The sequence below is a fragment of the Chionomys nivalis genome, chromosome 13 (assembly GCF_950005125.1).
Source record: "Chionomys nivalis chromosome 13, mChiNiv1.1, whole genome shotgun sequence".
NCBI classification, from domain to species: domain Eukaryota; kingdom Metazoa; phylum Chordata; class Mammalia; order Rodentia; family Cricetidae; genus Chionomys; species Chionomys nivalis.
This window is the reverse complement of record NC_080098.1, coordinates 56,686,334-56,757,419: the sequence shown is the minus strand read 5'-3', so window position 1 is coordinate 56,757,419 and position 71,086 is coordinate 56,686,334. Positions and strand designations below refer to the sequence as shown.

General features: G+C 46.9%; 1 protein-coding gene across 3 annotated transcripts; it reads left to right on the top strand.

The window, feature by feature from the left end:
* The first annotated feature begins 26,844 nt into the window (after nt 1-26,844).
* Tfap2a (transcription factor AP-2 alpha) lies at nt 26,845-47,723 on the top strand. 3 transcript variants are annotated; one of them, XM_057787795.1, is made up of 7 exons: nt 26,845-26,877; nt 35,865-36,299; nt 39,386-39,437; nt 41,271-41,502; nt 43,281-43,399; nt 45,348-45,489; nt 47,280-47,723. In XM_057787795.1, the coding sequence occupies exons 1-7, from the start codon at nt 26,845-26,847 to the stop codon at nt 47,566-47,568; spliced, it is 1,302 nt and encodes a 433-aa protein (XP_057643778.1). In that variant the 3' UTR covers nt 47,569-47,723. The 3 variants fall into 3 exon arrangements, with proteins under 3 accessions (XP_057643778.1, XP_057643776.1, XP_057643777.1); XM_057787793.1 differs by lacking the exon at nt 26,845-26,877 and adding an exon at nt 31,111-31,211; XM_057787794.1 differs by lacking the exon at nt 26,845-26,877 and adding an exon at nt 34,538-34,620.
* Nucleotides 47,724-71,086: the final 23,363 nt, after the last annotated feature.

Here is a 71,086-nt window from a genome sequence, read left to right as displayed (position 1 = left end):
GGAAATACGGCATATGGAAAGGAGTGGATGCCAGGAAAGCAGGCATGCTTTTGTAGGGTCCCGTTATGGAAAAATTTGCAAGCGAGTCTGCCCATGAGAAGTGCTGCTTCCATGGGCAGGAAAGGAGAGGCTTGGATCCTCCCACTTCTTGCCAGGGCTCACCCAGCCAGTGCTGCCACAAGAGAGGGTTGAGCCGTCTGTGACGTCTGCATTCCTCAGGTCTGTGGGAACTGGGTGTGTCTCTGTGGTAGAGTGCTTGCCTACTGTGTACAAGACTCTGGATTCCAGCACTGAGAAGAAGGGGCGGGGAGGAGGGATAAGGAGGGAGAGGGGAGGAGCAAGCCCAGTCAAGTGAGGACAAAACACAAAGATGAGTCTATATAGGGAGCTCTCACCAGATACTGGATACTCTGGTGCTTAGGTCATGGACTTTCCAGACTTGAGAGCTGCAGTTCTGATGTGGTATGTCTAAGGCGGTTTGTGAGACTGGACTGGGGGGCGGGGGCAGCGAGGGCTCCAGGTTTGGAACCTTTTTCTTTTAGATGCACACTCACTCCAGTGATGAACTCAGTGTTCTCCAGAATTAAACTGATGTTATACTGACATCCGGAGTTTATTTTCTTTTTACATTTACTTATTTGTATGTGTGTGTGTGTGTACGCATAAATATATGGGTTCAATTGCCATTGTGCTTGTGCAGAGGTCAAAGGACAACTTGCTAGAATTGACTCTCTCCTTCTTCCACTTAGATCCCAGGGATTAAGCTCAGGTCTCCAGGTTTGTCAGCAAACACCACTACCCATGTCACTAGCCCCACTGCTCTGATTTTTGAGAAAGATTGCATCTGTAGCTCAAGCTGGAACTCCTGATTCTCCCCATTCCATGCGCTGCTGGGATCACAGGTGCATACCATTACTTCTAGCCCTGTCTGCCAAAACAAATGCATTAAAGGCTTGGCACCCAGTGCAGTGCTGTTCGGAGGTGGGGCCCGTGGGGCTTTCGATAAGATTGCAAGCACTCTGACATCATCAATGGAGTCATAGCTAGCGGGCTACTGGGAGTGTGTGGAAGAGTTGCATTTACTACCCCAGCTCTGGAAAGTTGCTGAGCCCACTTTCCAGAGTCCCTGTGAGCATCAGCCAACTGTTTGACTGCTTGCCGAGAGGTCCAGGTAGCGGTGCTGGCTGGCATGACTTCTCAGTCTATCTATGTGGTCATGCCTCACTTTGGGCACCAAATGTAGGAAGCTTTCTTGTTGGACTATCTTTGGATTGCCAGCCCCCAAATAACAACACAAGACTTCTTCTTAATTATGAAAGCTTGGCCTTTTTCTTAGGCTTGTCCCCAACTAACTTGTCTCCAAATAACATAATTAACCTGCTTTTATAAATTTACACCTCACAGGTATCTCTGAGTGCCTAGATTTATCTCCTCTTCCTCTTTCTCCCTGTAAGTCCCGCCTATCCTCTCCTGCCTAGCTATTGGCCATTTAGCTCTTAATTCAACCAGTCAGAAGGTGCCTTGGCGGAGACACATAGTTGCAGTGTACAAAGAGACTATCCCATAACAGCTCTGTCCCTTTCTCTTTCTTTCAGATCCCCAGCCACCATGAGGCAAGCCACCACCCAATTGTGTCATGATTGAAGCTTGGCCAAGGGCTAAAAGCAACGGCATGCAAACTTCTGGAACTGTGAGCCAAGTAAACGGACCCTCTTTTTAAGTTGTCTCAGGTACATTGTCATGGCAATGGAAAGAGTACTAACCCACATTGACGGAGTGGAGTGGGCAGACACTAAACCTGGGTATAGAACCAGGAGGCTAGGAAGGGGAGAGGCACAGGAGCTGAAATCAGTGGTACAAGAAACATGTTTGTCTTCTACCATGCTGCATGTGATGAGGTAATAGGTCAGTGAATCTGGAAAATGCTCTTTTCTGAGTTTTACATTTTCCTAAGGCTTCTGTTGGAAATCAATCTCCATCATGGCAGAAGTTTTGTCAGCTGAGTCCTCCAGGCCCACCACAGGCCATAGCAGGGGCTCTGTGTGAGTTTACTGAATGAACGCTCAGAATGTTCAAAAACAACCAGAGAAATGAAGCATTTGTTCTTTGTGCACCTGGGGGCCGGCTCTGTGGTAAAGTGAATTCTGATATACAGGATATCTGATATGTGACCCCGTGAAAGGGTCACACGACTACCCCCCCAAAGGAGTTGCAACCCACAGGTTGGGAACCACTTCCTTACTGACCCTTGCAGCATACCTTACTAATTATAAAAATATATGATGATGATATCTATTATTAATTGGATATTTTATTTCATTGGATTTTCATAACTATGTTATGAAGTAATAATAAATTATGCTTATTTACATTTATGCCCATAGGGTTGGCCAGAGACGTGCCTCTCTGCAGAGGGTATCAGTCAATGCAGAGACTCATAGCTGGTCACAGGGATGAGAATAAGTGACTGTTGAGCGCTCAGCTGTAAATGGGACATCTGTATCAACCTCTACCTCAAGGCTCAGGGAACATTGTAGAAAACAGAGGAAAAGAGCCAGAGCTTACTTTTGCTTATAGAGCAAACTGGCTTCAACCTTTGTTTTAGTTAAGTTGGCTGCTGAAAAGGCTGTGTACCTCGGGCCTTTTCTCATGCTTATTGGAATATAATTGTCTATGTTCAAGGTGTAGCTGTGCTGTTTTAATATGTGTACACATTGTGAACTGATGATCAACCAAGCTAATTGACATCATGCTACTTAGTTTGATTTGGGTAGTATTTACTCCAAGCTCAAGTCTGTGACGTCATCATTAGTTGCCCAATGCTATGCATTAAGCTCTGCAGGTCTGTGGTGGTCTGAAAGAAAATGGCCCCCAAAGGGAGTGGCACACTATTAGGAGGTGTGGCCTTGTTGGAGGAAGTCTGTCACTGTGGGTGGGATTTGCTTAAGCCACGCCCAGTGAAGCAGACCACTTCCTGTTGCCCGCATATCAAGATATAGGAATCTCAGCTCCAGCACCATGTCTGCCTGCACACCACCATGTTGTATTATGATGATAATGGACTAAGCCTGACACTGTAAGCCACCCCAATGAAATGACAAGAGTTGCCGTGGTCACGGTGTCTCTTCACAGTAATAGAAACCATAACACCTGGGGAGGCAGAGGCAGGCGGATCTCTGTGAGTTCGAGACCAGCCTGGTCTACAAGAGCTAGTTCCAGGACAGGCTCCAAAACCACAGAGAAACCCTGTCTCGAAAAACCAAAAAAAAAAAAAAAAAAAAAAAAGAAAGAAACCGTAACTAAGACAAGGTCACTGTGGGCCTTTAGCGCTTTGTTGGCAAATGATGCTTTTCCAGGTTCACTGTTTAAACCATCAGCTCAAGATCTTGCCATGAAGATTCAGAGTTTACAATGCATCCAGGTTCTTTCTATCCAGCCCCTGGTGCTTCCAACATGGCCGAGCTAGAAAACACACTTCTTTCAAAAAGGTGGCCCCTGTACCTTCCTTTTTAAAAATTAAAATACAATTCTATCACTTGCCCTTCGTTTTCTTTCTCAAAAGGAGTTAGCTTAAAATAGTGCTTTCTTTCTTTTTTTGGAGTGGGGTGGGGTAGGAAGGAGTAAGAAGAGGTTGAGACAGGGTCTCAATATGTAGCCTTGAACTCACAGACATTTGCCCACCTCTGCCTCCGAAGTGCAGGAATTAAAGACTTGTGCCACCAGATCATGTCCCATGTTCTTCCTTTAGAATCAAAGACCTCAGTATTCCTTTTGGTCCTCATCGTGAGATACAGTTGTCAACACACGGGGGTTTCACACTTCCAGAAACCAGAAGGGTGAGCCATGGAAAATTGCCCGAGTGACATCAAAATACACGTCTGGCCTGGGTCTCTGTCTTTTAGTTCCAGCAAATGCACGCAAGTGGTTCTCAAATATACATATTGACTTCAACAAAAAGTCACGGGCAGAGAAACAGAAACAGGATTGCAGTGAACACACATTACATTAAGTATTTTATGTACTTTGCACAAACAGATGTGGGGAAATAACACTTCTCTTTGGTTGCAATTTGCTGAGCTCACTGGCACGCTCTGGCTCCCCCTGAATATGGATGAGTCTTGAGAGTGCCTGGTTGCAGAAAGCCATTTGGGTTCTCCCTGCACAGCCGGGTCATAACATCCTTAACCTCGCTGCCATGCTATCGTTGCTCTTGTTTATGAATGCATATTATTTTAAATCTTCCATGTTGCTCATTGCTGCGTAAATATAGCGTTATTTGCTCCTTGCCTTCCTAATATAGGGGATGCATTTGAAGACCATCAACATCAGGGAGTAAATAAAACTGGAATCTGCTGTGTTAACTGGAGGATGACTTAGAAATTTATCAGTCTCAAAACGCATTCTCTACAGCTTTTTCTTTGTTTCCTTTATTTTTATTTCTTAATGTTTGTTTATTGCAGCGTTGGAGATCTTACCCAGGGTTGCACACACGCTAAGCAAGTGCTCTCCCACTGAACCACGCTCCCAGTTTTCTTCCTGATTTTTATGTAGAAGATGCATTCTACAAACATTGCACTGAGTCTAGAAACAAACTGGACACAATAATACACTAAATAGGCGGGAACAACGTCAATATTTAGCAAGTAGATGGTGTGGCCACAGGAAAGCTGCAGAAGGAAGCTGCTTATTGAAAAGTGGTCAGAGTTAGAATTTCTTTCAAATTAATCCCTTCAAATGAACTTTCATCAAGAATATTGCCTCCGTGGTTAAGAGCACTTCCTGCTTGTGTAGAGGACCCAGGTTCAGTTCCCAGCACCCACCTGGCAGCCCACAACCATGGGCCCTCAAAGTTACCCAGGTGGCACTTAAACTTGAGAGCTCCCGGCCTTAGCTTTCTGACGGGCAGGAATACTTACAGACTTGTACCACCAGATCTAGCAAACTCATGTCTCCTGTGCTATTCATTTTTGGACTACCCTTCCACTCTTGTTTTTAGTTATTAATTGGGGGCTGTTCCTGTCATTTGTTCTCATCATTCATTCAAAAGGCATTTATTTTGTGTCATCTTAGAAGACACGAACAAGTACAATGAAATTGCTTTCATTTGGAGTCATATCTTGAACATCATCACCCACATGCTGTCCCAGCCTCATAAGAACACTTTCTATGACAAGGGCTGGGGAGGTGGGAAAGTGGGGGAGTTAGAGTAGGGGATAGCGGGATGCCAGAAGAGGGCATCAGATCCCCAGCACTGAAGTTCCATATAGTTGTGAACCACCAAGTGGGTGCTGGGAATTGAACCTAGGTCCTCTGCCAAAGGAGGGGTGCACTTAACTGCTGAGCTATTTCTCCAGCCTCTCTATTGGAACTTTTAATTCACTACCAGTTTGACAAGGTGTTGTTAAGAAAGCTTTTGAACGCAGCCAAGGGTTGAAGAGGCTATACAAGTTACACGCTTCCCAGCTGGCTCTGTCACTGCCAGTTTCCAGGTTCCCCAGTCCACACACCTGTCCATCTCCCTGTCTTGTTCCCTACTCACCAGTCCACCTCGATTGGTTCATTTTGTTTTTTGGAGGATGAATTTCAAAGTGTGTCACAGGAAGCCTCTCACTGCTCCCCAAGGGTCCCCTTCATGAGAATTCAGTGACTGTTTATGGGTTGGAGGGATTTGCAACAACAGAATGTGCCATTCGGTGAGTTGTCAGGCATGCCATACGTCTACACTAGGCAAATCTCTGGAAAAATTTAGTAGATTAAGGACATTTCCCCAGGAAATTCTAGATGTCCAGCTTTTCAGTCCAGTCAGCCCTCATTCTTTTCTCAACCCAGTTGTCTAGATTCCTCAGCCCCTTCCCTAATTTGTTCTTCAATTAGATTAGATTAGATTTGTTCTAGAACCCCCCCCCCCACACACACACACAAAGTGGTACACAGTCATTTGTCAAAGTCCTGGGGAGCTCATTCTCTGGGTTCATTCGTCCTGAAATGCCGGGGGATTCTGCTCACATTCTGTACTTGTTACCTGTCTCCTTGCTACAACAGAAATACGTGAGGAAAGCAAATTAGACAAGGACACATTCGTTTGAACCCACTGTTTCCGGCCATTCACTCATTCCATCATTGTGGGAAGGTATGGTGGCAGGAGCTTGAGGTGGCTGGGCATGTTGGATCTGCAATCAAAAAGCAGAGAAGGGGGGGCTGGAGAGATGGCTCAGCGGTTAAGAGCACTGACTGCTCTTCCAGAGGTTCTGAGTTCAATTCCCAGGAACCACATGGTGGCTCACAGCCATCTATAATGAGATCTGGTGCCCTCTTCTGGCACGCAAGCATACATGGAAGGAATGTTGTATACATAATAAATAAATCTTTTTTTTTTTTTTTTAAAAAAAAAAAAGCAGAGAAGGATGCATGCTGGTTCTCCGCTTGCCTTATCAGTTTTTTGTTTTTTTTTTTCAGGCCAAGATCTCACACACATTTACGACGAGTCTTTCCAACTCAACGCAATCTGGAAAGTCCCTCACAGACTTGCCCATGGGTTTCACCCGTGTTCTAAATCTCACAAAGTTGACAAAAGTAACTATCCCATGGCTCTTCTACAAAATGTCTCAGTGTTGTACAGAACCTGCACACACACGTTCTCTCACATGCTTTAACTTATCTCTAGGTTCCTTCAATGCCCAGGGCAGTGTGCGCCATGAAAACAGGTGTTACGTTGTATAGCTTAGAAAATATGAGAAAAAAAGGGTCTTTGTGTGTTTGGTACAGACCAAATTTTCCCATGTAGTTTTGATCCTAGATACTGGAAGATGACTGGCTAAAAAAGCAAATCAACAGCAGCCAGGCCTAATGGCACAGACCTGTATTTCCAGCTACTCACGAGGCCAAGGCTGGGGGATTGTAAGTTCAAAGCCTGTCTAGGCTGCAGAGTAAACTCAAGGCCAGCCTGGGAAACTTAGTGAGACTCCTCAAGATAATGCGTGAAAAGATTGCTGAATGGAAAGGGGCTCCTGGGACTGAGAGGGTGTAAAGGAAGAATTGGGGTTGAGTAAGGGGGGGAGGAACAATCAAGGTTAATTTTGTCTTTAAAATGCCATAATGAAATTTAACTCTTGATGTGCTAATTTAAAAATGTAAAAATTGAAGGGGTTGGATTTATGGCTCAGCTGTTAAGAGTACTTCTGGATCTTACAGATGTAGGTGGTCCTTTCTTTCCCACCAGCCAGTTTGCACATATCTACAGGAGAACTTCTTATTATAAATGCTTTCCTGATAGTGTAGGCTGGTTACTAGCTAACTCTTACATTTTAAATTAACCCATGTGTTTTGTCTACTCTTTGCCATGTGGTGGTACCTTTGTTCAACACGGCACACTCATCTTGCTTCCCTCAGCATCTGCTCATGACTTCTCAGACTCCGCCCTTCTTCTTCCCAGCATCCTCCTAGCCTGGCTCTCCTGACCAATCTCTTCCTGCCCAGCGATAGGCCAGTCAGTTCTTTATTCACTGATGAGAGTAATACATATTTACAGTGTACAAAGGTTGTTCCGCAGTATATAGAGGCCCCTAGGTTTGGTTCCCAGCACCCACAGAATAGCTCACAACTATCTGAAACCCCAGCTCCAGAGGATCTGGTGCCCTCTTGGTTCTGGCCTCCATGGACACTGCAGATACTTGTAGCACAAATTCTAATTGTTCTTAATAATAAAAACCCAGAGTCAGATATAGGGGTTTAATGCTGAAGATCAGAGAAGCAGAATGGCCAGCAACTAGAGTTCTTACCTCTACCAACGCTCAGACCAAAGGGGCAATCCTGTCTCTATGAATCCTCTCTGCAAAGCCTAAGACTGCATGCTCAGAATGAATCCTCGGATTGCATCTGAGCTCCTGTCTCCTCCCACTTTATATTCCTCTCTCCGCCCAGCCACATCACTTCTGTCTCCACCTCCCTAGTGCTGGGATTAAAAGCTTGTGACTCCCAAGTACTGGGATCACCTTTGTGTGAGCTCTGTTTCTCTTTAAGACGATTTAATCTCGTGTATCCCAGGGTGGCCTTGAACTCACAGAGATCCATCAGCCTCTGTTTCCTGTGAGCTGGGATTAAAGGTATGTACTACCATTGCTTGGCCTTTGTGGCTAACGAGTGGCTAATTTAGCTAACTAGCTAAGCTAGTGCTTTAGCTCTGCACTCTCATTGTCAGGCAGGCTTTACTTGTTAGATTACAAACAAGCATCACTGCAATACATGGTGCAAAGGCATACATGCAAGGAAAACAGCCATCTACACAAAATCAAATCCCCCCAAACAAACAAACAAACAAACAAAAAACGATTGAAATTTAAAGTCCCAGGGAGATTCCAGGTAGGGTGCCAGGACTTGGGTTCAATTCCTTTAAAAATTACCTTAAACAATATAATGAAATGAATAGTAAGTTCTAGTATTTTTTAAGAACCAGTCATGTTGTGTATATCTGAAATCAGTGTTTCAATCACTTAAATCTGACTTTTAAGTACACTTTAACAGGTACACACTTGTCAGGGACACACAGTATAGGTGTCTCTTTACTGGTTCAAACTTTACAAGTACACACTTTAGAGGTGCAAACTTTACAGGTACACACATTACAGGTGTACACTTTACAGGTTTATACTTTCAGGTACGCACTTTACATATATATATAGTTTACAGGTGTATACTTTACAAATTTACACTTTACAGGTGTACAATTAAGAGGTACAAGTTTGGACTGGATCTTGGAGTCACGTAAAACCTGTGATGTTAGGATCCTTGTATGTCTTCCAATATTGGTTAGATTAAACTGAAAGCCAGGGCATCTTTTACTTCCGTAAGGATGTAAAGGAAAAAAAAAAAAAAAGGATAGACGTAGATAAGTTAAAGTACTGACAAAGTTAAATAAAAATCCAAGAAACAGGCTTTGAAAATTTTCCACTAGATGGCAGTGTTGTCCAACTTTTGTTAAACAGTGACTGCCTGAAGCTGCTGATTATAGTTGGTTAAATATCTTAAAATTTGTGAATGACACTTGTGTGTGTTTTGATTATGGCTCATGCTATAAATTATAAAACAATAAAAAACCACAAGGGAACAGCAACAACAACAACAACAACACCCCAGCAATAACAACCTCTAAGGAGTGAGTAGATGGTGGGTTGATCTCTGGTGGCTGTTGTTGATATAGTCGTGTTCCTTCACACAATCATAGGCCCAAGCAGGAACCCAAAATATGGTTGTATTTGGAAATAGGGATTTAGAAAGATAAAACTGTATGAGGTCTAGGGTCGGGGTCCCAACTGCCAAGGTTAGTGTTCTTATAAGAGCAGGAGGAAGGGTTGGGGGTGTCGCTCAGAGACAAGCAGGTGCTTAGCTTGGCAAGAGCCTGGGATCTGATGCCACCAGCAAAAGAAGAAAAAGAGGATGAGGAAAGGAAAAAGGGGGAGAGGAAGAAAGGAGGGAAGGAAGGAGAGGAAGAACTCTGATCTCTCTCACACATACAGAGAGAGGGAGGAGTAGATTGTCACATGAGGATGCTACAAGAGAGTCACTGTTCAGTTGCACATATCGTATGGACCTGTCATCCCAGATCACAGGAATCTGAGCCAAGAAGATCCTGAATTTAAGGGCATTGTGAGCAATACAGTAAGATCCATATCTATGTAAACAAATAGATGAACTATAAAGAAAAAAATGCAAAAAGACCATAGTTGCCTTTAAACCAGAATGACTGCTTCAGGAACCCGCAGCCCAGGAGGCACTTGGAGCTTGGACTTGCAGCCTCTGGAATTGTGAGAACAAATGTCCAAGCTCCGAGGGTCGGTGGCTGGGCTCCCAAGCAGAATGGCTCAGTATTGGCTCTGCAGCCTCTGTCTGGAGCTCCTGGCAGGAGTTAGTGCTCCTGTCTTACCAGTGAGTGCAGGAGGGTCCTGGGGGCAGTGAGTGGCTTACAGTGCTGAGGTATTTAGGATGAGTTTAGTTCCCCACGGGAAACCTTACCCTCTCTGAAGTGTGGATGGGGGTGAGGTGGGTGGAAGGCAGAAGGTGGGTCACTCCTCTCACCGGAAGTTTGGGTGCTAAGAGTCACGCTCAAGAGATTTTCCTCCTCCCTCTTGGCCCCCATCTTGGGGGTGCCTGGTAGATGCTGTTCATCTCGAGTGGAAGAATCCAAGCATCTGTCCTGGGTTCATCCCCGTGACCTTCATCTTCCTCTTCATCTGTGACCACTCCCTAGGCAACCTTAACCACAGAATTGGTTACTCTTTGGTCCCCTTAATCAAAATACGTGAGAAAGCCAACTTGAGGGGGGAAAGGTTGACTTGGGCTCACAGTTTCTAAGGAGGATGGTTCATTGGTCTGTCCTGACAGGGTAGACAATCCCTGGAGACCAGCTGCCCCAGGGCCAGTTCATAAGATCACATCCCAGGAAGCTGAGAGGAAAACAGGAAGGGGCGGGTATAATCCTTGAGGCTGTCCCCCTCCTGACTTTCACCAGCTAGACACTACAGACTACCACCTGATGGAGAAGTGATCAAAACAGGATCCTAGGAAGGATGTTTCAGAGTCAAGCCACACGGATGAGGCACACCTTCAGGTGTATCTGGGAGACCGTTTCCAAAGCAGACCGAATAGGGGAGGGAACGCTGGAAGCCCCATCCCATTCTGGGAACCAGTGTGCGGCCCACATTCCCCTTTCTCTGCTTCCTGATCTGCAGGTGTGTGAGGGAAGAGCCTCCCACAGTCTCGCTCCTGCCCCCATGGAGCCTTCTGGTCTAATTCTCCGGAAACAAAAAGCCTTAAATTGCCTCTGACAGGTTTTTGGTCACTGCCCAGAGAAAATCAACTGCAGCGGGAAATACTGAAGTATGCTGTGAAGAGCAGCAGCCAATCACAGCAGGAACTGGAAAACAGGTGGAGCTTTAACTTACTGGTGGTGTTTCTGAGTACTGTGAGGATGAGGTGGGCAAATCTCCTGCTTTTCCAGGTTTAAGTGCTTATGGCTAAAACAAACGTGTTTTTAATAGGACTTTTGTACCTTTTTTTTTGTGTGTGTGTGATTGTTTTTTCGAGACAAGATTTCTCTGTGTAGCCCTAGCGGTCCTGGGAATTCTATCTGTAGACCAGGCTGGCCTCGAACTCTCAGACACCTGTCTGCCTATGTCTCCTGGTTGCTGGGATTAAAGGCGTGCGCCACCCGCAACTTCTGTGCATTTGAATATGCAGCCGCAACATGATTATTTGCATAGATGATGCATAACACTGTAACCCTAATTATGGTTTTCCAAATCACAATTTTAATAAAAAATAACATAAGCAATTATATAGATTATTATACAGAATTCATTCAGGGCTTATATAATTCAATTCTCTTAACGGCACACCTAATTTTTACATTTGACATTCTTGGATGTCCTTGGCATATTCTTATATACTTCTCCTCAGAGAAGATGATGAATCAACAAGGTAGTTTTTACCTTATTTCTTTTATTTTTATTTTTTTTTTTTACCTTATTTCTGTACCAGAGAGAAGTCCCTTGGATTTTAGAGCGTGAGAGATGAACCAGTAAAATTGCTTTGCCTCCTATAGAAATAATGGCAAATCTAAATGGGGTCGGTACAGCTGTGTTCTGACTTGTCCCCTGGGGAAGTGACAGAAGACATTCCCTGGTTTCTTGCAGCCTCCCAAACTGTGCTTCCTCACCTGTGTGTCTCAGCTGGACCATCATTTCCAGTCTGAGTTGCCCGGGGACTTGTGGGGTTTGTACATCTGGAGAAGGCTCAGAAATCACTAAGACTGACAACCTTGCATTCCTGGTTGGGAAATAAGACTCCAGGACAAGAAGAAACTTGCCTAGGACATCCAGGCAGTTTGTGGGTAGCTGACATTAGATTTGGGTTCTCTGAGTGCAGTTGCCCAGTGCTGGGGGAAACACTGGGAAGCATGGATACAGGCCTTTGGGGAGGGCTGTAGGATGCTGAATCCCGTCGTGGAGATTTGGAAAAGATATAATCAAAGCCTGGGAATAGGGTTTGGAATCTAGGGATCATGGCCAGAGTGGCAGAATTGTAGGGATGAAGACTAGGACCCAAACAGCTCCAGGACCTTGCTTTCCTATCAGATTAAACTGTGACCCTCAGGATGAGTTCATGACTGTGAGTCTGCACATCCTTGACACCAGATACCGCCAATAACAGTCAACCTTATCAATAATGCTGTTCATCAAATGCCACTGATGAAAGAAGCCAAATAACACGTCTGTGATTTAGGTTAGAACACAAGGACGTTTTCTACTCTGTAAACATTCAGCCGCTTGTTAGGCCACCTGGTAATGGAGAAGCTGAAAATCGGACTGGGTTAACTTCAAGTGCTTTTTTTTCCCCCTGCCTTTGGGGCTGGGATTTCTTAACTCTTAAAGTTTAGGATGCTGATCAGTAATAACTCTTTCAGATAGGAGCACAGATGTATGTGCATCTGATTTGCATTGCAAGATCCACACCTTACTGATAAGCCCACGCATTTAGGAAACATGAGAATGCCAATAACTAGAGTTAGGTTTCTGTATGCAGCTGAGGGTGTGATCACTTGGTCCTTTACCTTGTCAGACACAGTAGGCTAGCATTTGCTCTATCTGCTACTGACACACTATAAATGAAGTCGGCTTCAAAATATGACCATGATTTGGAATTCTATAATGAGAGATGTAGCATTCATTAATGGATGTTGGTGGTCTCTTTTTCTTTTCTCTTCTTTTCTTCTCTTTCTTTTTCTTTTTTCTTTCTTTTTTTTTTTTTGAGTGTGTGTGTGGCGGGGGGGTGGGTGGGGGGGTGTGGGTTATATACATGTTTGTGCCTGTGTGTATAAAAGCCAGAGGTCTACACTGGGCATCACCCTTCACTTTTTTTGATGGTCATATTCGGGTTCTTTCCCTAAATACAGAGCTCATTTTGGTGCGTCTAGCCTGCCAGTGAATTTCAGGTACCTACAGCTGCAAACAATGAAGACCTGGTTTCAAACAGGGTGGAAAGTGAGGACTCACAAATGAGGTTCTTTCAGTTCTGCATTTGCACTGTGTGCCCATGCTCAAACACACACTCAAACACACGCTCAAACACACCCTCAAACACACACTCAAACACATCCTCAAACACATACTCAAACACACGCTCAAACACATGCTCAGACACATACACGCTCAAACACACTCTCAAACACACCCTCAAATACACGCTCAAACATACTCCCAAACACATCCTCAAACACATACTCAAACACATGCTCAAACACATGTTCAAATACACCCTCAAACACACGCTCAAACATACTCTCAAACACACACTCAAACGCACATACACAAATAAGTATAGTGATAACAGAAAGAGGCTAAAGACAGAAGAAAAAATAGATTTGAATGAAGGAATTTCAAACACATCATTGATAAAGGTAAGTGTTAAGAACAATCAGAAAGAGTCGATATGATAGTAACAATTTAATGACTGTAATTTCAAGCCAGGTGGTAGTTAAGTTTGGATCACCAATTGTCATATGGAATCTAGGCCACCAACACATTCAGAAGTCTGAGGCAAAAGGACTGCAGGGATTGGGCCAGACTGAGCTATTTTTAGCAAGATCCTATCACAAAAAAACACTATAATAATAGCAATAATAATGACAATAATCACATAGAAAAAGATGCAAGTCAAAATAGCTTTGAGACTTGTACTGTACAGGTTGGGCTGGAGATGCAGCTCAGTTGGTATGATGCTTGTATAGAGGGCACGAAGTTGTGAGTTCAATCCCTGGCATCACAGGAACCAGTTGGGGTGGCAGATACTCGTCTAAACCAGACATGGTGTTGCATGCCTGTAATCCTAGCACTTAGAATGTGGAAACAGGGAGATGAGGGGTTCAAGGTGAGCCTTAATGTCATAGCCAGTGTGAGACCTACCTGGAACACATGAGACCTTGCCTCCCTCTCTACCCCCCTCCCCCCAAATTTGTACATAACCTGATTTATGATTCAGCCTGCATATGCTTGGAGTTTTCTAAAGCTGTCAAAGTCTAAACCAGTTGAGCCTGAGTCTTTGCAGGTAGCTCTGGCCTTAATATTTTTTTTTCTGTTTAAAGATTTATTTTATTATTTTAGTTGTGTAAATGGGGAGTTCTGTGTGCACCTGAATGCGGGTATCTACTGATGTCAGAAGCATGGAATCCCCTGGAGCTGGAGGTACAAGCAGTTGTGAGCCACTTGACATGGGGGCTGGCATCCAAACTCAGACCCTCTGGAGAAGCAGTGTGTACTCTTAACCAACGAGCCCTGGTCTAGGACTGCTTATGGAATCCCCAGAAGAATCTGAATTTCTCCAGACAGGAATATGAGTCAGTAAGTTGGGTGAATCTTTTTTGGGGGTGTGGAGAGGGGTAGGCGTGATGACTCCATGACTCCGTGGGTAAAGATGTTGACTGCCATGCCCACTGACCTGAGTGCAATCTCTGGAATACACATGGTGGAAAGAGAACAAATTCCACAAAGTTGTCCTCCAACTTCCACGCGTGTTGTGGCGCAGGCGGCCACGTCTCCAGAGTATGGAGTTCCAAGGACAGCTTTCCTGGTGTGTTCTGTTCCACCATGTGGCTCCCGGAATTGAACTCCCATTGCTGGGTTTGGCTGCAAGTGCTTTATCCAAAGAACCATCTCGCTTGCCCAGATGTGTGACTCTTAAGTCAAGATTCATCCCTTTGGGCAAAGGAGGGTCCTGTCCTCTCTTTAGACACTTGGTTCCCTGGGAGGAACAGGGAGAGACAACACCTTCCTGATTGCCCCTGTAGCCACAGAAGACCAATTTCATTTTGAAGTCACAGCGGGACAGAGCACAAAGGCTGGCCATTACAGAAATGAATTCCTTCTTGTCAGAGCTACTCAGACACTGATGCAGGTTTGCCAAGATGACAGAGAGCCGAGGTCATGGATTCCGATGACGAAACAGGAAACTCATTCACAAGCTTTTGGCACAGTGTCCTCTAAGTTAAAGGCTTGGCTAGAAATGGGTAACTGGGTTTTCCAAGTTTCTCTTTTTAACCTCCCAGAGAATGACGGAATCTAAGAACTAGATGAGACCTCAGAGAAGATGCGCCTTATCTTCCTGCCGGTTGCTACTGGCTTCAAGTTTGAAGAGCTTGGGACAGAGGGATTGAGCAATGTATTATCCCAGAAGCTGGTGGCGAAGGCCGGACATCCCCCTCCATTTCCGTATTCTTCTTCTGGTTGTACATTCTGTGATCCATGACTCCTTTCAAGGTTTCTCTGACTGTGCTTCTAGGAACCTAAACTGTGAACTGTTCCCAGCAAAATCCCGCACAAACAGGATTTAGCTTTTTTTAACCATCAGTTCTCTGAAGGGACACAAGAGGGCAGCAAAGGTTTAGGGAAAACGTCCGGTTCATTGGCCAACACAATCGCTAAATGTTTGGAAAAGAATTACCAAATTCTTTTGTCTTGGGCTTGTTTATTTGATAGCCCTGAGACTGTTTGTTACTTGTACTTTTCAACAAGAGGTTGGGGCTGTCAGAAGACGTGTTCTGCACCATAGTTCAATCTGTTTCTAAACGTATTTTTGCTAAGAAATGGTGAAAAGCGCTCCTTGGTAAAATAGGACTAGAGAGCTGGTAAAAGGGACTAACAGGAAACGGTGATTGCTACCCCAGCCTGAGTTCAGCCCCTGGGACACACATAGTAGAAGAAAGTAGACTTCTGCTGTTCCCTGGCCTTTACAAACGTGCCCACGTACAGAATAAAATAAAATAAAAAATAAATGCTAAAATAGAAGCTGAAAGCCTGTCCCCTTTTGAATGCTAATTTTGAATCACATCCTTCCATAAATTATAAGGTTTAATGTGATGTGCAGATTAAGAAGCAAGAAACTTGCTGGGGCGGTGGTTGTACATGCCTTTAATCCCAGCATTGGGGATGAGGGCAGAGGCAGGTGGGTCACTGTGAGTTTGAGGTCAGCCTGGTTTACAGAGAGAGTTCCAGGACAAGGTGGCATGTGTTTGTAGCTGCAGTTACTCAGAAGGCTAAGACAGAAGGATTGCTTGCAGGAAAAAAAAATGAGGGTGGGGGATGGGGTTGGACAGACTGGAGGGGATGGTGCAGGACATACCGAGAATACTGGGACTTTATAATCACAAAATATTCATTGTTTTTTAAAGAATTTACCCTTTGGGGCTGGAGAGATGGCTCAGCGGTTAAGAACATTGCCTGCTCTTTCAAAGGTCCTGAGTTCAATTCCCAGCAACCACATGGTGACTCATAACCATCTGTAAAGGTCTGGTGCCCTTTTCTGGCCTGCAGGCATGCAGACAGACAGAACATTGTATACATAATAAATAAATAAATATTAAAAAGAATTTATCCTTTAAAAGTATTTATTTATTTAGTATATATATATGAATATGAGTCTTTTGCCTGCATCTATGTCTGTGCCTACATGTTTGTCTGTGCAACCATGTTCCTGGTGCCCTTGGAGGCACATAGTACCTTTGGAGGCCTGAAACTGGAGTTGCAGGTGGTTGTGAGCTGCCATTTGAGTGATGGGAACTGAACCTGGTCCTCTGGGAGAGCATTAAGTATTTTTGTTTCTTTGAGACAGAATTTTTCTGTGTGGCCCCAGCTGTCCTAGAACTTGCTCTGCAAACCAGACATCAAATATTCTTAACCCCTAAGACACTGCTTCAACTCTTTGAGGCACCTTAAAAACACAGGCAGGGGTGGCGGGGAAGAGGCAGAAATCTTTAATAATTAAATAAATTAATTAATTAATAAAAACACAGGCAGGTACAGGCGCAGGTTTGCATAATCAGGTGACTTCACATTCCCTGACTTTCTTTTCAAAGGAGATTGAGCTCATATTCACATACATACATACATACAATACATACACACAGAGAGAGAGAAAGTCAACAGTGAAGTGAAGATCCCTTCTTTTTAAATTTTTTAATTTTTTTTTTTTTTTTTTTTTTTTTGGTTTTTCGAGACAGGGTTTCTCTGTGGTTTTGGAGCCTGTCCTGGAACTAGCTCTTGTAGACCAGGCTGGTCTCGAACTCACAGAGATCCACCTGCCTCTGCCTCCCGAGTGCTGGGATTAAAGGCGTGCGCCACCACCGCCCGGCTTTAATATTTTTTAATTGATTTTATTGAGCTATTCATTTTTCTCTGCTCCCCTCCCTGCCCCTCCCCTCCCCTTCAACCCTCTCCCATGGTTCCTATGCTCCCAATTTACTCAGGAGATCTTGTCTTTTCTTACTTCCCTTGTAGATTAGATCTATGTATGTCTCTCTTGGGGCCCTCATTGTTTTCTAGGTTTTCTGGGATTGTGATTTGCAGGCTGGTTTTCTTTGCTTTATGTTTAAAAACCACTTATGAGTGAGTACATATGATAATTGTCTTTCTGGGTCTGGGTTACCTCACTCAAAATGATGTTTTCTAGCTCCATCCATTTGCCTGTGCTGGTGGGAGTGTAAGCTGGTACAGCCCCTTTGGATATCTGTCTGGTGATTTCTCAGAAAATTAGCAAGCAACCTTCCTCAAGACCCAGCAATACCATTTTTGGGTATATATCCAAAGAATGCTCAATCATATCACAAGGACATGTGCTCAACTATGTTCATAGCAGCATTTTTTGTCATAGCCAGAATGTGGAAACAACCTAAATGCCCCTCGACCGAAGAATGGATAAGGAAAATGTGGTACACAATGGAGTACTACACAGCAGAGAAGAACCTTTTCTTAACGTCCAGAATCAAGGCTTGGAGTTCTGCCTCTCCATTCTGCACACTTCCTGCCCACACCCAAGCAATGGATACATAACAAAATTATTCATTCAGCTCCACCCCCAGATTTACAAACATTCATTAGTCAAAAAGATATTCTAGTGAAGTCTTAAATTCCAGACATACGTTGGTGCACTAGCTCCTAGGAAATGTGTGTAGAGAGGGAAGGCTGCCGGCCTGGGCATCTAGATCTGACTGCTCCTACCACAAGAGCCTAAGTCCCTCTGGGATCATTAAACATGGATGAGCTGGGATCGGTATATACATTTGTTCAGTAAATGTACACGGAAAACTTTACAAGGGACGTTATGATAAAAACCCTAAGGCTCTCAATGTCTAATTCGGGTGGCTTCTTCCTCGGGATAAAATGATGGAAAATGTACTGAGTTCTGTCCCTTTGAGCCAAGCCACTGTTTAACCTCAAACACCACAAGTCAAATTTTCCCTATTGCATGCTAGCCTCTTGACACACTGGAACTTGCCAAAGCCGAAGAATGCCCATTTGATAGCCTCTCTTTCTAGTAGTAAAACCAAGAAGAAACTAACGCTGACACCCTAGGATTCTTTTGTATTAAATATTTGAATGAAATAGAAATACTCGGCCTGGATATGTGTCTTTACATGCTTGTACTTACCCTGCATCTTACATAATAGTTGCCTGAATATTCTAATAACAGGAGACAGTTTTAAGTACACATTCTTTATTTAGTACGCGTACGACTTTCATTCAAATTAAATTTTTCAAAAAATTAAAATAGGAACTAAGAACAGCCAAATGCTGCTGTAAAACCCTTGCTCAACCAAGTGTCATGGACAGCTGTGCCTTTAGAAGTTCCTGAGGCAAATGAAAACCAGTTTTTCATAATTAGAAATAAACTATTTGGGCTGAAGACCACAATTATCCTAGTATCCTATAATTTGCGTATTTTACATAGTAATTCTCAAAGTCAGAAAGTGTGTATAAATTGTCAGGTTTGTGTATTTGTTCTCGATCATTCATGGGGGCCGGTGGGGGGGGCAGAGCAGTCCTTTCCCTTCTTCTGAGCACTGCTCTTCAAAGGCAAATGGTGAAACTCTCGCATTCCCAGCCCTGTGGCGGAAATGATCTAATTAACAAGGTTACACAATTTACATTGTGAGCTTGGGTACCAGAGGGTTTATGTTAGACAGCAGATGATGTCAGAGGGTCTGTCAAAAATCCCCCAGCCTCCTCCCACTCCAGTGGCATGTATTTGATCTAGCTTTGTTAAACTGCCAATTTAAAATCTGAATAAAACTTACTGTGTTAAAAGGAAGATAGAGGATAATCCAGTGCTAGCAGAAGGTCTTCCTAAGTGCCAAAGCAGTGTTAAATACTGTTTTATTGGGGGGGTGGGTGGGATGGAATGCCTAAAAACACAGCACAACTCCCCAGACTGAAGCTATATCTGAAACTCAGAGGTGTTTGGCTTGACATTTTGTGATTGTCCATAAATAGTCTCATAAAGTCCAGCACTAAAAGCTGTTTTTACAGTAAAAAATAAACAAGTGTCTGATGTTAAGAAATTGCCTAGCAAGGCTTTGGGGTCCAGCCCTTAATCACAGCACTTGGGAAGCAGAGACAGGCCAAATTCTGAGAGTCTACATAGTGAGCTCCCTCCAGTACAGCCAGGGAGAGACCCTGCCTCACAAAGCAAAACAAAATAGCAAAAAGATGAAAGAAGGAGGAAGGGAGGGAGGGTGGAAGGGAAGGAGGAAAGAGAGAAAGGAAAAGAACTTAGCTTGGCTTGGCAGTGGTGGGGCACACCCTTGATCCCAGTACTCAAGCAAAGGCAGGCAGATCTCTGAGTTTGAGGACTGCCTGGTCTACACGGCACAGTTCCAGGACGGCCAGAATAGCTACACAGAGAAACCCTGTCTCGAAAAACCAAAAACCAAACAACAACAACAACAACAACAAATTACTGGTGCTAGGACTGGTGGCTCCCATCTGTAATTCTAGTATTGGGGGAGGGGAACTGAGACAGGAGGATTGCAAAGAGCATGTGAGGCCAGCCTGGGCTGTGTACTGAACTCCTGTCTAGAAAAGAAAAGAGAAAGAGAAGACAACGCGGTGGAGGGTGGGGTGTGGGGAGGGAGAGACCCAAATAAAGAACTTTGCTTTTAATGGCACCCGAGGTTTGTGTGGGAGGATTGTGGGGTCCGAGGATCCGCTGGCCTAGCACCATCAGCATCAGGTGGACCCTTTAAGGAGCCTGAAGAGGCAAAGCAAGTGTCTCCACTTTGCAAAAAGAAAGGCCTATTGGGTATTTCCAGATTAGAGTAACAACTTGAGAAGTCTCAGGCCACGCCTTGCAGCTCAGGCAGTCATTTAAGATGAATTGAGAGCAAATGCAATCTTATCCACGCTTGTGCGGGACTCGGATTCCCTCATGTCCCGCGCCGCTGCGGGAAAGTAAGTGGAAAGACCTGGCTGGATAAAGGAACTCAGGACAGAGCTCAGGCGACAGCCCGGATTTTGCATGGCAGAAAGTTTTGAGGCTTCCTTCCCAGACTTCCAGGAGACTTGCTTCAATTTAGGAGACTCTCTGTCTCCACCACCCTCTAAATTCTGAATGGGAAGGAGCCAGATCGGCTCCCCGCCCCCTGGCCCGGCAGGATTTGGCGCCGTAGTGCGCAGCGGGGACCGTCCATCCCGAGGGGGCGCCCTGTGCTCGGCGCCGCCCCCAAGCTGGACTCTCGCCTTCGGCCCTAGCTCTCCCTGGAGCTGGGAGGATCAGAGTTGTTGGGACGTTCAGCTGGCCAGAAGCCGCTGGTGTCTCCATTACGACGCCAGCAGACGACACCCACCTGTTTGCTCACGTAAGGTACAATTCAAGTAAAGAAACTGCTACTCGGGGCCAGACTCCACCAGAGGCAAGGCAGAACCATAGGGACCCACGTCCTCTTGCAGAATAAGCTGCCCGAAGGCCAAGAGCTGCGTGCAGAGCCCCCAGGCTAGCAGATGTTGCCTTAGGGTTATCATGCAAAACTAAAACTGCGCATGCCACCAAGTCCGGCAGGCTGGTGCAGAAAAAGTCAGTGGAGCTGCTGGGACCAGAAAAGCACCTTTGCACAAAGAAAAAGAAAAGGAAAGGAAAGAAAATGTCCCAGGAGAGGGAGGGTGCTGGAGAAGGCGCTGCGACAGAACACGATAGTGGTCAGCCAGAAAAGTTAGAAGACAGGATGGGACCGAGAGAGAAATTCCCCTCCGCATAATTTAGGGGCCAAAAATGAAGTGTAGCTGCCGATTTTAAAAGTCAGCCTCTGGGGCACACTAATTAGGAGCACTTGTTGCTGTTCAAAGGACCCCAGATCAGGTTCCGGGACTCTCAACGGGTTGCTCACAATAACCCAAGGGATCCTAAACCTTCTTCTGACTTCTGCAGTCACCTTCACACAACACACATTTAAATAAAAGTTTTTTTTTTTTTAAATCTATCCTAAAAAATTGCTTCGAGTGTGTAGTAGCGGTCTGAGGGGTAGGCAAGGAAAGCAGCTGATTAAAATATTGATTGCCAGGACAAATTCCCACAATTTTCAGCAGAGTTAGGTAAAGTGGCATCTGAGGACTTGGAGAACCCAACGAGCTCCCCCTTGCAGGCTGGCAGTGCCTGTTGTGTTCTTTTGTTTTTCCTCTTCTTCAGTGCTGGATCAATCAAACCCAGGGCCTCGCAGGCTAGGCCAGTGTCATGGAGTTAAATCCTCTTAAACTATCTTTGCTCCATTCCTGCTCGGAGACATTCTTATGTAACTGCGTCAGAAAGCATCCACGCTGGAAAACTCCGCAGGTGACCTCGCTGCTGCAGAGCCGAGCCTGAAAGCCTGGGCGTCTAACTCATCCTTTGCTCCCCTGAAAGCTTTTTAACTGGAGAGAAGGCTGGGTGGCCTCACATTTGGGTTTTTTGAAGATCTTCCAGCCTAAATTCCACAGCCCCATGGGAAGCGCACTGCTACATCTGACAGAGATCTGGCTCCAGGACTCAGGCATAGCACTGACTCTTGCTTTCACGGGCTGTATGAGCATCATAACGGTGGCACCGTTTCTCCTGGGCCTTCAACAAGTGCAAATGAGAATTCTATATTGGAAATACTGCCAGATCTGGGGCAAGCTTATAACTCCTTTTCTCACCCTGGGTTCAGCTAACCTTTTAGAAGCCAACAGTGGCACACCCCTGCCTCCCAGTTCTGAAAGGCTAGTGGCCACAGGCTGGAATGACAGAGACAGAAGCTCGCAATTTCAGGGTGGCTTGCATGTACAAACTGCCAAATGTGGGTGGTTCATATGCTTCATGGATGCTAGCCCTTCAAGAAATCTTCATGGGGGATAGAATGGCCAGGGTTGGGGATGGCACAGTTTTGAATGTTCGAATACCAACTCAGAGGGTTATAGTAAGTTGTGAAAAGTGATGCCTAGATTAATAAGAGGCAATCTAAAGGGAAGGGCCCCATTTTCTTGCAATGGAGAGGCAGGCAGAGGTGTCTGGGTGGAACCCCCAGTCACCCCATTATGTTAACTTGGCTACACAAAGCTCCTCTCACCCTGCTTTATTTAGACCTAAAAATGCTTAGAAGACTCCAAGCAAGAATCTTTTGGGGTTTCTTAGGACATCAACCTTTCCAATTTTGCCTTGACATTTAGTGGGTACCAACGGGATTTACTTCAATTTTTTTTCTTCTTCAATACACAATCAGAAGAATGACCTCAGGTAAAAGAGGTGATATCTACTGGGACCAGTCACGAGTTTCGTGAGAACCCTGAAGCCAAGAACACACGCACACACACACACCTATTTTGAAGGGCCTTAAGGGAACCTGAAGACTTGGGGAAAGTTAGCATAGGAGTTAGGGAACAGCAGGTGGGCTCATTCCCAAAGAGCTAGGAAAGAAAACGCTGCACCTTGCCAGGCCCAATCCTAGGCGCCCCCTAAACTCTCCCCCTTAAGCTCCAAAGCCGAGGTACCCTGGTTCTTTCTCGGTCTGACAGGGCAGGACACGAAGGGGCTCGCTGTGGCCAAACGATTTATTTTACAGGAGGTTAGTCCCCCTTTCTTCTGTCTGCCCGCCCTCCCCCAGCACCACGCGGTTCTGCAGAGTTTCGCTCCCGGGCAGATCACTTTATGACAGGGTGTGATAAGTGGTGATTTTGTTCCTCTTTTGATGGCAGGATTGCTTTGTAAACAGAAGCACAAACTCGTTCCGATAGTGGTTCCGCACCAGTGCACCAGCCGCCCTGGCACAGCCGTCGGCCGAGGCAACAGTTGCACCTGTCGCCCAGGGCAGAGAGAGCCCGGAGGCCTGGCGTGAAAGGTCTCCACCGAGTGGCGGCGCACTCTTTCAGCCTTCAGGCCACATTCCCTTCCTTCCCTCTGGTGCACACCTAGGGCCTTTTGCACACGTTGGCTCTTTCTGACATCTGGGAGCGTCAATATAAGATCGCCCAAATGCACTTCGAGGTCGCAAGTCCTCGTTTCAGCATCTTCTCCCTAGGCACCTTTGCAAAGCGGTAGTTTCCTTCTCCTGTGTGGTTTTTTTTTTTTTTTTTTTTTTGTAATCCTCTTCTTTTGCCTTAATCCTTCTGGAGAGTCCAGAGGGCTTTGGGGCCCTGGAGACGTTGCTTCCAATGAAGGCCTCAGGTACTGTGGGAAAACTCTCCTCTCCCCCCAACTTTTTTTCCCTTCTCTTTTCCTGACTCGGGACCCTAAGAACTAGTTTACTATTCAAAGTTGAGTTGAACTTTCTCTGGCCCAAGGGCAACCAGAAAGATGAGGCACTGCTTGGAGAGAGGGCGGTGCTGGGGACTTGCTCATTGATTCTTGATCCCCAAAGGGGAAAGCGAACCACACACAGGTCACCATACCAGCGACTTTAGAGTTAACCGACTCTTCAGTCTTCGATCTAGATTTCTTAGATTCGCAAGTAGTTTTAAGGAGCTTCAGGGGCCAGCGGTAGAAGTACTGCCCCAGACACAAATGAGAAGTCATGGTGGCCCCGGGGTGGATGAAAATGAGGTGCACAGAATAATCTTAGTTGGGGGATTCCTTTTGCGGTTTCGGGGCTGGTGGCGCTAAAGGAGAGAGAAATGGATTCCTGTGTATTTGATACCCCAGGCCTGGCAGAGCCCCAACTCAGCTCTACCTGCAGCTGGAATTGCATGCCACCTGTCACTCGGTCTTCTCTGCCTTTCCCAGAAAGCGCGTTCTGGATGCGCACAGAAAGTTTGCAGTGTGGTGCTAAGTCATAAGGCCCTACTAGTTGCGGAGTCTACCAGCTCCAGTACCGGGTACTGCTGCCTGTCTAGGAGAGCCGCTGTAAGCCTAAATTCAGATGAAGCCGGGGAAGGGAGGGACGTTGGGGGAGCGGTTCAGGTCAGCCCTTCAATGCTGTCCTGAGCACTGCTGGTGTTCAAGCCCCTCTGCGGCCAGATGGGTGAAGAGAGATGAGAGAGGGTACATTATGGAAAGGCTGTGAAGTTGCAAGCTGGTGTTTGGGGAACAGGACTCAGCAAAAGTTTGGATGGACTGGACTCTGAGGAGGGAGTCCTGGGAGGGGTCTAAAATGGAGCTGGCCTCGTCTTCAATTGAACTGGTTTGGGGGTACTATGAATTCAAGTTGTGTTTGGAGTGGTAGGATTGGACCTCCTTGTGGGAGCTAGGTAGACAGACTCTCCAGCGCTCGGCAAAGGTCATGTAACTTCCTGAAGGGATTTTTCTCAGGCTCCTCTCCTGAATTCTCACCAATTACCCACTTTGAAATGAGGAAACCGAGCTTCAGATAACTTCAGAAATTTGCCCAAGACACAATCAACAAATGAATAGGGCAGAACTGAAGTTTTACAGGAAAGCTAAATTCTAGATCTTTTCTCTTTTCCGATCTTCTTTCTCCACCCTCCATCTTCTGCTGAGGGATCCCCAAGACTCTCCTTTCCAAGTCTCAGGCTCTTTGATTTCCAGTTTCCCTGGCCGCTCTGAGCAGCGACTGACTTTGTACACACCACCACCGACAGCCTTGCTTGCCTCTTCCTGCGTGCATCGCCAACACAAAACACCAGGGTGAAGATGGAGATCCTCATGGTCCACCCCAACCCTGGCACAATCCTGTTTGGTGTTTCAGGGCCGGCCCACTCTGGGGGTGCGCGATGGTTCCATTTGTATTAGGGGCCGGTAAGGCTGCCGGGATCGGTAATCACTGCTCACCTGTAAAGGAGCACAGCGCCCCCCAGGGGAATCACAAGGAGCTACAAGTACTGCCTCCACGTCTGTCCTGGACTAAAAAAAGGGGGTTCAGCCTGTTTGAAAAAACAAACAAGAAATAAAAACAAAAAGGGAAGATTCAGTGTAGACATTCATGAGTTTAAGACACCTTTTGACTATTAATTGTCTCTAAAACAAAATAAAGGGAAAACAACCCAAAAACTCCATCTACAAACAAACTTGTTGAGCAAGGTTTTAAGACAGGTTCAAGAAAGTTTCCAATCAAGTAGAAAGTCGGCACTGAGATGAAAGGCCAGCAGATTAAGGGACGATTAAAATGCTGAAGGGACTCCAAGGAGAGACAGCAACACTCCTCCCCTTGACACTCAAGCGGGGTGCACCATCTAGACCTGCCTCCCCGACGGGATAGGAAGGAGGAGTTTTGGGGTGGAGACGTCTCTTCGCGCTGCCGTTCTCAGCTGACCTTTTACATACATTCGCTGACTTGTCAGAGAAATGGTTTGAGACCGGTTCTTTGTTCCTTCCCAAGTCTCGGCGGTGGTAGCCACGGGAGAATGATTGGGTCTGTCCCAGGTGCTCCAGGCCTGAGCTCCGTATAACCGGAGATCTCATGGTTCCCGGGGAGTTGGGCTGCCGCAGTTCCCTGTGGGAGCAGGGCGCCCACCCCCGGGCGAATCTCCTTGCCTCGTTCCTGGCCAGGTGTGATTGCTGACCGAGATGAGCAAGATGGGAGCCCCAAATCCTGTGGCTTCTTTTAAACTCCCCTTTAATTAGAAGCAGGAGTGAAGTCACTTGAGCGATTTTATCTGTCATGGGAAAGCAAACCCCAACCCTAAAACCTCAGCTGCCGAGCCCAGAGCCTCCAACGCCCCACTCTCGCTTTTAAAAGTTTTTAATGAAAAAGATAAAGAGCCCGGAAGTCGTATGGGGCGTTGGGGCGTGGGGATGGACCCGGAACCGTGGACGTGGGCTGGTGGGCTTTTTACTTAAGTGTTAAATATTCCGACATAAAAGAGCATGTGTGTGTTTGTAGTTCTCCCCCGACTCCTCTGCCCATGGAAGGAGACTAAATCTCAGAGACAGAAATGAAGCAGAATTGCGAATATCTTCACCTATTGAGCAACATTTGATCTGGAATCCACCGCGGAGGCCGCCCTGGGGGTGGCAGCCAGATCCGCTAAGGCAGGCCGTGCCTTGAAGCCCGTGGGCGGATGAGGAGGAGGGGGTGGGGACCCTTTCACATCACTAGCGTCCAGGTGTGCCCCGACTCTAGGTCTGGGCCCTTCCTCGGGTCTGGCCCATCCCCCCCAGCCCATCCCCCACCTCTAACCCAAAAGTTCCGGGGCCAAGGGAAAGGTGGAATGAGCTTGCAGACGTCCCCACTACACGACTGCTCAAACACGCGCTCACACTCGCGTGGGACTCAGCAGCCTTCAGCAGCCAGTCCCTGGCTCCGGTTCACTGGCCAGGGACTGACCGGGAAAGCGGGTTAGGGCTGTTGGGAAAAGCTGGAGCTGATGGTGAGATTGCCGTGGCTATAAATCCATCACTTCCCAGGTCAGCTCTGAGAGGTGCTGGGACTAGGGCTGGCGGAGTAAATTCCTAGGCCAGCGCGCATGCGTCGGCAGGTAGCAACCCAGTTCTTTATGACCAGGTGAGATGTTGGTGAGCAGGTAAAAAAAGGAGGATTTGCCAAAGCGATTCCAGGGAGCGGGCCAGGCAGAGCCCTCCAGCCCATGCCCGGCGGGGATCCGTCGCCTGGAGCGCTGAGACGCGATGTCCATACTTGCCAAAATGGGGGACTGGCAGGTACGGGGGTTTGCCTTGGCTGGGGCCGAGGTGGGCGGGGGTGGAGCGGAGGAGGGGGCCGGGAGTGGGGAGGCGGAGAAGAAGCTCCGTGGCCCTGGGCAGGGGAGTCCTTGGTGAGGCACGCCTGGCAGCGCCCAAGAGTGCTCCCAGGAGACAGAAGACTGGATAAACCTGCGCAGGCGACAGCCTCAGCGCTGGGGGACAAGAGTGCCGCCTTCCGGGCCGGAGTCCGGGGAAAAGTCCAGCGCACGTTCCACAGGTGGCCCCTGGGGTCACTTGTGGCTTGATCTCCAGCCATTTTCCCACCCTCACCCCAACAGAAACTTAGGTGCATGACTAATTAAGAAGTGGGGAGGGACGCAGGCCTGGAGGTGTGGGTTCCCCTTGGCTGTGCCTGCCTCGCCCTTAGACCCCAGGGCTGCGAGACCGGGTGGGGTTCTGGTTCACCTGTCCGGTTGGTATCCCTGCATTTGGGGGACTTCTGGGGTGGGTGAAAGGGGTTCCGGAAGACTGAATAGAGCCGGGTGACATTTTCTTGAGAGACACTTTTTAAAAGTTTGCCCAAAGTTTAACGATTCGCTCATTCGACTTCCTAGGATGGGTTTTTGGTTCTTGGACTACAGAATTGTGGGTGGTGAATAAAGACTGCAATTTTCAGCACTAGAGCCTGTTAAAGGTAACCCTGCCTGACCGAGGACACCCCAAGGCGGATAGGCGCCTTTTACTGGCCTTTCCTGAGCCACAGACCCCGGCGCCCGCCCCGGGAACGTGTTTCCACACATTCTCCTTTCAGGGAAACAAGGGAGGCTCCAGCCAGGTTGAAGTAGCATGCCACCTCTCCCCGGTCGGGGATTTCATAATAGGAACCGCGGGGCCTTGTTTTTGACCCAGCCAACAGAGGCCTGGTTAGAGCGAGGAGATCCTGTAAGCCACAAGCTTAAGGGGCAATTTGAACCAAAGGCTTAGACCTTCCCAAAGAAAAACCCGAGCTGAAAACTTTGCTCCTCCCAGGGCAAGGCCCTGGAGTTTGGCTTGCTTTTTTTTTTTCTCCCTCTTTCTTTTTGCCTGAGAGTTCCGCCCTAAAGTTCTGAGAGGTGTCTTCATTATATTTCCAGGAGTTGGAGAAAGGAAGCTTTGCGTTTGTTTTCCTCTTATATTTTTTACTTTTATTTGTCAAGTGGATGTTTTTATGCTCTCTCCCTAGTCCAAACTACTAAATAATACTCCTTCCACAAACTTAGGTTGACTTTTTAAGGATGGGAGTCCCACTCCAAGCCAAAATGCTAAAGCTCCACTCCCTGCTCTCCCCACACGGTGTGGGCTTAACTCTCCTTCTGGTTGCTGAAGCTTGGGATGGTTTTCAGTAAATTCTGAAGACCTCTGCAAGGCATGGGAAGATGCCCATCACCCAGGGTCGGCTGAGGCTGGGACCAGGCCTCAGGAATGATGGAGTCCAAGGCCTGTTGCTGAGAGAGCCTTACAGTTTGACAAGAGGCTGGAGCTGGTGGCTTTGAGTTCCACGGGACTACATCCACCAGGCTTGGTCACTCTAGCACACCCCTCCCCCCCACGACTCTATGGATGTTGACGGTCAGACAGAAGATAATTCTGGTCCTGGTATTTCTTTGTTTCTCCTTGGTGTCACTGTCTCGAGATAGAGTTCATTTTCTCAGGTCAGGCCTACATCCTCAGCCCTAACTCCAGGCTTAGCGTTGCTGTCCCAGGGAACCAGGGCCCTTGCCCAGATGCGGCACTGACTGCAATGAGATGGATTGTAGTAATGAAGCCCGTGCAAGCATGAGCTTCGCCTGGCTCGGGGGTGCTATCCGGCTATCCGACTGCTCTCCCCAGCCTTTCTTTCATCGGTGCCCACACCGCGGGCGGCGGCGGCACTGAGCTGCCAGGCCTCAATCTGCACGTCAATGGTGCCCCTGGCGGGAATACAACAACAGTTTAGTAGCCCAGAGCTGGTTTAGAGCCAGAAATCTGCCGGGCACTGAGCAGCGAGGAAAAGGGGAGGGGATGAGGGTTAGCTAGGAGAGGTTCTAACCCCCCCCCCCCAAAAAAAAACGCCTTTCCCTCTAGGTCACAACGGAAGGAAAAGAAAGCGAAACTTAAGAGTTCCCTCAAGCACCCTGGCAAGTCCTAGTTCGCAGGATGTAAAAACCCATGCTCGAAGGCCTAGGAGCGGGCCTACAGGTCACAGGGCACCCTGCTGTCGCTGCCTCTGGGAAGGTGGAGGTACTGGCTCCTCCCAGAGGTTGAGCTCCAGGATTCAAGCCACTTTGCTGCTCAGCAGGCCTTGGGGAAAACCTTGCGGGGTTTGGTTTGGAATGTTGACCATTTTCTGGTCGGAGTGGGGTGCCAAGCTTCTAGACCCATCAGCCAAATAACTGCTTAACTATGAGAAGTCATATCTAGGAAGGAACCAGTCATTAGAATTCCCTTGTCACCTCTGGCCTTGACTCTGGCTTTTTTTTTTTTTTTTTGGGCGGGGGGTGTAGCAAGGTAGGATCTCAAGAAAGAAGAATTGCTCCCCTTCAACTTCGGGTGGTCTTCTTCCCTCTCTTGTCTTTCTTCCACCTGTTACTGAACGCTTGGATTCGGCGAAGTTTTCACTCCCATGATAGATTCACTATAGAAATAATAGGGGAGGCCTAGAGATTTTCTGGGGGGAAAACAAAAAGAAAAAAAGAAAAGAAACAAAGAGAAAAGAACCAGATGAATCAGAAGTCTCTGATAAGATCTGCTGCTGCTGAGCAGTTCTCCACAATTAAGAGGAGAAAGACAGACGAAAATACTTTTTAGAGTGCTAGTGAGGAAACTCAGCCAGAGAAATGCCTGTGTATCAAACTATTACATTAAAGTCTTTAAGGGTTTCTTTCTTAGTTTTAAAATAATTACTAAAAGGGAGAAAGGGACCCCCGGTGGAGCGAGTAAGCCCCTGAGTGGAACTGGAGGGTGGGGAGTGGTCAACTTGGCCAAGGGGGTGTCTCCTTTGGGTTCTTCACCAGCCGGCCGTTGCGCCGCCAACGTGCCGGCGTTAGTAACATCAAATCATGAGATCGCGTCCTTCTTTAATTAAAAAGGAGAATCTTGGGAAAACTGGAGCCGATTAGCACCGGAAGAGTTGGTTCCCAATGATTTATTTTGATGCACGTATGACACGGCACGGAGAGTCTCAGACGCTCCTGGCTCTCTGCTTTTTGGCTCCCTTCAGAAGTGGCTGTGCGGTGAATTATGTTCTTGTCCACGCTGCACCTGGGAAACCTTGCTGCCCAAACACCCCGATGAATTGTCAGTTCGCTCCAGCTTCACACAAACGGGAGCACAATCATTCAACCCCCGTAGCTGTCGAGTAACCTCTTCAGGGTACAACTTTTATTTTACACGTAGCAATTAGGAGATCGCAAACCCCAACCGAGCCACCGGAGCCGGTTGGCAGAATCTCCAACCTGGGGGAAAGCGCAAAGCTAATAAAACTCCCAGGGCGCTGCAGCCCGAGGGGGTAACAGCCACAAGCGGAGGCGATCTCCAGTTGGGCAAAAATCCTGGAGTCACTTTGCTGGTCCTGGTTTGGTGGTTACGATTCATTGCGAAAGGGATAATGGTTTCTAATAAAATCGGACGGGGACGAAAAGCAGATCGGATAGTGGCGGCTGTAGTAGCAGGGGTAGGGGGTACTAAAAGTTGGTCTCTTGGCGCCGCCGGTGGTACCCTGCGTACTACGGAGCTTTATCCAAGGCATCTTTGGCTGGCAAGATCCGAAGACAGGCGAAGGGAAAAGGGATGAAATTGGGCCGGGCTAGGGGCCTCTGGAGCAAGGGAGGGTGGTGGAGCTTTGGGCAGAGCTATTGGGCTAGCAGGCTGGCATGTGGGCGTCTGCTCTGGGAGCAAGTTCGCGGCTTGAAGAGGCCTTTATACCTGGGTCTGAGCGACCGGCGGCAGATTGTGGTCCTGGCGAGCAATTGGACTATTGTTGATATGCTAATGAGGCGATTAGGCTGTTGGTGAAGAGCAGGAAAAGGGAAAAGTTTCTACCATTAGAGGGAGATCTCCGAGCGCACACGGGAGCTCTCTAACCCTTCTCTCCTCCTCCCTCCTCGCCCTTCTCCTCCTGGCCCTCCTCCTCCTCTCCCTCCTCCTCCTTCCTACCCCTTCTCCTCCTCTCCTCCTCCTCCTCCTCTTGTGCTCACCGCCCGCAGCCCGCACTTTGCGCTAACCTAGAGAGTAGCTCCGCTGGGGTGCGAGGCGCAGAGGGGCAAATCCGATCACGCCGATCCATGAAAATGCTTTGGAAACTGACGGATAATATCAAGTACGAAGACTGTGAGGTAAGCACGGCGCCGGCTCAGTCATTCTTGCGGCCACTGGCTTAGAGATCGACCCTCCCTCTCCTCCTCCTCTCCACGCAGCTAGCTGCGAAATGCGGGTGGAAAAAACTTTCACCAGCGCTGCGCCCGCCCCTCGAATTCACCCGAAGAGCACGGGGGAGAAGCCGGAGAGGGTGGACATGGTTCTTGCTTCTTTCACTTTTGTCCTTTGAAGCTCGTGTCCCACTTTCCGCCCCCCCCCTTTTTTTCTGCTTACTTTTGGGTTTGCCTGGGAGTGGAACTAAGAGACAAGCTTGTGGTTTTTTTTTTTTTAAACAATTGCTGGCAACTAGGCACGTGCCTGCGCACTCCAGTGTCTCTTGAGCAAGAATCTGGGGGCACCCACAGTAGCAGGAAGAAAAAAGAAAATGTTCCCCCTTTCACCCACTCCCTGAGATAAATATTCTCTTTTCTTTCATTCATTCTTTTCTTTCTAAAGAGGTTCCCTTCTTGCATTTGGAGAAGGGTCCACACACTTCGCTCTGACCTGGGCCGCACCTTCCTGTAAGCGAGTTCGACTTGGGAGCCCTCAAGTCAGCCTCTGGGCTCACTCCTTAGGTCCTATGTTCCTTGAAGTTCTAAGCAGTTTCTCCCGCCGAGCTATGGGGTGGACACACCCCAATGGTGGTTGGGTGCAGAAACACTACCGGCCTCTCTGTGTCAGGGGGAAACTTGTGCCTGCGGGCGCTTAGCTGCGGGACCCTGAGAATCCTGGCGTGACTGTGGATCACCTCCGATTTTCGAGAGTCCGCTGGGACCACAGAGCACTCCCCTTGGGGACACATTTTAAAACTCAGGGCCCCAGAGCATGACTTTTGAAACAGCCAGGGAGGCATGGAAAAAGAACCTTCCGCTTGCAGGGATCCGGGCCTCGACCTTGGTTTTACAAACCCCATTGAAAGGAGTTGATGAGCGCGTGGTGCAGAGGAGGGATGGGAGACCCGTGATTATCCAAATAAATATGTAGCAGTCTTGACATCTGCTGTTCTTCTTTTGCTTTATTTCTTTTCCCTTTGGCATTTTGAGCTGGGGATTCCGGCAGAAGCGTCTGTGCGCGGGCACAGAGGCAAGGATTCTGTCTTGAAATCAGGAACTGGGTTTGTGTGAAGGAAGTGTCACCCACTCCCTCCCCTTTTCCTTTTTTATACTATCTTGCGTCTTTCTCCTTTCTGGCACCCCCTTTACCCCTTCCTATCCCCAACCAGGTGGATGGGACACCAGGTGGCACCCCATCAGGATCTGCGCATCTCTGGGGGCTCCTGTGGCGGGCCACGAGGGGCGCGGGGAGCCCACGTAGGACCAGACACTTTGTTTTAGAGGCTAAGGGTGCCTTTTGCCGACAGGCCTAGGCACCACTGATTCTCTCTTAGAACAGTTCGTTTCTTAGAGTTCTGAGTTCCTTCCCCAGCCTGGAGACTTTTTTTTACTTTCTTGGAGCCTAAAACTCAGTTCTGGTTGCCGGGGTCCTGAGTGGGAGGGTTGATAGCCCTCGCGTGGTTCCACACACCCAAGGGGTCTTGAGGGGTAGGGGTGAGATGAATTTGAACCCCCAGAAAGACTCTGGAGGTGGGTGAGAGTGGGTGGGTGATGAGAATGGAGTAGGAAAGGAGAAAAAAAAGTCTGGGCAATTTGAACAACTTTGGTGGCGGAGGGTTAGCTAGCGCTAGAGCAGGGATTTCGGGTTTCCGAGCGGGCTTGGAGTTGTCTGATCTGGCTGAGGCTCTGCAGGGACACGCAAGAGGCGAGGTGCCGCTTGTTCCGACAACCGGGCGGGCAGACTGGCAGTGGCGACGCGCGGGGAGAGCTAGCCCTGTCATCTAGGGGGTGTCGGCGGGAGTGGCCCAGCCAGTCCGACGGGTTTGTGCCGGGAGCCGCGAGCCCTTGCCAGAGGCGCCTAGGCTGGGCCGCTTCGCGTCTGTGCGCGCCCGGGGCTGCGTCCGGGCTCCAGCTCCCGGAACCGGGTCCAGGGACCAGGCGAGATCAGAACAGTCGCAGGCGAGGAGCTCACGGCCCCGAGGTCCTAGGGAAGGCAACTCGCGACTGGGCGGAAGACAAGGGTTGGAGAAGCGGGCGGACCGGTCTCAGGCGGGACGCTGGTCATGGAGGAGCAGCGCGTCAGCGGGCAACCGAGTCCCGAGTCCCAGGCCCCGCCGCGCAGCAGAGAATCCCGCGGCCGGAGAGCGGCGGGAAGCACCTCCCAGACGCAGAACCCGGTGGGCAGCCGTGCGCGGGTCCCGGGAGCTCCAGCCCGCGGCGCGCGACCCCCGCTCCATCCCGAGGTCTGCCCCAGCCTTTTAGGTCCGATTGTCCTCCCTCGCTTCCTCTCCCCTCCCCCTCCCCCGCGGGCTCCCCCTCCGCCGCTCCGGCTCGGCCCCCTCCTCCCCCTCCCTCCCTCCTGCCCTCCCTTCCTCCTCCCCGGAGCTCCCTCCTTCCTCCCTCCCTCTCTCCTCTCCTCTCTTCTCCTGTCGCCCACACTTTCTTTCTCGCGCACGCACGCAGACACATTCTCCCTCTTCGCGCTCTCGCCCCTCGGCCTCCCTCTCTCGCCTTCTTTCTCTTTCACTTTTGCAGGCCCTGCAACCTTTTAAAATGTTGCCCCTTTGCTGTGATTCGCCAGACGCCGCGCCGCGGCCCCCCGCACGCTCGCCCGCTCCCTCCGTCGCCCGCTTTTTGTCTCTCGCGCTCCCTCTCCCCACCTCCGATTTGCTACACTGAGACTCCCGTCAATGACTGCATTGAGAGCCGGCTCCGGCGCGAGTTGCCTCTCCGCTTCACGCTCGATTTCCAGGCATTCTTCCCTTATTAAGTATTCGTGTAATATTAATAGTCATGAATATCTGCTATTAGGAGGCTCCAGGAACGCTGCCCAGCGCGGTTATTAGAAGCTGAAGTGAAGCCGCCGCTAAGAAAAGAGGGGGAGACACGGATTAAGGAACACTCACAGACACACACACACACTTCACACACGCACGCACACACACACACACACACACACACTTTTCTCTTTTTTTTTTTTGCATTTTTTGTTTGGTTGGTGTTTTTGTTTTTTTCTTAAAGAACTTTGAATCTTAACCGATCGCGGCAGGATCGTGGGTTTGACCAGCTGAAGGCGCCGCGCGACTCGGTGGTACAAGTTCGGATGGATCCGAGCGGGGCTCCGGCGCTCGCGGGAGCGTCCGCGCGGTGACTGGAGTCCTGGGTGGCGCGGGGCTCTCAGAGTCTTTTGTGTGGGGCTCTCTCGGGCCGCCGGGCCGCCGGGTGCTCCAGGCGTGGTGGTTTTTGGCATTTTTGTTTTGTTTTTGTTTTTTTTCTACCCTGACTGGTTACCCCAGACTCTTCGCAGATGTTAGTTCACAGTTTTTCAGCTATGGTGAGTCCCACCCCACCCCCACCCATCCCTGTTTCCTTAGGAATTCTGTTCCCGAAACCCGCAGCCGAGTTACTGCCCGAGATCCAGGGCTTCTCGGCCCGGTTCCTTGTGGATAACTCTTTCCATTTGCATTCCTATCCCCCTTTCCTCCTTACTCTGGCTCTTTCCATCCCCCAAACCCAACGCGTCGTCACTACCCTGTCCCTGCTGGACCCCTCGGCTCACGCAAACCTACCCCGCAGCTCTTTCCCTGGGCCAGTTTCTCGCCTGGTTCCTCTTTATTTCCTTGTGTCTTCGCTTGTTCCAGAGCCGCTCTCCACATCTGATGCTTAATCCGTCTGTAGGGGAGTGAAAGACGCCCCGGTGCGTCCCCTAGCCCGGGGCCTTGAGGCTGAACCTTGGAGGGTCCCGGGTCTCTGGAACCCACTCTTGGCTTGCTTTTGAACGTAAAGTGAGGGGTTTCTTTTGCCCTTTGGGGCTGGGGTGGAAGGGGCGGGGGCCTCCGCTCCGGGGTGCTCCTCTTTCTTTTAAAAAGAACCCGGTAAGGCAGATCTTTCTATTTTAAACCCTGGTTCGGCGTCCCTTACTCCCCATTCATATCATAAAACAACCCTGCCGTGTAAAAACCTCCTAACAGAGGAAGCGGAAAAGACAGACCCCCCCTCCGCCCCACTTCAACCATGCAGTTAAAGCCTTTAAGCTGGTAATTTAAACGCGTGCTTTCTTACGGCCCCTGTGCGAAACATGTTTCTATTTAAATAGTCGTGAAATGGTAATAGTCTTTGAAGGTTTATGATTTTCCCCCTCCAGATTAAAGGAAGAGTAAACAATAACGCAATGGCAGACAGGTTCAGATCCGGGAAAAGCAAAGGCCGCTTCTGCTGTTTAATATTTAGTGGCTGTTTGAATTTTGCTTAAGGGAGGTTTGGTACTGCGGGTATTAAGGGCTATACTACAGGACATCTTTTTTGCATCTCCTTTCCTCCTTGGAGAAGAATGTCTGGGAGAGTGTGCTGTACCCCCAGATTTACATATTCTGATTTCTTTGCGTGTTTTGGAAAGGCCTGCCCCACTTCTTGGGTATTTTCCAATGCGAACAAATGTAGCGTAGACACCCCCCACCCCAGCGTCCTGCGGAGGGGAATGGGCGATTTCCCCACACCGGCTTGGGGAATGGATTTAGTGGGGGCAGCTAACTCTGCGCTCATTTCTTATTCTTTCCCTTTCGTCTTGCTTTCTTCCAGGACCGTCACGACGGCACCAGCAACGGGACTGCACGGTTGCCCCAGCTGGGCACTGTAGGTCAATCTCCCTACACCAGCGCCCCGCCGCTGTCCCATACCCCCAATGCCGACTTCCAGCCTCCCTACTTCCCCCCGCCCTACCAGCCCATCTACCCTCAGTCGCAAGATCCTTACTCCCACGTCAACGACCCCTACAGCCTGAACCCCCTGCACGCCCAGCCACAGCCGCAGCACCCGGGCTGGCCCGGCCAGAGGCAGAGCCAGGAGTCTGGGCTCTTGCACACGCACAGGGGGTTACCCCACCAGCTGTCGGGCCTAGACCCTCGCAGGGACTACCGGCGGCACGAGGACCTCCTGCACGGCCCACACGGGCTCGGTTCCGGGCTCGGGGACCTCCCGATCCACTCCTTACCTCACGCCATCGAGGACGTCCCGGTAAGAGGCGGTACTGCGGGCCGCGGGGAGGGAACGCAGCCCTAGGCTCACCTGCCCTCCCGGAAGCTTCCTGGAGCCCAGGCCTGCGGGGCCTTGGTTTTCCTCAATAATAATAATTGGGACTGGAAGTGATACTCACTTAAACCACTGGATTTAAAAATGAAAAAGTAATTGAGAACAATGCTTCCTGGGGCTCGCACAACAATGCCTGGCTCACCACTTCGAGGCAACACAAAAATGGATCAGGCGATTGTCACCCTTCATTGTAGCGTCTCTCTCCGTGACAATAAATTGTGTAGATTGTGGGGGAGGATTTAATTCCATTGCTGAATGTGTCGTGGGGATTTCTCGCTGTTCTAGGAAAGAGGTTAAATTTAGCCCAGAGAGCTGCTGCTCAAAGGCGCTCACAAAGTAAAAGAAAGTGTGAGAGACTCAGGAAAAAGGTCCTTGAACCGGGTTTTATAAACATTAGTGAAACCCAGAAGTTATGCCTCCCCTATCCTGATCAAAGGGAAGCAAGTAGCAAATCCAAGCACAGGGACCTTAAAATGCAGCTTTCTTCTCTTCCTGGGGGTGCTAAGTGGTGACCTCATAAATCATTAGCTAGGTTCCCAACGCCTATCAGAATCTGCTACACTGCATATTCAATTAAATGTTTGGAGACTATTGGGCACTGCGTTGAATTCTAATTCAGTTATCAATAAATGCGGTTTAAAATGATTTCTAAATAAGGACGGCCTCAGCACATGTACTGTTTACAATGTAATTCAGGCTATTGATAATTTGAAAATACTTTTTAAAATTAAATTGCAGCCAGCATCTCAACTTCAGCTCTATAAATTTATGGTTTTCTCACAATCTTCCTGAAATGGAATTAGAATATATATATATATATATATATATATATATATATATATCGCTGTAAAGGCTTCTCTTAAAGATACTTTTCCTTTCTTTGGAAAGGAAATGTATCTGGATGTGATTTTTGCTTAAATGCTATTTCAAATTACTGCATCAAATATAGCAGCGGTATGTCTGTTGACAGTTTAATGATTGCTGAATTAGATTGTAAGGAAAACGGCCACATGAACTTACCTGATTGCCTGGCAGATTTAAAACGTTCTTGAAGTTCTACAGGAAAATAGAAAATTTATTACCTCTCTCATTTAGCCCAGTTAATCACTGAAATTTGTTAGTTATGCTTAACAGCCTTGCATGGAACACAGGAAAGTAGGCACTTGATCCAATGCAAGGCTTAGTGAGCTGTGTGTGTGTTGTGTGTGTGTGTGTTCATATTTATATGTTGTTAGAAAATGATGCTTAGTGAATCTGAGGCAATATTTCATAAAATTAATTTTGAACAAAACTAGAAGTTATGATGATTTTAATTTTCGTTCTCATAGGGTCTCTGAATTCTTTTCTTTGCCTGCTTTCTGGGAACACTCCAATAGCAAAATAGTATCTTAAGCCTGTGCAGTGGAAATAGGTTTACTTCTGCAAAAATATCCTGTGGTTGGTGGGGATTCTTAATAGCTGTGTGGTCACTCTTTGTGCTGAAATTGGTCAGTAGGAGAAATTAACCAAATGATCATATAAAAACAAGAAACTCAGTTGCTGTTCTTCCCACCCTCCCCCACCTTTCAAGGAAAAAAAAAGATCTTTCAAAGGAATTTGGGTCAGGAAAAGGGTTGTTTTCAATTTTCTCATTGCTGCCACAGTTAACTTTTAATAAGAATGACTGCTAAATATTTAAGAAAATCAAGTCAATGGTGAAAATTATTTAATCATTAATATCTCAGTGGGGTTTTAAACTTAACAGTCTTCCCTGTTTGGACAAGGTCTAGCTAGAAATAACAGAAATAAAAGTATTATGCCACAGTACATTTACTTTACGGGTTTAGGGTGCATGCATAAAGGGATCATATTTCCCCATATAGTTAAAACACACGAACTGCAGCAGTAGTCATTTCTGAACATTTCTCAATTTAATTATACTTAAATCCAGAAGCACTTTAGGCAAGTTACAAATGAGAGCATTGAGTATAATAAAACCTGTAATAAAGCAACTTAGTACCATCCACCCGGAATCATTGCGATCAGGCACAATTAACAGGAGCATAAATCCAAGACAGAATGGAAAATGTTCGAATCAGTATTATTGTTGGACAAAGACTAGAGAAGGAAGTAATAGTTTTTTAAATGGCAATGCCTGGGCTTGGTAACGATTGCGAAATCTTCTCTCTCAGCAACCCTGGTGCTAATTTGTAAACACAGCCAGACATTATATTGCCTGTCAGTTTCTGCATTAGAAAACATGATTTCATTTTACTTTCTAATCACGTTTTGATTCTAGCACACACACATGCACACATGCACATGTATACCCATCCATCTGTAAAAAGAGAGAGAGATGAGAGACAGAGAAAGGGGGGGCGCCCCACACTGCTGCTGGACAACGGGAAGGCAGCCTCAGAGGGTTTTTGTCCCTGATAGTTCCATAGTTCCACATTCCTGCCAGATTTACTGTAGGCAGCAGCTTTTTTTTGAAGAAAATTGCTTCTAGTTTTCCTTGAGTGAAGGGTGTGTGTGTGTGTTGGTGCTTTGTTGCGTTACCTGCAGGGTTTCCAACAATCTGCTCTTGCTCCTGCCCCTGTCATTTCTTCTATTGTGTTTCCTTGGCCTTGGCTGCCTGGACACTGGGATCCCCGAGGTTCCTGAGCTGCTTAGAGCTGCTAAAGCTAGGTGCATTTCTAAAGGTTGAGATGCCTGTGAGAAAGATTAGGAACTCCCAAACTTCATTTAATTTTCAAAGAAAGTTTTATTTCCCCTTCCCGTCCTCTTCATCGTGGATTATCTGCGGGGGTGGGGGGGGAAGGGAGGGAGAAATGGGTTGTGGGCGTACAGTGAAACCTCTCGAGTTTTAAACCTCTAAATTCAGTAAGCCAAGATGAGATGTTTATATATAAATGTCATTATGGGGAGGGGCACTCCCATCCTCCACCTTCCCCTCCCCCACCTTCCAGGGAATATTCATTTCCTTTTGTTTTGATTATACACTTACATTCATGTGTATCCTTTTGTTGCAGCACGTAGAAGACCCGGGTATTAACATCCCAGATCAAACTGTAATTAAGAAAGGTAAGCCATTTCCTTCTGCATTCCAAGCATGTCCTTACAGGCAGAGTGCTATTTAAAAGAACTTGCCGGGCTGTATTTATTTTTTTTCAAATAGGATTTCCTAAAGGCTCAGAATTAGCAAATAGGCATAGAAGAACAGCGCTTAAAGAACCGGCTTTCGGGATCTTGGTAATGGCAACAGGCTAGCTTTGTTCTGATCGCGATTTCAGCGCTGAATTTAGTTTAATCATATTTGGACAAAATGAAATGTGCAATAGTTGACCTGATTTGGAAGTGGCATTTCAATTTGGAAATGGTTTCATAGTTAATTCATTGTGTGGAGTTAAAGGCCATGAGGGTTAAAAAGTGTATCAAGCTGAAATAATACAAATAATTTAATAGTAATGAAAAGACAGATGAAAAAAAAGCACTCTATTGGGGGAAGAAAACTTGCATGCTCTCTGATTTTGTTTCTAGTCTCTTGATGGAGTCTCAGGGCTTTAAAACTTGGAGAATTGGGTTAACAAAAATTTAGCTTTTGGTCAAAAGTAGCATCTTGAAGATGCCACTATTAACCTACGTATTTAGAAAAGAAATTGTCAAAAATGTGTTACATGGTTTGAATGAATTTATCATCTGCATTGTGCTTAGTGGGTAGAAATAAAGTTTCTTGCATTAAATGCAGTAGCAGTATTTTTTTGTTGTTATGGGGGAAATAATTTCAGGGTTCTAGGCACCACCAGAGGACGATGGTAGAGAAAATGTTCTCATTTCTAACCCCAATAAGTATACTGTTAGCTAGTTTAAAGTTTCATTTTTGCATCTGTGAAGTCTTTGTCATGTCAAATTAGATGTGCAAGGGATAAATCTTAAGAGGTGCTCTTTCCAAGTCGACATGATAATTGGCTCTTTTATTAGTAATCTCTCAAGAGTTCGTTTAACTCCTATTGTCTCTATTAGCCTCCCCAGAGCTATTAATGTCACAAGTGATCTATCCAAAACCTAGAGCCCTCACCTCCCCATATGACTAGAATATCCCCATTAACAAAACAAAACAAACAATAACAATAACAGAAAAAACATGAGAAGCGTTGTGATGAGACTGTGTGTTTATTATTATATGTCTCCATGTGGAATTTTAAGACTCAAATGCCTTGTACTTAAATGGTTGCCGATGCATCTGAATTATATTGGTGTTAAGAAATGGACCCCTCGTTTGGCTTGAATTTGTTTTCTAACAATGGTAGGTCCAACAATGAAGAGCTTATGGTTTTAACTGATTGTATGTCCTACCCCCCATCCCTTTGAAGGGACTTAGGCAGACAGGGTTCATTTAGTATTTGCTCAACAAAAGGATGCATTCCTAGTGTTCAACTGTAGGCCTATTCTTGAGTCCCGTTCAAAACTGGGCTTGGAATGATCTCCCAAACCCGTGTGTCTTTCAAAACGGAACATAAGGGTCTATCGATGAAAAGACGTTCGTGTTGTGTGTGACAACAGAATCCGCCACTTGCCAGTCAGCTAAATGGAATGTTCATTTACTGGCTGCTGCAGCCATCGAAACTATCCGCTGGTTTTAATGGCAATTTCTTTCCGCACTGAGCCTTTCGTCCGCAAAACCCGGACCACATCAACCCTGCCCTGGGGTTTGCACATGAAACCCACCCGCTGTCTCCCCCAAACAAACACCGTCTCCATCTCTCCGGAGCCCTCCGCGAGTCCCGGGAGTAGCGACAGCACCAGCCACCTCTAGATAGCTTGCAGCAAGGCTGATGGCAGGAAGCCTCTGCGGGATTCTTGAGCTGAGCAGCGCGCGGTCGGCCGGTCCCTCAACACGCGCGTCTGTCTCCGCAGGCCCTGTGTCCCTGTCCAAGTCCAACAGCAACGCCGTCTCCGCCATCCCCATCAACAAGGACAACCTCTTCGGTGGCGTGGTGAACCCCAACGAAGTCTTCTGTTCAGTTCCGGGTCGCCTGTCGCTCCTCAGCTCCACCTCGAAGTACAAGGTCACGGTGGCGGAAGTACAGCGGCGCCTCTCACCGCCCGAGTGTCTCAACGCCTCGCTGTTGGGCGGAGTGCTGCGGAGGTGAGACCCGGCCCCGCCCACCTCGCCCCGCCCCGCTCACCTCGCCCCGCCCCGCCCTGCGGATGCGCCCCAGTGCGCCTGCGCGGGGCAGTAGCTGTCCCGCACGCTGGCAGGAAAAGGGGCGGGGAGGAGAAGGGAGCCATGTGGGCGGGACTAGAAGTGAAGTGGGGGGGGGGGAGAGTGAGGCGGCGCGCCTGCGCACTCCGGGGACTCGGCTTTCTTCAGCACGCACGCGCAGCTCTCACTGCTATGGGCTCAATCCCTGCCTTGACAGCCATGGGGCGCAGTGCAGCTGCCTTTTCCCTGGTTGCGCACAGGTTACAAGCTCAGGAAAACTTCTGGGCTCCTTGCTTTGCCTTACCACACTGTAGGGTCTCTGATGGGAACCGGCCACCCTTGAGTGGAGCCTGGTTCCCAAGTAAAGCAAGAGAATGACTTCAGCTTGCTGCATGCTTCTCCTACCCTGGTTGCTGGCATCTCCCTCCTGAAGGCATCCCCTACCCCCAACCCCAGAGGCGCTGGCTTTTGAGGGTTCTGATTTACTGTGATATGTGACAGGCAGTGTTCAGGGCACATTTCCAGTTTCTAGTCATTATATGTAGTCGCTCTCGGGGACTGCATCCGTTAACACAGGATTCTCACCTCTCTGAGGTGGAGTGAGCCCTTTAGTAGATAAAATTTCATAAGGGCCAGTTGTGTGTCCTTCTCCATCTTAGAAGTCTACCCAACGGTGTGAGTTGTAGGCTTACTGTTAGTTTTGACCACAAAAGCATGTCTCTTACTATCTTCTCCATAAGAGACCATAATTCACTGTCTAACTTTTTTTCCTGGAGGTGGGCCTTGGTGAGTACAGCCCACCTACATCCCCTTAGAGGGTTTTGCAGAATATCAGCAACTCTCATTTTCGCTCAGTCATTTGGTTTTTTTCCCCCTGAGCTCTTTTACTGCCACAGATCTTTCTCTGCCCTCTGCTTTTCCTCCCCTTCCCCCATCACCAATATCGGAGACTGCTTACCTAAGGGAGTATAATCTAATCCACACAATTAAAGAACCACTTGAGTAGGGAATAAAATCTGAAATTAATTAATTTGCTGTTTTATTTAAACAATTTATCTTAACCACTTTCTGATTATGGGAGTCTATTTAGACATCTATTTAGAGGTGCCTCTATTGTCTCTGAAATCGGGGAGACTTTTGAAGGCTGCTATCAGCCCTCATCCTTTTGGCATTTCCAGTTACGCTCCTGATGTGGCGTGTAAACAGTTGTCGAGATGCATTTCCCATTGGGACCAAAGCCAGAGCATGAAATGTGAGCGTGATGATAACTTTGGTTGCTGGGAACGACCTAACAGCAGACCTTGTGAAGACAATTTAAAGACCCCACTGGGCTTTATGTTCTTGTAGCAACAGGGAAAACACACAGTAATCAGCTGATCTCAAGAATACCTCCAACTCTAGAGTTCAGATGTGTGTGTGTGTGTGTGTATGTGTGTCTCTGTGTGTGTGTTGTTCTTCAGAGAACTGGAAAGTGAAAAGCTCCCAACCTGCCACAGTAGTTGCAACTGTAACTGAACACAGTGGGAGCTTTACAGTTGGACAATCCTTTATCTCCTATGATCTTTCTGTACAGTTAGTTCCTTAGGCTCTTGTCCCCTGCCTTGGGGTCCTGCCTCTCAGTTTTTAAGAACATGTTTCAGAAAGTATTCAAAATGGCTTTAATGTGACGAAGAGCAGGTCAGTATTTTCTAAATCCCTGTCTCCACGTGTTTATGAAACAGAGCGAAGTCTAAGAATGGAGGAAGATCTTTAAGAGAAAAACTGGATAAAATAGGATTAAATCTGCCAGCAGGGAGACGCAAAGCTGCCAATGTTACCCTGCTTACATCTCTAGTGGAAGGTAAGCGAATCCACTTGCTAACTAGAAGGGAATTGTTGTCTGGGCAAATGGATAATATTTAGTGGCCAGATGTTGGAGTGTGTTTTGTGGACTTGGATGGTTTCACCTTTCCATAGAATATAACTATAACTGGAAGTGAGCAGAGTTCTGGGGTGTCAAGGAAAAACAAGAAACAAAACAAAACAAAATGTCCAGAACCTATTTCTATACACTCATGCCTGTATGTTGCTCTTCCTCTTTGCCACAAACTTGCCTTGTCCTAAGCACAAATCTGACCTAAACAGTGCACAGATCTAAGAGTTACACACTCCCTGGGTTCCTGCCTCCTCTAAAGAGCTCAGCGGTAAATCACCTAAGTTATTCTGACATCTGCATTTGAGAAATGCGTGACCATTATTTCCTGAATTAATTTGGGAATCTTTGACCTGCAACCTGATTTAAGACCATCCTGAAAGCTCAGGGTTCAAAGCCCTTGTAGGCTGCTGTTTTCTAAACATACACTTTCTTATCTTTTGCTTCACTGTGCTTCTTTCTCTCCAGGAGGGGAAGAAAGTGAGCAATTTTAGAATTTGGATGGTCAGATACAGAAAGAGAAAAAGAGGCAGACACATTGTCAAAGAGTTTCTTGTGACAGGTTTTTAGCACACGCCCTTCCAAATTCCTTAAGCCAAAACACCATCCCTGTCCAGTTATACAAAACCTGTCGCCAGAATCTGCTCACATTCCTGCCTCCTAGATTCCTATCTTTTTCTGATATTCACTTGGTGTAAGGTTGGGATTCAGGGTTGGGGCGAATGCATGATTTTCTTGTGCTTTTCTTTGTGGCCTGTTATAGCTCATGTTAATAGTAAAATAAAAAGATGGTGATTTATTTTTCCCAGGCAGTTTTAAGGCCTGCATTCGTATTTCAGTGAGGCAGATTTATCTTATTTGCATAGTGTGTTGGGGAAGATACTGCCATTGCATACAAGTTTTTTTTGGAAGTTTCTAGAAAGCATCTGAAACAAATGCTTCTGAGGAGGAATGCTATGATTTCCATGTGTTAAATGGTGTTGAATATGATGATAATGTAATTTAAAAAAGAAAAAAAAAAACAACCCCAGCCATTGTTCAGGTCCCCAAATTCAAATACAGCTACATTATATTAAAATAATGGTAGTCTGTAGAAAACCCACTATTCATATCCTACCCCCCAAATTATACATCATGCAAATGGTGGTGGCAGCTGAGGATGGAGTGTGAGAGTTGGTCTGGGTCTGGGGGTTGAGAGCTGCAGTGGGGAGGCAGTTTCTGGAGAACTGTTATTGTTTGTGATCCGCTCCATTTTATGGAAACAAGCTCTGCGGAGAGGGCTTTGATGCTCTAATTGGCGCATGCGTTCTTCCGGAGCTGGAGCTAATGGCAGGAAGCCCTGCAGTAAAAACCAACTGGTTCAGGAAATTAAAACCAAAGATTCGAAAATCAACAACACAGACAGACTCAGTGGAGTGACCCTCAAATCCTCCTGGTTAATCGGCTTGGATGAACAGATAATTATATGTGATCAAGTTAAAATGTAAACTCTCAGTTGTTCCCTTGCTGAAAAGCTCGAGGAGTAATTATGAACCATCATTGATGAATGTGTTGATAGGTGTGAGTTTGAACAGCGGGGCCATTTTCAAACGGAAGTAGGGGAAACTAGTTAGGGATGGGTAGGGGGCGAAAAGGGAGGATTAACATTTTCAAACCCTTTTGACCTTGTAAGCCAACTTGGCACTTTTACGGGTGAGTACAGTCTCCAGGTCTCACAGAGGAGAAATATCTAAAGTAAGAAAACAAGGGGTTTCTGTTCCTTCCAACTTTTAGGGAAGAAAGTTAAGGGAGTTGGGCGTGGAGAGGAAAGGGAACTTTGATCCCAATTCCTTCCTTCTCTGGCCCTTACTTCTTCCCTCCTCCTACCTCTTGCCAGGAGAAGCAGTGCACCTAGCCAGGGACTTTGGGTACGTGTGCGAAACTGAATTTCCTGCCAAAGCAGTAGCGGAATTTCTCAACCGACAACATTCCGATCCCAATGAGCAAGTGACAAGAAAAAACATGCTCCTGGCTACAAAGTAAGGCGTCTCCCTCTGCTGGGTCTAGGCTGCTCGCTGCCGAAAGAATCTTAGCCTATGCTTTCTTCTCTTTTCCATTCTTATGGAGCAGCTTTTGCTGGGAATACTGAAGGCAGGACACAGACATGAATGAGCACAGTCTGCTTCCCCTGAGGAAGCAGACTGTGTACTGTCAGTGTGCGCCCTGTGTTCCCCCTCACTCCAGTCTCTGTCTCATTTGCTAACTTTTAAATGAATGGGAGTGTGCGTGGTATGTGGCAGGCATTTCACTGAAAGGGCGTGGATTTGTGACAGCTTTGTTTCGTGGGAAAAAAAAAATAGAGTCAAGCCCTCAAAGGTACCCACCAGGCTCACCTAGGTCCACATTTTGTCTTTATCAGCATGTTCTCCAAGAGCAAAGATTAAGGCGGGACCTGCAAAATGTGCCATCCAAAACTGCCCTACTTTCACCTCTAATCTGGATTCCATTTTTCCATTCTCTTCTAGCCTCAAAAGAGCCCCTCCGCCCCCCCCCCACACACATGCAGAGACAGACAGACAGCATCACAGTCACACTTACCTGTAGTTTTAGCCTACAGGGAAACTGTCAAACAGGTTTCAAGATGGCCCAAGTTTATCTTCCCATAGGTGCCTGGGCTGAATTAGACTTCTCCAGATAGAAGAGAAAATGACTGTCTTGATATGTTTTCTGGAAACTTAGAAGGCTTGTTTAGAAGTCCTTAATTATGCAAAGCTGGCGTCGATGGCACTGTAGCAGGGAATTGTGAGGCTGAGGCTTGGGTGGGATGGTTTCTGGCCTGGTGCCATTGCTTCCTGGGTCACCATCGCAGGAAGGCCTGCTAGAGCTGGCTTCCAGGGCCAGCCAGACTTCCTGGGTCTTTGAGACAGTCTGTCACCTGAGAGCTCACATTTTTTTTTTTTTTTTTTTTTTTTTTTTGGTTTTTCAAGACAGGGTTTCTCTGTGGTTTTGGAGCCTGTCCTGGAACTAGCTCTTGTAGACCAGGCTGGTCTCGAACTCACAGAGATTCGCCTGCCTCTGCCTCCCAAGTGCTGGGATTAAAGGCGGGCGCCACCACCGCCCGGCTTAGAGAGCTCACATTTTCTACTAGATTTGCTGACCACCAAATCACTGGGGCACCCCTGTCTCTGTCATCCAGTCTTGGGTTTGAAGATAGAAGCCTTCAAGTTGAACTTTTGCATGAGTTCTGGGGATCCGAACTCAGGACAAGCTTTTACCCAGTGAGCTCTCTCCCCAGCCCCACTGTTGTTTTTAAAAAACCAAATTTGCCTTTCTGTCGAAATTCAAAGCTCACTTGGTTTGAAGGTCAGTGAGAGCAGACATCAGTCCACCACCTCTGACTGTGGTTCCTTTGGAGGTGTGGGAGGTCAACTCCGATGATATTTTGAAAAGCAAAACTGATGGTTCTACAGTCCTGAAGAGGGACACTTGTGTTTCTAACTTCCGGCGCAACTCTACTTTGTCCTCATCTAGCCCTAGCCCGTAATATGCTTTCCTATGTTCAGGGTGTTTGCTGTGAATGAGAAAGATCCAGGCAGAAGTTTGTTGTGCCTAAGGGGTGGGGGTGGGGAGAGAAGGGAAGGTCTTTTTTGAGTTTAAGGGAGGAGAGATGGTTTAGCTGTGACAGGCTTTATCCTTCTGAGTGCCTGGTCTAGGGTCCTGAAGGTGGTTGTGGGGCCTAGGTGGCAGAGGTGAGTGCAGGGAGAGATGCTTTTTCCTCTGCCTCTAAGGCTTGACTGGAGCTTCACCTTGCTCTCTGTTCCCAATGCAGACAGATCTGCAAAGAGTTCACTGACCTGCTGGCCCAGGACCGATCTCCCCTGGGGAACTCGCGGCCCAACCCTATCCTGGAGCCTGGCATCCAGAGTTGCTTGACCCACTTCAACCTCATCTCCCATGGCTTCGGCAGCCCGGCGGTGTGTGCAGCGGTCACCGCCCTGCAGAACTATCTCACCGAGGCCCTCAAGGCCATGGACAAAATGTACCTCAGCAACAACCCCAACAGCCACACGGACAACAGCGCCAAAAGCAGTGACAAAGAAGAGAAACACAGAAAGTGAGGCTCTCCTCCCACCCCGCGCCCACCCGCCTCACCGGCCCGCGCCCCCACTCGCCCTTCCCCCACCCGGCAGGTGACCGCTCCGGGACCAGTCACTCCTAATGCTGCTGCTACGCCGCGCTGCCGCGCCGCCCCTCGTCCCCGGTCCTCGGGACTGCTCTCTCTCCTCGGGACTGCTCTCTCGACTGCCAGTGAGGCAGTCGCTGCCTACTCAGCGCCCTGCCTCAACTTCCCCATCAGCACCAACACTCCCTTTCCCTCATCTGGAGCCTAAAAGAACAGAACAGGTCCTGAAGCCAGCAAAGAAAAGTTCTGTCGCGTTTGTGAACCTTTTTTTTTTTAAATCAAATCAACAACAAACATTAAAACTTTTTTTTCTAAAAAAAAGAACGTTAAAAAAATTTAAAAAGTATATGAGCTTCATGGGACTAACTCATCGCCTTCCCTTGCATACTTCAGATTGTAGCCATACTTAAAAAAAAGGCAAAGAGGATAATGACATTTTTATCAGTATTGTGAATAAACTTGAACACAAATACAGAAGTTCTATGTCCTGTCTTCAGTTGTAGAAGTTGTCTCTGCAAGGTGCCCACTTGAACTTCCTCTGATGACACAATCCACACTTCTATAAGGGAATCAGTGTTCACGTCTCTGTATATATTTATTTATGTGTAATTTAATGGGATTTGTAAATATGGTGAGTCTGTTTTAAACCTTTTTTTTTTATTTATCTGGTGATCTCGTTTACCTCCTGTTTCGTGGGTTTTGGATCCTCCCTATTAATTTTTCATGTGGTTTTACTTACTTAGAAACCCAGGGTTTGGGTGATTTCCCCCTCCCCTTCTGGAATTCATGAATTTAGCCCCTTGGTAGCATGTTAATGATGATAATGAAACAGCTGAACAAAACTTTTTAAAAGTAAAATAAAATTTTATATATAATTAGTATTCCATTTAGATTTTCATTGAACTGAAAGGAAAAAAAACAGAGTGATATTGGGACATCATTGGAGAGATTTTTTTTTTTAATGGTTTGATAACCCTCCTATGGAATCGTGGGGAGAAAAATAAAGTTTATTTGAGTTCCTTGTGCTTCCTTAAAAGCGTCCTCTGAGCAATAAATGAATATTGTCTTTAAACCAAGGGTTAGGGATTTCTCTGTGCTCTCTCTCTCTCTCTCTCTCTCTCTCTCTCTCTCTCTCTCTCTCTCCCTCTCCCTTTTTGTTCAACTTCAAGCATTTGCGACCACCTGGTATTCCACGTCTTCACTGGCCACATTGGAAGCAGTTCTCGATGTACTGTGCTGAGTTGCGCTGCCAGTAGTTTCCATGCCTGTCAATGTATCATAGTCCTTTGTTGCCCAGATAAATAAATATTTGATACGCTTTATGTCGATTTTTTTTATTCAGTGGCTGTCTTTACCCAGGCGTATTTTTGTTCTTGGCAGTATTTTTTATTCAGTATGGTTACAGTAATTGAGTTTAACTCTCCCTTGGCAATTGCTCTTTGCAATAAGCAGCTGAACCCATTGTTTCCCTCAAGTATAATAAAAACTTACTTTCAACTTGGAGTTCAGAGCAGGGTATCATTTAGATATTCCACTGAGTCTGTATTCAGACAAATGACACAATAAAACCCAATGTATTCTTTTGGATAAAAGATTGTTTGTACTGCTAAAGGAATGACGTACTATTGCTTCCTGACTGGGGGCATTAACTTTATTATTAAAAATAAAGTTTTATTTTATTTATGTTGATCCTTTAGCTTTTCATTTGCATTTTGGAAGCCAACATATTTAAGCCCTCAAAACTAAACGTTAGGAATGACAAAGCTGGTAGCATGTGGAAGGACCGAAGACGCTCTCCCTCCCATAACTGCATTCCAGTCTGTCTCAGAAGAAAGCTCAAATGGGAAATGATTAGTTCATTAGCAAAAGGAGATGCGCATTTTCATCTTCGCTTGTTTGCCTAGGTTTTTATGGCTTAAGTTAACCCTATTTCCCAGGGAGGAGGAAAGGTGCCAGAAAGATATGTGGTCCACAGAAAGAGAGGCCAGTTGCCCCCATTTGCTCTAATATTTCATTTGGACATGAATTTGCTACTGGAGCCAGTAGAGGGGAATGGCAAAGTAGGTGGATCCCTAGAATCTCCGACACCGCACCCCTTCCCCAAATGCAGACACACCCTTTTCTATCTCCACTGGTTCCTCCTTGGACCTTTTAGAAACACACCACCTCAGAAGTGAGGTGGAGGGGGTGGGGGAGGGCGGCCCATGCAAGGCTTTCCTCTCTGTCTTCCACAATAACAGGACTGTGTGCCTGCTCTGGGGGAAAGGAAGGACCTTCTTGCACAGGAAGATGGCGAGTTCAGAGCTTTTGTAAATGGAATTTGTAATTCTTTGCCTTGGAAGTGAGATGGCTTTTTATTTGACTTTTTTTAAAAAAAAAAAAATTTTTTTTTTTTAACAGAAATACGGAGGTTGGCTAGGTGGAAGGTTTAGAGGGAACCTGGTAGGTGGCCTTGCAGAGAAGACATGACTTGTGTTCCTGTGCTTTGGCATGCTGAGGACGAGAAGGCAAAGGTCTTTCCCGAGTGTCCATTTTTGCAACCTTTTCCTTCTAATCTCCTTACGGAAGGCAGTGTGAAATCAATCTCCACAAACCAACGAGAGCTGGTGGGGTCTAAATTCTATTTTCCAAAGCCAGAGAATTCATAACAATAGTGGGTTAAAAAAAAATTTCACAATGGAAAGTGTATTCTCAGAACGCAACGCGGCAATTGTTTTTTTTTTTTTTTTTAAAGCGGTTATTTATTATTTCCTAGAGAGACTGGTTAACTGTAACGTAGATGTAACAAAATAATGAGGCGAATGAACCCTAACTGTACATACTGTTGACAGAAATGAAATGCACACAGCGTCGTAGCAGGTGAAGTGAAGCATTGTCTATCAGGACTGTTTTTCTTGGCTGCATCTCAGATTGTGTGGGGGATCCTAACCTCAGGCACAATAGCATTCGTAAACAGCCTTACATTGCTGCTCTTTCTCCAATGACACATAAATACTCATTTTAAAACGAAAACAATCTTATTAAATACCATTCATTCAGAGCTGGATTTACAGATGCTTGTTATGTTGGAAAACCTGAACCCAATATAATCTTTGCATCCCAGGGAAAAATAGAAAGGAAATGGTGGCTGGAACAGGACAAGGTAAAAATAAACAATGGTCCACAAATGCGGAGAATCAGTAATTTTTATTTTGCAGTGGGACTCGTGATATTGCCATTGTTTTTAAACAATAAAATTAAAAGGAGTTATGAACATTACAGGAGGTGATTATAATTTTTTTTAATTGAGATAACCAAGGGCTATGTGAATTTTGGCTTTTTCTGTTGTAACTTAATCCTCCCAAACATGTGAGGATTGCTTAACAGGCCCAGCGTTTACATGCTAACAACAAAGATTTTCTTTGGATTAGACCAGATCAGGATACATAGTTGAATTATAAAGATGCTCACCAGACTATGCTAATTACCACACCCAATTTTCGTGGAAACACAATGCTGTTTCTAGGTGGCTAGTCAGAGTCACCCCCTCTATACTCCCTTTAAAAAGCACAATCCAACCCACTCCTCCCCAAAATCGAATATTAATACAATTTGTGTTCTTGATGGAACTACCATCAGGACTGCAATGCCCCGCAGCTGAAATAATATTTAAAATAGAAGGGATTTGACATTTGAGAAGTCAGTGGCTGAAATACCCAGTTGTACTTAGCTAATTCAGTCCTTAACCTCTGGTTTCAAATAAATCAATTACAGTCGATTCCACTTCAGTTCAGAAGTGCACAGGGTTTTAGTTAATTGAATACATTTTATTCACTTGCTAGGAATATTCATTTATCAAAATTCCAAATTTAATGTACGTTTCTTTACAATTCAGGTTATGTTAGACTGCACAATCAAATCCAATTTACCTGGATTCCTCCAAATCCTGCTTAAAATCCAAATTTTATCTACTCTAAAACACCAATGTCTCCAGTTCCTTCAACCCAAAGGGGGTTCACAATAATTCTATGGAAGGCAGGAGAGTTTCCTTATAAAGAAAAAAAAAATCATATGGTCACCAGGCTTGTTCTAAGTTTAAATAGGTTAAAAACAAAGCTGGATTACTCCATTTTAAAAGTATAGACTTGAAATAAAAAAAAAAAAAAAGACCTGCATGGTTTCTATTAGAGTTTTACTTTGTTGGACAGGTACACAGCATTTTGTGGTCTTAAAGTCATAGGCTACCTTCTTAATTCTAGCTCTTCCCTTGTCTCTCACCCTAGGGCTTTTTGAGAGTGCACGAATTAAATAGGAACTGTTAAGCAAAGCAGTACAGTTGCATGTGGCCAAATGAAGTTGTGCTTTAAGCAGATATTGATGTATGCAGTGTTTTATATTTATTGTTTGCAGCATCCTGCTGGCAGCCGTTTACTCTTTGGAAAGGAAAGGGGTTAATTGGCGTCATTATCAATCACTAATGCTTGCCTAACGTGTCCAAAGAATAATCAAGTTAGAGGACGGCATGAAGCCAACAGCTGCTTCAGCCCAGTTACAGATCTTTTAAGCCACTCAGTGATGGGGTGGAGGGGAGGCTGGGTGGGGGAAGAACCTTCACTGCCTGGGTAAAAGGGCTATAAAAATCAGGTCAACTCACCAGAGGCAGAAGTAACAACACAAGTAAGCAGCATTTCCATCCCCGAGTTACATACAGGTGCAGAGAATGAAATTTGCTCTTATTTATTTGATTATCCAAACTGGAGACTTGAAGAAACAGATCCACATTTCCTTATTGCTAACTGCTGAATGGGAAGAGGGAGGGAGGGGAGAAGGGAAGGGGGGGAGGAGAGAAAAGATAATCCATGAACACAAAAGCCACCCCCCAGCAAAGGTCAATCGCTCCACCCTAGAAGAATGAAATCACTGAGCCAGTGACGACAGTGTCTCTCATACTTTGCATCCTGTCTTAGGATATATTGGAATATCTGTCCTTGTAACTTTCAACGAGCCATTCTTTCCTAGACTAAACTTGGCTCAATAGCTGAACTGTACAAATATGTCACCTCTGTACCCTGCTATTCTTAAGGACACTGTCCTCCCTTTGGCCCACCTGGGACTAGAAACTGAAAGTGTATTCCTCCTGAGCATTCCTTCTAGGAGAAGCAGATCTTTAATAACCTAGGGAACCATGAGTCAGAACTAAAGGTGTCATTAATGATCGGAGTTGAGTTAACTGCCTGTCCAGCGGTAGAGATGAACTAAGTCAGGACAGACAATTTAGAAACAAGTGAGCAGTGGAATTGAATGGAACATGGATGTGAGGACATAGAGTAGACATATTCCCAACCAAATCAAGCTATCTCCAAAGAAATAATTGGACTGCAGGGTTGTCTATAGGGTGGGGAGATAGAAGTATGCTGGACCAGAAAACTGTGTAATTCAAGTATGTGGACAGTTCCCAGCTGAAGACAAAAAGTCTGCTGTGTATAAAAAGAGGAAGGAAATGGGGTTGTAGAATGGGTGGAGGGGCTCAGAAACAAAACTTTATGTTTTGCAAGGTTGTGTTTTTGTTTTGTCTTTCATGGCAGGAAGGGAGCAGCAGCAATTTAGTTTTCACAGAGCATGCTTCTTTCTGGACAAAACAGCAATGCTAGCATGGCGGAGCAAAGTGGGAGCAGCAGACAGTTGAAGGACACGAGATTCCCATACTTAGAGCAGGCTCTTGCTTCCTCTCTGTCTTTCACAGGAATAGTCAGCCTGCTAATCTTGGGCTTTGTGGATGGACTTTCCGTTTCCACAGTACCATTAACTTAGGAGTGGGGATATTTTCAATTGCAAGGAAGGATTTTCTTTTCTTTTTCTAAAGTGACTCAAACCATGCAATGATTTGCCCCGTGGAAATAAAGGTCATGTTTTGTCACTGAGGAGGAGGAGGCTCTGTGGTAGGGCACTTTGCTAGATCTTGGGGTGCTAAGGTCCATCAGCAGCACCCCAGAACCAAAACCAGACAAAGATGACCTCCACCTTTTGAGTTCCAATAACAATCTTAAACACAAACCCTCCATGTTATTCCATCCATTGAACTGAAGTTCCCAGTCAATCAGACTTTCAACTTCACCAACCTGGGCCACTTTTTCTATCCAGGAACAAATCTCTGGGTGCTTACTCTCTCTAGACCATTGCTCTTAAAACTCCAGCGTATCCTGGGGATATGGAACACACACACACACACACACACACACAAACACACACACACACTTAATTTAGCTAATACAGCTTAAAATAGATTTTTTTCCCCCAAGGCACCGAGTTAATGCTAGGATCAAATTTCCGTTTGCTTTGTCAGCTACCAAATCCTATTTCAAGATGCCCCTTGACTTTTTTGGAGCCCCAAATCTGGGCTGTGCTTTTGTCTACTGAAGGGAATCATCCTGGGAGGGGGGCTGTACCTTGTGCACCTCCTGGCTGGGGTTTTATCCAGTATTCCCACTACCGGCCTGCTGAAGAGGCACTCCTTCTGCTAAAGTCACCCTGGCTCCCCGCACCCCATTTCCACAAGTCACCCTGGTTAGAGCTCCTTGTACTGGGGACAATTCACAAAGTGATTTTGTTGTTTCGAGGTGGAGGTGGAGGTGGAGATGCGATGCTGCGACGCGGGTGGAAGGTTCGAGCCCAACCTGGAGTGCCCATAGGGCTAGAGAGGGACACGGTTGGGGCTTCGGCAGGGCAGCGGCAGCAGCTATAGTTAGGAGAGTGCAGCTGGGAGGTCGCCTGCCACCTGAGCGCCCGGGTTAGATTCAATTAAACTGAAGCACGGGTCTGAGAAAGAGGTTAGAAACCCTTTTGAAATGCCTCCACCTTCAGGATTTTTCTGTCTGGATGGGGGTAGTGGTGGTGGGGTTCAGAGAGAGCTGGAAGGTTTTGAGTTAGGGTTCTAAGGGCCCCCCTTTGGGGGGGGATCGACTCTAATTAATGCCTGCAGACAGGATTTGGGAAACTTTTTGGCTCCACCAGACCCAGGACGCCACCATGTTCCCTCACCCCTAGCCCAAGACTGTACACAGGCCGGCTCCCCGCGCGCACCCTTTCTCTCTGCCACTGTCTTCTAGGAGCTGTCAGCCTTTAGCCCATGGCACCGATTTCTGCCCCACACTTGTCCCTAGGCCTTTCTTCCCCGACACTTAGAGCATCGCGGGTCCAGGGGCCCTTGTCCATTGACTCTATACTGTACCCATCAAGATCTCTCTGTTTATTTTAACAATTTAATTCACCTTCCAATACCGGTTTGAGAGAACATCTCAGCCTAAACTAGTTAACAGTGTGGCAACGCCATTCATCTGACTTGTTCTGGGTTTCCACCCCCAAGCATGAGTGTCTCAGTTGTGAAAGGCTTGGGTGGCGCAAATATTTGGCCCATTTGCACCGCTGAGATATCCACTTCCTCTCCTTCGGTCGGTCTGTCCATCCTTCCCTCCTTCCTCCTCTCTCATCCGCCTCCACCTCTCCCCCTACTTCTTTCCTCTTTCTCTATTCCTTGTAAAACCCACTCTGACTTTTCGGGGACTGGGGCGGGGAGACAAGCTGAGTTGTATAAAGGAGGGGGGCTTCGCAGATAGTTGATATTCCGGGTCCAGCCGCTCTCCGCGTTCCCATTCTCTAAGCTCAGCCGGGGGGAAGTGTCGCCCCGGGCCAAACATATGCTTCTTTCCAGCGCGCTAATCCACCTTCAGCGTGGAGGCGTAATTGCTCGAGTGTCCATGGATTCTCTGCGCTTTGTCCCTCGCTGGCTCCCATCAGCCCTGGCACACGCCATTTCAATCAAATCTTTTCAGAAAACTGTCTCCTTTTATCAAGTCTCAGCCCTTGCGAACGACGGGAGCATTTAACAAAACACCCTGAGTGTTCTGCCGGCCTCCCTTGGCCCTGAGCTGGGAGCTACGTTCATAGCTACAACTTTTCACCGAGTTCAGTGGTGGGGAGGGGGGGAGAGAGAGAGAGAGAGAGAGAGAGAGAGAGAGAGAGAGAGAGAGAGAGAGAGAGGAAGGTAGGAAGGTAAAGAGGGAGGGAGGGAAGGAGGGAGGGAGGGATGGAGGAAAGGAGGGAGGGAGGGAGGGCGGGCGAGCCAGAATCAGCAGACCAGACCCAAAGCCAAACTCGCCTCATAAGCCCCCCACCCCCCGTGTCAGGTGTACTGGAAAGAAAAGGTCAAAGGTCGCATTCAAAGTGGAAAACGTGTTTCATCTTAGTTATTTGTTTATTTTTTTCCTTGAAATCTCAGAAATGAATTGCTTTTGCATACCGTTTGGCCAACTTGGTGGGATGAAAAGACCGGCAGAAGCCAGTTCAGCAAAGACAGCAGAGGGCGAGGAGAGACCCTGCCTGAAGGATATCACTGGTGGGCTCTGCCTCTGAAAGCTGAGACAAAAATTCCTGGGGCTGATTTCTCCGTACAGATCACATCTCTTCTGTTGCCAGTGACAGGCGCCCATAAAAGTTGTTTGTGGCCCTTTCTACCTGATGGTACCACCCTCTTGGTAACCGCGAATGCTGCACACACTCTCTTAGTCAATGTTTTCACTGTATTCTGAGTTTTTGGAGAAAAGAAGTGGAGGTGATGACAGAGTGAAAAAAAAAAAACCGCTAGGAAAGACCCGAGAAACAGATTAAAATTTTTTTTATGCTAGAGGGAAAAAAAAAAGAAAGCAAATATATAAAAGGAAGCGTGAGGCTTGGTTTTGTGTAGCAATTATTATGCAAATACACAAGGCAGAAGCCGCTATAGTTCTGCTAGGAGAAAGATCCTTGCTTCTAACTAATAAAATGAGAGCATGGGGGTAAAGAACAGATTTCAAACCCCAAATCACTCTGCAGCGGGACTGAGTTCCATGACATGGGTAGTTTCCTTTCTGCAACCATTGGTTTCATGATAGTCAAGAAGAAGAAGGCGGTGCTATTGGCGCACCCCCTCATCCTGCAGATTTAGAATCAGCAAGTCTTGAAGTTGTGAAACTCCCTGGAGCATTTGAACGGCTCTCCCGCTTGCCCATTCTTAGGCCCAAGTACTTGATTTGGTGAGGTATAGAGCTGCATGGATCTTCAACACAACCCCATTGTCCTATTTCCTAAGTCTGAGGAAACTGTTGGGGGCAGCTGACTAGGTTACCCAGTTAAGTCCAGTCAATGGCTAGGTAAGTGTTTTTTTTGTTTGTTTGTTTTTGTTTTTGTTTTTGATTTTCGAGACAGGGTTTCTCCATGGCTTTTTGGTTCCTGTCCTGGAACTAGCTCTTGTAGACCAGGCTGGCCTCGAACTCACAGAGATCCATCTGCCTCTGCCTCCCGAGTGCCGGGTTTAAAGGCGTGTGCCACCACCGCCCGGCGCTAGGTAAGTGTTTTAAGTCAATTTCCACAATCACATTTTAGCCCATGATTGGAAACATACTCTGATGGGAAGTGAAGGGTGTGTGTCATGGGGTAGGGGGTTGAGTCCTCCAGGACCTAGACAATGGGAAGTATTCTTTGCTGGGCAGCATCAATGTTGTCAGTGATTGCAAGTAGGGAAAGGATGCTTTCTCTGGACATCCCAACCATGATGACTGTCTAGAGAATGATTTTAAAATTGGTATTTATTTGCTTAGCCCACTGCCCCTCTTTTGTACCTGCACCTACATGGTCAGGGCTGTGTGTTCAGAAGAAACGCTAAGAATCTTGGGAAGGAGGTCAGTAGGAGCCACCAGGATGGCAAAGGCAAGAACACTTAGGGAGGAGGGGGAGAGCGCACTTAATAAACACTGCAGAGTCTTCCTCTTTCCCTCTCTGCCTTCCATAGCCAGGTGGATGAAAATGTTCAGCAAGACAATGCTTCAAAAAAGGAAAGGTGTTCCACTAAGTATCAGGAATAATAGGAATAACAAGCCCCCCTCCTCCCAAAACTGAGCTGTTTCTTCCAAGCTAAATACACTTGAGGGTTTCCATGATGTTCGTGGAATGGAAACTGAGTGGGTTTCTCTGGTTTGGTTGTTGAGGTGAGGTCTCAGACAACCCAGACTGCCTTGTTCTGGGGCTGAAGATGACTTGGAGAGCTCGCATTTTGCCTGCCCCTGCCCATGCTGGGTTCATAGGCCCTTGCTTCCAGGCCTGGTTTGAGTTTCTCCTCTCTTTTCATCGTGACATATGATCAGGTAGTTCCATCTTCTTGGATCAACTGGAATGAGATGGGCTTGGGGGAGACCCATAATTAGGAAACGGTGTGGTTGGGGGGCGTGTCTAACCAGCACTGGGACCATACCTCTTTAAGAACAAGAGACCAGAGGAAAATTTAGATCAGGAAAACCTAAAATGAAACCAGCTCCCCAATAACAAGATCTTTTTTTTTTTTTAAAGAGGACTTCTACCTTTTTAAATGTGCAAAGGTCGAGACCTCACGACCCCCACCCAGAAGACTATTTTCTAACTCTGGTTAGAAAGGCAAGCGACATCCTGCTGGTCGGGCTCAGGGAGACTAGAGGCAAGGATTCCAGGATTGGCACTCCCTTATAATCTTCAGGGACGCCTGTGCTTCCCAGGGACTGAGTCAAAGAGGGGAGAGCCACCTGCTTGCTATTCAGGGGGCCTTTTGTTCTAACCAAAAGTAGCAGACAGGGACTGACTGGGCACTGGATTCCAGGATGTCTTAAAAATAACGAGCCTTCTATATACTTGCTAGCTCAGGTCCCAAACCATTAGCTTAGAGTGTGACAGCCAGTGACAATCAAGTCAGTGAGTAATTGTGAGGTGTCCTTTGCAGGGTGGGGGGGTGGAGTGTGAAAGTTTGAGAGCCTTCTTCTGAGGGAAGAGATGTAGAGGAAACAAGAGTTCGGATAACTTTTCTGACCACCCCCCATCCCCCCCCCCCAGCATTTTGGCTGAGCTTAGTGTTTCTTTGTGTTTCCCTCCTTTGCTGAGGAAACCTTAAGAGCCTTCCACAGGCTGAGGTTTAACCACAGCCTTTACTGAATCTGGTTTATGGAAACCAGACTTCTCCAAGAGCCTGGTCTTCTGGCAGCAATTAGTCTGGCTTTTCTTTAACAAAATTCTTTGTAATGCCATTCAGAAAACCGGTTGGTAAGAGTTTGTGGTAGTGTGTGTGTGTGTGTGTGGGGGGGTGAGTATGGAAGGGGTGGGGGCTGGCGTTAGAGAAGGCCAATTTGTATGATTTGGTGGAAAAAATTCTCAGTGTTAGCACATTAAGTTGGGGAGCTGTGAAATATTTAATTAGTGCCCTGGCTGGAATCCTATTAAAACGGCCTCTATTTTAGAAAAGGCTGTTTGTCTCTTTCCTATGAGCAAAGTAAGGGACAGCATTGTCCCCCAGCCTTGCTACCAAATGATTTTAAACGTTTTGCTAAGGCCGTCTAAGATCGGGGCTACATGAAGTGAGCGAGGGAAAGGCCCCATAAGTGAATATCGCGGAGAATTCTGCAGGCACGTGGCAGGAAGGACAGCGAGCACCTTGGGGTGGGGAGGGTCGATCGTCTGTCTTCAGGTCATCAGCAGCTTCTCTGTTCTTGAGGGTTGGGAAGTCAGCACAGTCCTAGACACCCTTCCCCCTACCCATGTTTAAAAACTCAACCCCACAACACATACACAGTGACAACAAACAAGAGATCCATTCATCGGGTCTGCCACCTTCTCCGGTTGGTTATGCAAATATTAAATTGAATCAACTGGCTAGAACGTTCAGCCCGTTGCTGAAATATGATAGAAAAAGAAGTTGAGTATTCCAAGGAAATTGATTCCAACAGTTCATTTTCAGTCTTCCAGTCGGCGTGGATGTCTGCGTGTCTGAAGGTGGAGAGACACAAATGCATCTTGTTGGAGTTGAGGCTGCCGCTCGGCAAAGCTGCGGGCAGTTTTGGAGACCCACCCCCTCCGTTTGCTCCTGGGGAGATAAGAATTCGAGAGTTTTCGGCAGGTTGCGCGCGCAAAACTCTGGGCGGCTCATCCCTGGGGCAAGAGGACTTCCCTCTGAGCCCGAGTTCTCTTCACTAGGCTTACGCTGACTGCTGTTCGGTCCGGCCGATTTAATTGAGAGTCCTCCTTAGGCGTCAAGGCACCAGCTCCTGCCTTCAATCCTGCCCCAGGGAAAGAAGGAAGGTGGAGACCGACCTAGAGCCTCCTGGGAGCAAATAAACTGATTCCCGGCACGGGGACTTCCTTTAGGTTATGCAAAGCAGGGTCTTGTTTGAGAAAAAAAGAAAAAAAAAAAAAACCAGAATAATCTTTCTCTTTTCTAGGCCTCCGGAGACTTAGATTTCTCAAACTTAAGAACAACCAAATGCCAACAGTACCTCAGTTTCCCTATTTCAGAAACCAAAGGGAAAAGTTCCTGGGGGTGGGTGGGAGGGAGGGCAGGGTTATGCTTGATTTTCAGGCCTTCAAGGTGCAGGCTGGCAGCAGGGAAGGTGCGTCGGAGTCGGAATGGGCGAGAAGAGTCCAAGCCTTGTTGCCCGGCTAGGGACAGCCCCCTCCCCCGCAGAGTCCCGGGCACCCAATCGCAACACAGAACATCCAGGGCGGGCTGCAAAGCTGGCGGCTTTCCACTACCAACGTCTCCATCCCAAGCGTCAGGGGGAAAAAAATCCAATCTTTCTGTAACCCAATACATCATTCCAATAAGAATGACTTCACTTTAATAAAGATTTAATACGCTAAATCTGTCTTTGTCGCTGATTGATGTTTCTTTGTCCTGAAGCCGATTTGGGTTTTACTGATCAGGATTTCCGAGGGCGAAGCTGTAATTCAGACTCGGGGGTTGTTGTTACTTTTGATAACACTCGCAGAAGAGGGAAACGTCCCCGTGTGCTCACGACCATGCACGTGTGCTCGCAGGCCTGCCTGCTGCCTTGCTGTCTTTGGGTTCCGGGGTACCAGCATCTAGAAAGCTCTCTTGCGAACTGCCCGGGACGTGGGGGAAGGGAGTTGGAGCAGTGAAAGGGAGGGGGAGGAGAAAGAAGGGGAAGGGAGGAGTGGGGAGGCGAGGGGAGGGGAGGGGAGGGGAGGAGAGGGGAGGGGTGGGACATGGAGCACCGCGTCTGTCGGAGAACCATTTGCTCTGAATCACAAATTTTCACGGCTTAGAAAGAAAAGGTAGAGCTAATGTCTAGCTCAATTAATAAACATGGTAATTTCACACCCGGAGAAGGACATAATTTCATCCGAGCGCTATCGGCGCCATCACAAAGGGTCAGGGCGCAGCTGCGGCGAACCCGGGTCATTACCGAGTCGCCGAGCAGCTCCTGCGCCCCGGCCCAGCGAGAGCCTCCGGGCGACGGATGGCTGCGGGCGAGGCCGGGGCTTCCCCCGATAAAGGACTTACCCACCGTGCGAGGAATGGAGCGGCTTTCAGAACCCCAGTAATCAGCTCGCAGACGTAGCGCCCGCCACAGGCGCCCCCTCCCCTTCTCGTGTATTTTTTTTTTTTTTAAATAAAAGATGCCACAAGCTAGCACCCTTTCCCCATCGCCTCCGTATATCTTCCATCCTTTTCTCAGAAAACCACGATTGCCATAATGAATGTTCGCGTGCGCACACCATTTTTATTTCTGAGAGGTTTCCTTTAATGTACTGGTCATAGAAAACCTATTGTATCTGGACATTTCAAGACAGTCGTAGTTGATAAATTTCTGATGTCAAGATTTGGGTCCAGGAACCGGGAGACAAAGATATTAGCTTCAAACTCATAATCTTTTAATCACATTGCACTTTAAGTGAGCATGAGTGATTTCACCCATCAGTGGTTTATTTAAACATTTGGAGCACAATTACTTGTGTCCTACACGAATACCGACCGGTGCATGGTTGGTTAAAAAGAAACCATGAGACTGAAGAAGCTGAACCATCTCCATGATGTGCCCCAGCCCAGAATCAAAATTCATGTTTAATCAGGACCCGCAGGGCCCTTCTGCTCAAAGCAATGGGCCCCAAAGGCAAATCTACTTGAATCACAAGAGAAGCGACATTCCCTCTTTTCTGGGTTTAGGTTTTTAAAGCTAAAATAAATGCCCATTAAATAACCGCATGCAAACGGGACAGGGTAGGGCCGCTAAACACACAAAGCCCATCTCAAATAAACAGAAGAATGACGGATGACAACCCGGATGCTGGGGTGTTTGGAAAAAAATTATAGTTGTCCAATCTCCCAGGTATCTGAATTATTGAAGAGCGATGTGCATATTTCAACGAGAGAAGGTGGCTGAGGTTAGGGACCAGAGGTTGGCGTCGGTAAAGCATAGAATGATATATTTGGGGCGGGGGTGGGGAGACTCCCCAGCGAAGGATTGTTAACACATTCTTCTCTTGGCCGCCAAGGAGACAGTTACTCTGACAGTTGTGGAACATATGAGTAAAGAAATGGCTGGGGATCTCCCGTTTCTGGTCAGGATCGGCGGGTTCTTCTTGTGGGCTGACCATTAGGTTATCCTAGACACGCGCGATCGACCGGAGGCAGCGCAAACCAGGGGTGACTGTTCAGTAGAGCACTGAACCTTGTTGGTGGCCTGGAGCCTCTGCTAGTGTGACCCTACAGTGTTGGGTTCCTGGGAGACAAGAGCATGGAGTCTGTTCTTAGTTCGTTTTCCTGACCTAAGGGTGAAGCTCCTTGCGAGGCAGGAGCGGTTGCATCCGTGGGTGGAGAGAACGAGGCTAGCATAGCAGGGTAACGGGTGCTGAAGCTGTACTATTTCTAGGGATTAACTCAGGCAGGGTGTGTTAAAGAAAGTGGGAAAAGGGGTTCTCAGCATCCAAACAAGAACACTTCAATCTCCCTCCTACCTTTCCTTTCCCTCCTTCCTATCCACCCTCCTGTTTCTTATAAACACACTGGAGAGATTTCGAAAGGGAAAAGGAACACGTTATATACTCAGTTCCATGAGTTAGAGAGCTTGCCCAACATGCTGGAAACCGTGGGTTAGAATCCTAGAGCCACATAAACTGAATATGATGATGTATTTCTGTAAGCCCAGCACTCTGGAGATGGACTCAGAGGATTGGCAGTTCAAGGTTGTCATAGGCTACATACAGAGGGTCCATCCGTGATATGTGGAACCTTATCTCAAAAATGGAAAAAAAATAGTGGAAGCAAGGATCCGTAGGAATTCCCTTCTCAGAGTCAATTTGGGGATAGTGAATGTGAGGTATGGAATCAGGTTTGGTAGCTTTTTTTTTTTTTTTTTTTTTTTGAGGTGGCCCCAGACTCTTCCCCTTTTGATGAGCTAGGGATGCCAGGAGGGTCCATGTTTGTCCTAGGCATGGGGAGAAGTTGGTGTTTCTCACGCATTGGATCCCAACCCCAAACTTGATTCCATCTTGCTGTTCCAGTCAAGCTCAGTGAATTTGTAATAGCGACGACAAAGAGTAATTACATATTAGAAAACAAAACAATCATTACACCACCCAGTCCACACACCAGTCAAGGGAGCACAGTCCTCCACCGCCTGGAAACAGCTAAAAGCCCGGCGCCCTGCAGCTGACTCAGCAAATAGGTGCAGCCTGGAGTGTGTGTGTGTGAGGGGGTCTATACAGACCTCTTCCCAGAATAGATGGCAGATGCTTTTGGGCCTGTCCTGGTCACCTGAAGGCTCCAGAGGTTCCACTAATACCAACTGATTTCAGAGCTGTCTGAACGGCTCCCTGGATGAAATAACTATATTTTTCCTTCCCTTTCTATTTTTTTTTGGGGGGGGGGAGCTTTTGCTTCCTTGTCATAGGGAACATACAGATTCTTGGGTTTGAACTACTGCTTACATTTAGTCTAGAGAATGAGCTAGAGTCTTTGCATGTTAAATTCTCCCAGCACCTGTCACCCGGGTCCTTAGTGACCTGAGACAATGACATCTTGGGGTTCTGGTGAGGCGCATTTCCTTCCTCTTGGGCATTTAGGGGTGGGTCTACCTAGAAAGGAGAGTGTCTCTAGCTATGTTCCCTGACAGTTTGGTCACACCCCCCAATTTCCTTGGACCATCAGTGTAAAAAAACCTCAGTTGTGCCCCCAGGACCAGGGTTTAGCAGTGCTCTTGTTTATAGGAATCCTGGCCTGAAAGTGGGTGAGGCATTTCGGGTACAGTCACAATAGAGGTGTCATCCTCGGTCCAGTAAAACACCTCCTATCTCCTTTTGGAGCATTTTGGTGTGCATAAAACACAATGGGATCATATAACTCCCATACTGAGAAGACAGAGCCAAAGCCTCTCTCCTCCAGTGTCTGGAAGCCTGGCTTCCCAGATGGCGGAGCCCTATTCAAGGTCAGGTAGCCTGAGTCCTCTTAGGTCCCAGATGTGTGTGGTAGCCAGTTGCAGATAGTAACTGCAGGCAGCCTTCAATCAGGTCCCATCACAAAGGATTTGGCCCAGGTGGAAAGGGGGTGTGTACTTAGGCTCTGGGGAGTGCTAAAAGCCCTCAGCTTGTGTGGGAAACCTACCCTCCCTCTAGCACACCCTCTCTAGGATTCCAGGGACCTAGTTCTATGTGGGCAGCTCTCCTTTTACCCCCCACTACTCCCCCAGGGCTAAGGGAAGGACAAAGGACCTACAAAAAGAAAAAAAAAATTACAACAACAAAATATCAGCTTGACCCCCCCCCCCAAAGAACACTGTTTAATGAGGTGGAAAATTCTTCCACACAAATTGCTTTTTCTACTACTTTATGAGAGTTCATAAATGTTAATGAAATCCAGTTACCAAAAAGTAACCATACATCATTGCCGCTGAAGGGAGGCAGAGGAAGGAAGGTGCCGCTTAACCTCCACTCATAATTAAAACAGCAGCTATAACAATGGCCTTACCACTGACCAGGTGGCTGAGGCCCAGGGCAGCCGTGCTCCATTGTACCCCTTGCAGGTAGGGCACTGGCGGCTTCTTCTCTAGACAGGGACTAGGCAGCCTCCCTGGCAGGTGCATCAGCAGCAGCAACAACAAACATCTAGAAATGTAGAAGAGAGCAGGTCAGAAGGAAAACAGAGTCAGGAATTGCTCCTTTTTGTCAGGGAAAGCTTGCTATAGATTCAAGATTCATCAGACCCTGTGTGGAGAAAGGCGCCTTCCCACATAGAGGAAGAGGACAGCCAAGCTCACGGGTCAGTCCAGGAAACCAGAGTGTGAGCACCAGAGCAGGTGAGTTTCTTTTCCCCCTCTACCTTCCTCCCTCTTCCCTCCTCCCTCCCTTCCGTTCTCTCTGGGATTGAACCCAGGGCCTATCAGGTGCTAAGCACCAGTTCTATCACTGATCTACACTCCAATTTTATTTGGGCATTTTTTTTTTTTTTTTTTTTTTGAGACAGGTTTCTCTGTAGCTTTGGTGCCTGTCCCGGAACTAGCTCTTGTAGACCAGGCTGGCCTCGAACTCCCAGAGATCCGCCTTCCTCTGCCTCCCGAGTGCTGGGATTAAAGGCGTGCGCCACCACCGCCTGGCTTTATTTGGGCATTTTTATGCCTACCTTGGTGTGTGTTGACAAAGAAAAATTGAGAATATCTACAGCAGGAGGTTAACTAAATCGGGTTAAAGAAATCTTGATAACATTCCAAAGTGAGACTGTGAATCTCAAGGGCATAGTATGGTCAAGTATTACACAAATGCATTTGATCACAAGGTTACAGTAAGCAAATTGTTACTCTGATGCCTCTCTGTCTGCTTCTGTCTTCCTCAGTTTTGTTTGGTTGAGACAGAGTCTCAGGCAATCTAGTCTCCCCTCAAACTTGACTTGGTGATGGAACTGGCCTTGAACTCCCAATCTTCCTAGTTCTACCTCCTGAATGCAGGAATGACAGGTGTGTGCTGCCACGCCTGGCTCCTCTTTCTCTTCAAGAGCTAGAGAAATCAAAAGTCATTTTGAGCCAGGCGGTGGTGATACACACCCTTAGTCCCAGCGCTTGGGAAGTAGAGGCAGGCAGATCTCTGTGAGTTCGATGCCAGCCTGGTCTATAAGAGCTAGTTCCAGGACTTTCTAGCTCCAAAGCAGAAGAAACCCTATCTTGAAAAACAAAAACAAAAAAATAAAAAACTTGACTTGCACATATTAATATTCCATGTGTTATTTTTATCTATCTATCTATCTATCTATCTATCTATCTATCTATCTATCGTCTACCTATCTATCTATTATCTATCTATCTATCTATCTATCTATCTATCTATCTGTCTATCTATCTATCTATCGTCTATCTATCATCTATCTATCTATCTATCTATCTATCTATCTATCTATCTATCTATCTATCGTCTATCTATCTATCTATCATCTATCTATCTATCTATCTATCTATCTATCTATCTATCTATCTATCTATCTATCTATCTATCTATCTTCGAGGCAGGGTCTTAATATGGTTCCCCAGCTGGCCTGGAACTCATTGTGTAGATGAGGCTGACCTAGAACTCAAATTTTCATGTATTTTAAAAGTTAGTTTACAAATTGGTGGATCTCATTACAGGTTTTTTTGTCCTTTTTGGTTTGTTTGCTTGTTTTGAGACAGAGTTTACTCTATGACTCCATCTGGTTTGAAACTCGCTGTGTAGATCAGGTTAACCTGGAACTCATAGAGATCAGCCTGCCTCTCTTGAATGTAGGCTAAACACCTGAATCACTACATCCAGTACACTGGGCCATTTTGACTCTCTCTCTCTCTCTCTCTCTCTCTCTCTCTCTCTCTCTCTCTCTCTCTCTCTCTCTCTCTCACACACACACACACACACACACTTTGGTCTTATTCTCACAACCCCCTTACTCCCCTCCCCCATTAGTCCCGTCTCCCATTTTTCTCTTTCTTTTTCTCCTCACAGATAGCCTTCTCTTCCCTTCCACTTCCGTTCCTATTTCCCTCATCTCTCTCAGAGTTCCTTCCTCTCCTCTCGTGTATTTCAGCCCATCATCTTTTGTCAGCTACTGTGATTAGTGAGTGTGTAAACTGTCAGCCATCTTTGATGAGAAAGTCTATGGTTCCCCCAGCCCTCTGTGGCTACACAAACTGCGCCACAGAACAACAGCTCCAGACTTTGCCTTTTATACTTTTTAATAAGAGAAGGAAAGCTGAGAGGAGGCAAATCCAGTGTCTCTTAGACACGCAGGGGTGACTGACAGTGCCCCACCTGGAACTCCGGTCTCTGGGACACAAGTCTGGAGGAGTTCCACAGGCATCTTAGCTTTCCTAGTTGTAGCGTGGCGAAGATAAAACCGAGCCTACTCGTGAAGTGCTAACCCTGTCCGTGATTGCGCTCTCACACTTATCTTTGCATGCCTTCTTATCTGTGCCGCTTGAGTTTCTCAAAGCCCACTCTGCAGCAGCCACAGTTGACTGAGCTTCCGCTGAGTATTGCTTTGGGGTGCCGGAGGTGATGGGCTTGAGAGCAAAGTATAAAGACGACCTTGGCTAAATGAAGGAAATAGTTGTTGGGATAAGGTGAGTTGTTTTTCTTTTTTCCCTCCTGCATCTTGTGGGGTCTTAGGCTTGGCAGGAGTGGGTGAGCCCACTGCCCACCTCCACAATCTTCCTTTGGGTTTTCCTCCTCCCTTTTAATTGCAGGGTGCTCTGTTCTGCCTTGCCCGGGCCATTAGCCCTGCTGTTGCCTGCGCTCTTAGCAATTGGTCCAGGCGCTACAGTGAGAAAGGTTAAGTGTTCATTTTTGTGCGGAAATTTGCAATGCTGCTCTGAGACGACATAATTACTACTTCCCACACCGTATTGTGTCTAGTAGAGGAATGGCCACAAAGACATCAAACAAACCCCGGGTCTCTGTGACTGCCCCCTGCACCTGTCATCCTTCAAAACGGGGGTAAACCTGTGGGTTCTGAAACCCTTTAGTGTCTCTGCACACTAGTTCCTTGTCTGGGGCAACACCTGGAGGTGTCTTTAATGTTTGAAACTCTCATCAATCAAGGAAGAGGCAGATCTAGCAAGACGCTCTGGCTTCCTAGGGGTTACAGCCATTGCTTTCCATACTTGTTCTTGCATCTGCTCAAACTTGAATTCCATTGATAGGATTAAAAAAAGTTTTATTTAGAAATTTCTAGGCTGGTTTTGTGTGTGTGTGTGTGTTGGGGAGAGGTACAGCAAAAGAACAGTAATGTTTTATACATCCAGTGGGACTTAGCCATTTTGATATATGGAATTAGGCTAGGGAATGTGTTCCCAATTGGGATGACGTTGCCCTGAAAGGGGCAAAAATTGTCTCTTGGGGGAATAAAATAATCTCAGCTATTACAATGATCTGTGATCCTCCGTGCTCAACCCTATCCAACAACACTGTATTTCTTCTGATTCAATTTCTCTTGTTAGATTTTAAATTGAATTTATTTTCTTCTCCTTGGAGGAGCTGATAATGAAATAAAAAGCTGGTGAGCCATTGGGCAAGCTGGAAGAATTTTACTCAGGAATTCTGGTTGTTTCTTTAAGACCAGCGGTACTGTGATGGGAGCACACTGCTGGAAAACATGGGTGAGGAATGAGCTCAGCCCTACACCCTGGGGGCAAAAAGAGACTTGAGCAACTGGCTAAAACCCAGCAACGAGGTGGAAGATGGAAGGTGGAGAGCTGGCTGGTTCAGCAGTCAAGAGCACTGGCTGTTCTTCCAGAGGACCCAGGTTCAATTCCCAGCATCTACGTCGCAGCTCACAACTGTCTATAACTCCAGCTCCAAGGACTTCGATGCCTTCTTCTGACCAGCTCAGACACGTATTTAGTAATAATATACATACATGTAGGCAAAGCATTCATACACATAAAATAAAATAATACATATTTTAAAGCATTGGTGGTGGGTCTGGAGAGATGACTCAGTGATTAAGAGCATTTGCTGCTTTTATAGAGAACCTGGGTTCAATTGCTAACACCCACGGGTGGCTAATTGTCATCCACAAATCCAGTTCCAAGGGATCCTGTGCCTTCTGTCCTCCTTAGGTACCAGGCATGCGTGTGTTGCATATACATGCATACATACAGAGAAAACTCATACACATAATTTATTTTTAAAAATCTGAAAAAAAAGGTAATCCAGGGATAGTTGGACACTCCTTTAATTCAAGCACTTAGGAGGCGGCAGAGACAGGCAGTTCTTTGTGAGTTCTAGGCCAGCCTGGCTCATAGCTCCAAAATTTGTCATTATTTTACTAGTGAAAAACACTTATGGTGGGTGTGGTAGTACAACCTTTAATCCCAGCACTTGGAGGCTGAGGCAGAAGGATCCTGAGTTCGAGATCAGCCTGGCCAACACAGTGAGTTCCAGGACAGTCAGGGCTACATAGAGAAATCCTAGCTTGAAAAACAAACAAATAAACAAAAGAAACAAACAAAAAGAAAAAAAAACACTCCTGACTTCATGCTTAGCATACAGGAGTGTTGGGTTCCATCATCAACACTTCCACAAAATAGCCCAGATCCGTGTCTTGGTAGAGATACCCCTACCACAATATCTCAGGAAAAAGCTAACTAAATTCTCAACTGCTCCTATAGCTGCCTCAGACATAGGTTATCTCTGGGGAGGCATGGGAAGCCAACTTCTGGTCTCAGTTTCTCCACTGGAAAACTAAGTTTCTAGATAAAGCACTGGTACCTGAAGATGGTTGGGACTGGGCACAAATGAATTCTCGCGTTATCATTTGCAAACAGATGGCTGTGGGTTGGGCAAGCATGCTCTCCTCCAGTCACACAGAGAGTAAGGGATTAGATTTTAATATACAGAGGCAGCAATGAGCCTCCACCCCAGGCTGTCCATAATTTATTCTTTTGGTTTGGAGCTTTTATTCTTTGGACTAGCTGTAATTACCTCTTCTACATCTCGTCCAAAGCTCAACCTGAGAAATTGCTGAGCTTGAGATGTGGGAGTTTCGGAGACCGGCTTGGAAGGAATTTTTCACTGTATAAAGACAGAAGTGGTGGAACATAAGACAAATTTGGAAAGTGTACTAAAAGCTGGACTCGAACAATCAAGAAAGCAGAAATAACGATAATTACTGAGTAATGGGAGAAGGGTGGCCTGAGGGAGAGGGGCCCAAAAATGGTCTCCGAAATCACTTTCCCCGAAATGGCCCCATTTACAAAGAATGATAACAACCCCTGTTTCCCCTTCACTAAAGTTTAAAAAGTAAAAAGCCCCGCCACCCACAAAGACAGCCAGAGTAGTTGTAAAGTGCCGGAGGAGGCCATGAACCTGGTAGGCTGTGCCGGCAGAAAACCTGCCAACCAAGTACAAAGGCAAGCCCGCTGGGAGTTAGCGACTTCCCAAACCAAGGCCACAGACTGAGAAAAGTCTCCAGCCCACAGTGTCTTCCTCTGGAATAGCATTTCAATCCCCACAGGTCAGAGGGCTGCAGAGAGGGCCACGGGTAGATATAAACCGTTACACAGAAACCCTCCGTGTGAAGTGACTTGCTCAGTTGCATACCATAGTCACCCAGACAGGGACACAAAAGCCACTTGTTAGCGCTGCAGACGAGGCAGCAAGGGAGGCCTGAGAAGGCTGACCCGCATTCCTCCGCTGGCGGAACAACAATTCTTCCCATTCACACCATATCAGGGCTGATTGTTCGATTGTAGTCATGTTATTGTGGCTGGTACTCCTTTAATGACAGCATTTCAAAAGTTTAAAAGTTGACTACTAACATTTGCTTCATTCTGGATCAGAGAGAGAGAGAGAGAGAGAGAGGAGAGGGAAGGGGCACTGGACTGAAAAGGATTACTTATTTTTATTTTCTGTGTATGAGTGTTTGCTGGCATGCATGTATGATGCATGTATGTACACCATGTGCATGCTTGGTGCCTCAAAGACGCCAGCAGAGGATGTCTGATTTCTTGGGACTGAAATTATAGACAGTTGTGATCTCTTCGGATCACACCCCAACCTCCCACGCTGTGCAAGAACAGCAACTGCTCTTAACCATTGAGCCAGGACACTGGATTTTAAACTTCCAAGTATTTCAAAGGTGCACTGGCTGGTTTTGTGTGTCAACTTGACACAAGCTAGAGCTGTTAGAAGAAGGAGCCTCAGCTGAGGGCATACATCCATGAGATCCAGCTGTAAGGCATTTTCCCATTCATTGATCAATAGGGGAGGGCTCAGTCCATGGTGGGTCCTGGGCTGCTGGTCCTGGATTCTATAAGAAAGCAGGCTGAGCAAGCTCAGGGAAGCAAATCAGTAATCAGCTCCCCTCCATGGCCTCTGTATCAGCTCCTGCTTCCAGGATCCTGCTCTGTTTTGAGTTCCTGTCCTGACTTTCTTCAGTGGTGAAGAGCAATACTGAAGTGTAAGCCAAGTAAACCCTTTCCTCCCCAACTTGCTTTTTGGCCATGGTGTTTCATTGCAGTAATAGAAACCCTAACTAAGACAAGATGTTTTAGTTACAACACAAGCTGCTTTTGAGTAAACAGCTCACAGTATGAGCTTGAAGTTGGTTGGCTGAGGTCTCGGGAAAGATCGGTGATCCGGAAGCTGATGGGCGGGCAGTGTTCAGCTAT

Bases quoted from the DNA above. Each gene is read 5' to 3' on its own strand.
- Tfap2a (XM_057787793.1), top strand. From the start codon at position 31,161: ATGAAAATGCTTTGGAAACTGACGGATAATATCAAGTACGAAGACTGT. The intron at 31,212-35,864 runs GTAAGCACGGCG...GCTTTCTTCCAG, and splicing joins TCAAGTACGAAGACTGTGAG to GACCGTCACGACGGCACCAG. The intron at 41,503-43,280 runs GTGAGACCCGGC...TTTATGAAACAG, and splicing joins TTGGGCGGAGTGCTGCGGAG to AGCGAAGTCTAAGAATGGAG.